Raw genomic sequence first — 72,089 nt, 5'->3', positions numbered from 1 at the left:
CGGTAGTTGCACAGTAAGTGAAGAACACAAGTGTTCGCTTTAGAATACGGCCCGGTTCCCTGTCGTTGAGCAGTAGTTACAGGTAAGTACTCGGTAGTTGCACAGTAAGTGAAGCCCACAAGTGTTCGCTTTAGAATACGGCCCGGTTCCCTGTCGTTGAGCAGTAGTTACAGGTAAGTACTCGGTAGTTGCACAGTAAGTGAAGCCCACAAGTGTTCGCTTTAGAATACGGCCCGGTTCCCTGTCGTTGAGCAGTAGTTACAGGTAAGTACTCGGTAGTTGCACAGTAAGTGAAGAACACAAGTGTTCGCTTTAGAATACGGCCCGGTTCCCTGTTGTTGAGCAGTAGTTACAGGTAAGTACTCGGTAGTTGCACAGTAAGTGAAGAACACAAGTGTTCGCTTTAGAATACGGCCCGGTTCCCTGTTGTTGAGGAGTAGTTACAGGTAAGTACTCGGTAGTTGCAGTGGAAGTACCGGATAAGTACTCGGTAGTTGCAGTGGAAGTACCGGATAGTTAGACAGTAAGGAAAGACAGGGGTGATCTTAAGGGCTGGGTAACTTTAAAAGGTGAATTGGTGTATCTGAAAAATGAAGACATTAAATAAAGATGTTTTGCACGTCTGCATGTCTTGTCATTATTATGTGAAACACATTTTAATCAGTACGTTACAGTATTTCAGTTTGTCATTGGTCACACAATCTGTAGGGGTCCATGGTGATTCTTAAGAGGAAGTGGCTCATCAAGGTTGTACAGTAAAAGCATATGTGAGAGATATGAACAGTTTTTGCTATTTCAAGAGTGGGTGAACCATTGTTAATGTTTTTTGCTGTTCGTAGGCACCCCATATTTGTTTAATTCATATCCTGTGTTTTTATTTTATTTTATTTTATTGTTTCTGGAGGCACTGAATGTCATTGAATGCCTCACAGAAAAACGAGCGTCTTTGAACTACACATTGAGAGTGTCGGAGAGCAGTTGAAGCTGAGGAGACGTCATGAACCTTGTTCGGAATCGAAAATAAAATCTATCTATTAAAAATACATCCTGTGGATCTTCATTGCCGGGGACTACGGGAGCAACACATATGTTCAGGAAAATTACACTGTCTTGACAAGTAGCTATATGGTAAAACACAGGAAACTACCGTGTAAGACTTCAGAACTTACACTGTAAACACGAACGTAAGTACCCCATAAGAGTCTGTAAAATGTCATGCTACATTTATGAAAGTTACCCCCACACTTTAGGAAATTACCTATTAAGACACATCAAACTACACTGTAAGACAACCGCACTTACGCTGTCAGACACAAGTGTAAGTACTCCTCGGGTTCCGCGAAATAACTTGTACATGTCCGACAGTTACCTTCACAGTTGAGGAAACTACACTGTAAGAGAAGGGAAGTTACTCTGTAAGACGCGGGCCGTATTATAAAGTGCTACCGAAAATTTTTATGCCATAACTTAAAGTGAGGAATCTTTCATGGTTCTTTGAGCAGGATAATTGTTTTTTTTGTTTTTTTTTTTTTAAATCAATGGCTTAGTAAAAATAAACAGCCTCACAGAAACTTTACTAATCGTAAGAGCTTTTTAGAATCAGTTACTGCCGGAAACAGAGGCAGCCTGTGGACAAACCGAGAAGTTTGCCTCTTTGCTTGTTCACTTCCTTGAACCAGATTTTTCTCCCCGCTGAAAGACAGCTTTTCAAAAGAGGGGAATGAGTAACAGATCGTATTTCGGCAACAGTGTAATGACTCAAGTTTCCCAGTCACCTAATGGCCTTGTGTCATGTTCATGACAAGTCTCAAGAAAACGCCAACCTCTCCGCTCTGCTAATTAACAGTAAGAAGAGACCCCATCACGCTCCCCGGAGTCTTCCCACCAATGAGAATAACAATGAACCCGGCAGAATGAATTATAGATCGCCCTGCACTCTGAAGAATAATCGCAGCTCTTTAGTACACAATAAATTTTTGGTGACCATTTAAGGCACTTTTAAGCTGTTTTTTTTTTCTTTCCCCAGCACCCACAGAAGCTGACTAATGAGTGTACTCACACAGTGTCGTAATGAGTCAGCCAATGGTTCAGTCGCTAGCCTAGCCTTTAAAACTGCACAAACACAATATCTGCCTTTAGATTCGGCTCTAAAAATTGCTAATAAACTACGCCGCCTATATAATAAGTACAAATTCTTCAAGAATGCTTCATAAAATCCTTCATATTTTCATGGGCGGCATTAAAGATTTTCACGTTTCTCGCGTAATGGATGTGCAAATTGTCCATTATCAGAGACGAGTGGGTCGGTTCGTCTCATTCTGCAGGAGTCCCGACCCCAGAACGACGGCTTTCACGTTTGCTCCGAAGCGGGAAACGTCCCAAAGAGTTCATTTAGTTGTTGGTGGAAGATATGAGAAGTGCTGGAGAACATTTACTGCTCTCAGCCTCTCATGATGTAAGAAATGTCAGCTTTGACTTTGAGGCGCGCTTCTTAAGTCTACCTCCGTGATGTGAGGAAACACATTAATGAATAAAATATCAAACTGTGCCTCGAGTATGTAAACTTAAAAAACCCCATGGCGAGTCATGAGCATCTGAAAAATCTTACTTTCATGCATTTTTAATTGGTGGAAAGAAGAAGAGGAAGAAAAAAATGGAGAGAGGCTAAGAAAACAGACCGAAATGAACTCCACCAAAAAAAAAAAAGTCTTTACATGTAATGCCGAAGCAATTTACAGCAATTTAGTGTGGCTGGGATTCAGCAGCCTCCTCGGGCGCCTCTTTTATTTTCATAGACGATTCAGTGACAGTAATGAATCTTAGTTAAGACCATACTGCAGTGTAAGCTTGCAGTTTATTAAACAGTCAGCAGCTCATTGCTTTTGATCCTTGGGAACGTCATTGTAATAGATTACAGTCCGCCGCGTTGATAGCTGCGCAGCCGATCCTGCTTCCCCTCCACGATTCACACTTCATATTTCTTCAGAACGGACTCAAAGGAGGAAAGAAAAAACAAAAAAACACCATCAACAACCAAACAGAGCCAAGGAGCCGCGCCTGGGAATGTGAAAGTAGTGACCTTGGCTAATGTTATCCTCTCCAGCGTCGGGTTTCTTGGTGGCTGAAGGCAGGAATTTAATCACCGTTGCTTTTGTCTCTGAACCAGTTTGACGATGACGATGCGGTGAAGGACGAGGCGCGTTAGGACGGAGTTATCTGGTCCTGCACATGAGCAGGAGACGCTCAGTTTCCTTCGAGTGCATCGTTTGTCCTCAGATGATTGATGGATGCTCACCGTACGGGTCCGAATATAAGACGACCTCCAGCGTTTGGGGGAAAAAATAAAAGATACAGATGACTGAAACATGTTGAACATGTTTGAATATTTCAGAATGTCTATAAATCTGGGTGTTCTTACTTCAGACTGATGTGGGTTTGTTTGGCGACTGTTTACAGAAGCTTCTCCAAATTTTATCTGTAATGTGGCGTGGACAGCACCACAAAACTTAAGAAGAAGTAAAAATCCACTTGCCGTTTGGAGAACAAAAAAGAAACTAAGTTGGGTTCTTCGATTTAGCAGTGCGGCGTCTGCATGGCGGCGATTTGCAGGTGGGAGGAGGAAAACCAGACGTCTTTTTAGGAAAGGCATGCCGCTGCATTAATGCCTTTAGATTAACCTTTGATTAATGGGGACACAGGAACAAATTACCCTTACATCCATATGGATGCATGAAAAATGGAGGTGAACTGTGTGCTCAAGTCGTGACCCGAAAGTCTTTTGCTGTTAGTGACATGTGCGAAATACGCAAATTAAATTTGTTCATTCTATGAAAGTTCTCTCAACCAGACTGCATTAACTTTTTTTTAATATTCATATTTGATATTGGATTGTTTTTTTGTTTTGTTTTTCAATAATTATCTGTTAAAATTCTCCAGAAAGTACATTTATTTGCAAATTAATTCAAACTTATGTCAGACTGCGGCGTGTGTCGAACCGCGTTCGGCCATGTTGGAGCCGCCAGCCGCCCGTCTCTGCTTCTTCCTCCCTGGACGAGAGGATCGATCGCACATCCTCCGGGGACGTAATGTGTCACGACTGAAAAGCACAACACGCCCGCCGAACAATGAGGCGCCTGCGTTACGTAACATTCCAGGTGCTGCCGCCTCCAGCAGCTCTCCCAGCAGGACTCCTCCTCTGGTAATGTTCACAGTGGGCGCCGCGCCGTCTGAGCCGGTCCGACTCGGACAAAGCCTTCCCGCCGATACATGGAGAGCCTTTGATGCAGATACAGTAACGTCTACAAAGCTGTTTGTGATATATTTAGTGTATGTGCCGCCATGAGGGCACGGAAAATACTGAAATATTCCACTTGTATTTGCCAGGTTTCAGAGGCGCCACACATCAAATTTTTAGCAAAAAATCTGTAATAATAATGAGCCGGAGTTTCTTTCTTTCTTTCTTTCTTTCTTTCTTTTTGTTTTAACCAAAAGCTGCTTTGTAGAAAGGCAGTGAGTCCCCGCTTGTGTCCGCCTGAATAAAACATCAGCTAAACGCCTTAAAACTGAAACTATAGAGACTTTGAAAAACATGCGGCAAATCTTGTGCAATGCGGTGCAAGGTTTGTGACATTTATCTTAAACAACCCACTAAAACAGCTGAAGCAAAAAAAAACAAAAAAATAGTGTACTTTCCAAGACCTTTTCCATTTCACCCTTCATTTATGAGGGGTTATAAAAACTTTTTATGTTCGATATCTTTCAACCAATAGGATTATTTGAGTACGATTGGACATATGTAAGCATCCACTTAAAGCTGGCCCGTTTGCAGACGACACATCGCTATTCATCCGCCGGCAAACCCCCTCGAAGCTCCACCTCTGCTTCCGTCGCTCGTGTGTTCCCAATTTGTTAGTCGGCCCCTGAAGTTTTGCCGAAGTCCCCACATGGCCGTCCAGATGTGTGCCTGCGACGCTGTGTCGCTGAGACTAATGACTGATGGAAAAGATAAGATCACGTCAGTCGCCCACTGACACGCAATGAGAGTGGCTTTAATCAGTGTCATCATATCCCAAGCCCCCCTCTGCCTGGGAATTATCAGGCCCACGTAACGCGGCAAGACAGTCAATCCCGTGCCTGCCTCGCTCAGCATAAGAATATGTGAGCGCAATTTAAAAGCTGCTCCACTAACTGAGACAGAGCATCTATAGAGCCCTGTTCCTGGGGGCATATAATTTCCCATTTCAGCATATTGGCCTCTTCTGTAATTAATCTTAATTTCGGGGCAGGAAGTGGCAGGGGAGAATGGTATATGGGAGCTTCGGAGATTGGTCTCCTGTCAGGCTGGACCTTATTCTGTACTTTTAATGAAGGAATTTGAAAAAAAAAAAAAAAAAAAAAAATTGGAATACAACACAACTGGTTGTAGAACTCGGGAGGATGCGGGAATGATTTACAGTCTCTGAATTTATGTAAAAGTGTTAGTTAGAAAACACGCTTGCTCACACCTCTGATAGCCCAACTCAATAGGCAGCTATTCTAAAGCCTTCCTCACTGTAGTTCAGCCATAAATCACTGCTGTTTTTATTAGTTCGCTTCCCTGAAGAGAATATATTTGAATGTGAGGCATACACATGCTTCTTTATGACGATCGTCTGAATAATGGCGGCAAAACCGATCATTATCATGCATAACCGTTGGAAACCCATCCTGAGACAGCAGGAATGCTGCCATCACGTTTTTTTTTTTTTTTTTGCTTCCACTGTTTAATGGAGTCGCGCAGGTTTGTGTCATTTTTAATTAACCTTTTTTTAGCCTCCCTTTTATCATGTTTAATGGCTATTCAAATATGCAACAATCTCCATATCTGAAATATAAGCCCTATTGAGATGAGACAAAGCATGCGCAGTTTAGTCTGTGCAGAAGAGTGTGGCTCCTCATATTAATGCCCTATCAATTCTCCTTTCACACATGAGCAAATGGGATGAATGTAACCAGAAATATTACATTCAGAGGCTGACGTCCATTACCTTTGTCGTCGTTCGCTAGCGGTTTATTTATTCAAATCTGTTAAAGGACACAATGTGCTGTAGGTGTTTTAATGACCCGCAGCGACAGCGCTGATCAGTTCAATAAACAACAACACTTTTTATTGAAGTGGGACTCAGTCACATCCCCGTTTATCCATTCTGAATAACCGAGGTGTTTTTGATATTGCAAAGATTATTAAATGATCCTCTGCTAAGATTGTCTTATGGTTGTCGTCAGATTCCCTCCGTATCTCGGGTTCAGGCTGAAAAATCCCCGCGACGTGTTTGAAATATCAAACAGGCCAAAAACTTGCGGTAATTGCGGGTATTTGCATTGATGGACCTGCTGTTGTTTCACTTGGATGACGCGCAGGATATGTGGTACGGGAGATGTTAACTTCTCACCTCGCTCTGTCTCTTCCAGTCCTCCCGCTCCCGACTCTCCCTCCTTTTCCTTTCATCTCTCATCCGCGGTTCTCGGCTGATCTGCCACCATCTTTAAAGTCGCTCCGGATCAGTGAGACTATTCCTCGCGCGGCAGCAGCGGTGTGTGAACTGATCCTCACACTCTGCCGCAATATAGGAGGCAGGTGAGCGTGTGTGTGAAATACCTGCACTTTAACTCACACACTCTCTGTGACAGTCTCAGAAAATATTATACCTGAAGACAAGGAAGGCTAATCATGTGGAAAGGTGCACATTCACAGCTGAGACCGGAGCTTTAGAGCTGTTGTTTAAAACAGCGGCTTTATTTTACTTACTGCTAAGTGAAAGCGCCGTGTCTGCTTTCATTTGTCCAAACAGCGGTAACACGCAGGTCTGAATGCTTTAGGAGATCTGATGTAAGGCAACCCAAACAAGATGGGCTCTATCGCCTAATCACAGTCTTGATTGTTATTGATCTTCACTCCATTCTGCAAACAGAGGTTCAGGATTATTTTTATCATTTCAAAGCGGAGCAGCTTCTATCCTGTGACGGTTCTGGTTCAGCGGAAATAGTCTGATTGTTGTCTTTGCGGGCCGCGATTGGCCTGAAGCAGATATAAATATAAGTTTGCAGGGGATTTATTGAAATGATGTTCGCTAAAGCAAGAGGGGGAGCGTTGGGTTTACATGAAGCCCTGATGGGATCTGAAAGCTCCTGGAAAGCCTCTGATCTGAAGGGAGTGAGGGGAGTTTTACAGCCTGCTGATACTTAATGCCCCGGCTTATTGTTGGGAATGTGTCATTGAGCTCTTTTAGTCGACGACAACACGCGACACGGACTGCAGCAATCAGCTGAGATGTGTTGTTTTGATTCCCGTGACGATCTGTGCCCTTCGGGCTGAAGCGGTTCACTTTTCCGATGCACAGCCAGGCGATGCGTTGTCTTAACCTCACCGCTCGGCAGAAATGACAGTCATTAAATGTAATGATCATGAATCTGTCAATTACAATCGACAGTAATTAGCAGGCCGTATTCTGACCAGCAGACGCTCGGTGGGTAATGAGTCCGGCAGTGTTGTAGGGGAACATATATGGTCTTCCTGCAGGCGATTCTGCACATCAAACAAGTCAACTTACATTTCTAATGAATGATATAAGAAGCCGCTCCTCGGTTCAAAGGAACCTTCCCTACAATACCCTATATTCATCTTTTTATAATCAGACATGAGCTCCTGATGAAAGATCAGTGAAGACGTTCTTCTCATTTGCCTCGGCTTCGCGCTTTCTTATTTATTTTTCGGTTTTTCCATTCGACGGAGCCGAGGTGAAGACGCGCTGGAGGGTTTCTGAAGGCAGTGACCTGTCCGCCTTCCGCGTCCTCAAACAGAACGGCGTGTCACACGGACATGTTATTTACCAGACTGCTGCCGCTCTTTAATGCAGCACTGGAGAGAAAAACACTAGAGCGAGGAGAAACAAAACAAAACAACGGAGCAAAGTAATCTGTGCTGCCGCTCAAGCGTTTGTCAAAAAAAAAAAAGAAAAAGAAAAAGAAAAGAAACTCAACTCTGATACCTTCTGGATTTTTTTCTGCAGCCTTTAATTTAAGATGATGAATTATCGTTATCAAACTTCTCACGTAGCCGAATCTTCAGCAGTTGATGTAACAGCACTTGGTGTTGCGAGTCAGAATTGTCATAACGGCTGCGCAGAGTGTGTGTGGTTTGTTTTGGCTCAGTCTCGATGGTGTGGTGTGTGTCGAGGGTCTGTCTTCATCGGCCTGAAGCAACGGCACTGTCAAGAATCTCACTGTCATTGGTTTCAATGAGGGTTGGTGCTTCATGTTGCTGCTGCATCAAAAAAAAACTTTGACAACGGTGGAGCTCGATTTGCTCGCCACAGGTGGACGTCTGCTTTTTGTTTGTTTTTGCGTCCTCCTGTGGATTGTTTGTCATTATGCTGTGGCGAACGCTACATTCATCAGATGGATTTTAATCAGTGTTATCCATCTAAGGCTCATCGATTCTGCGTCTTTGTTTCAGAAAGGTTCTCGTATTAGCACAGTAATGTTTTCAAAATGATACCTATTTATATGGAAACAGCAGAAACAGTGAAAACGATCGTTTTCATGTTGAGCCACTAGTGGGTGCTGTTGGTTGTTTATGTAATAAAACTAAACACACTGTGCAATCTTTACCACATTATCACTGACTTCATTACCACGGCCGACTGTCCAGATCTGCAGCCGACCGCATTCGCTCTTCTCCCGTCACAAAATTGAATTACCATACGATTAAACAGCATTACACAAATTGCTCACCCACAAGTTTCTCTCTCTGATATTTAACTTCGGCTCGTATCAGTAAAATGAAAAATATCCCCACCAATGGATAGAAGGGGTGTTATGGGTCATTTCACCGAATAAGTGGGAGGCTAATTGAGGAACATGAATAAGAAACAACAATGAAATCAAAAATGCTTCAGTGTGGCTTATTTTCTTTGGTCAATTAGGCTCAATCATGAACATTAGCCCCGAGAAACATAACCGGGAATGAATGCCATTACTAGCAACAGCACATCTCTTTCACTGAATAAAAACAAGCTTATGTCATTTTCATTTCATGACGACAATCTCCACAAAATCTTCAGAAATGCAGCTTTTTTTTTTTTTTTTTGGGGTGATTATTTATTCATGTGTCCTCAAATCAGTGAGAACAAAAAAAAAAAATAAGTATGATGCTTTATCAGGGCAGCGAGGAGAACAGGCTGTTTCGGTGGCTACAGAGCTCACAAGCTTGTTAAAATGTCTGCCCACCGTTGTCAGTATGGAAATTAGTATGGGGGCTGGAGGCTAACTATCAAGAATTGTCAGTCAGTATCAAGGCCACTTTTTGTGCTCTCGGACCCGAGTGGGACCACACGGTGCATAACAAAACAATCTGTGTTCTCCATTCACGTCCACGCTGCACTCTTTGTCCTCTCAGCCTCTGCATTGCTTTGCTGTGATGGTCGGCAGCGAGGCGGGAGACGCGCCGGTAAACCAGGTAGAATGGAGAAAAGAAAGAGAGAGGAAGACACACACACACACACACACACACACACACACACACACACACACACACACACACACACACACACATACACACAACACGCAACACATACATTAATAATGTGTGTTGTGAGTCGCACCACTTGTGCAATCAGAAGTGTGAAGGCAGTGCAAATGAGCAGCTCGTGTGTGGCTGGTGTGCGGAGAGCTGCCGTCTGATTCCTCCTCATTGTTCCTTCAGGCCGGTTTGTGTGACGTGCATCGTTTTTTCCGTCGTTATCTCCCAATTTTTTACAACAATCTAGCCTTAATGGATTATTACTTGTTTGTTTTGTGAGTATACAGTATGAAAATGTAAGAAAAAAATCCTCATTTCTTTGATGTTTTGTATCATACCGTTGACTGATTGAGATAATTATGAGTCAGAGTCTTCGGTCCCTGAATATTTGGCTGGAGATCTCATTGAAGTGGAGATTTCTTCACTCGCACCAACTGGAGTGGCAGTTTGGTGCACAGACTGCTGGTGTGAATTTACAACTCCTCCAGGCTGTCCCGTTTTTCTGAGCGTGTTCGGCTGTGGCGATAAAAGTCCCAGAGAGTTTTCCAGAGACTCCCTGTTTCTGGACGCGAGGCGACTCATTGCGCTTGCACGACCACGCTGGTCAGGTTTCCCGAGCCCCAAAAGCCCCGGGGAGGAATTCAACCCTCCACTGGGATGAGAACATGTGGCTGTGTGAAGTTTAGTTTGGACTGACCTGACATGGCTGGTTTCCGTGAAGGACTGAGTGAACTCGGACTTTCTCCAGAGGTCTTACAATTGAATAGATTTAATTTTCAAGATGTTCCTGTGTCAACACGAAACCTTTCTGAAATGAAAACACAAAAGCATTATTTTTTTACTTGAACTTGGCCAAAGGACAAAGGCAATCTAGGAGATAACAGCTCTCACAGTCACAATTTAAGGTAAAACAGGAAATATCTTAGAATGAAGTCTGTAAACAAAAGTCACGGTGAGCCAGTTGAATAAATGCCTCATCTCCTCACAATAAACTGACAATAACAGCTGATCTGATTTGCACCGTCTTTCAAATAATAAATGAGAGCAACGTTAAAGTCTGATGTAAGTCAAAGAAATCGGTTAGCATAGATTCCTCCCAGTGGATTATTTTTTTCGCCTAGTCATGAATGAAAACATGACAAATCGATGGTTTGCATTATTTTTCGTTTCTGTCAGACATGATTCTCAGTACAACCTGTTGGTAAATTAGCTTCCACAGCATGTGAGCGCTATATTACTTTCACATCCACTTTCATACGCACAAACGTTTAGATCAGGCACTGTATCAGCTAGCTCTTTCTTTGAACTCCTTTAGTGCAAACACTCACTTTACTGTGGTAAAGTATTTGTCTTTTTTAGTCTGTAATTTTAATCAAACGGTAAACAGATTTGAAGATGTACTCCACTACTTTCAAAGCTGTGAGTTGTCACTGTGTACTGAAAGGATATTTAAACCTTAATGGGTATTTCAACAGGAAAACTGCTTTTTATCTACATTTATTTACCATTCTGCAATTTGTCTGTGAAATCTGCTTTGAATGTTTGAATATTAAAGGATTATGTTTGCTTTTACTGTTCAGTCAATGAAAACAACATAACCTGAAATGTGAGTTACATATATTGATTGCAGTAAAGAGAAATGCTCTCATTTTCTGACTGAAGTGACCGTGAACACACAGCGACTCGGTCCCCTCGAGTTTTGTGTGAAAGGTGGGGGAAGCTGTTCTGCAGTCTCTGCCACGTTGTCGTGAAACACAAGCAGAAGTCATCTCAAGATAGAAAACTTTTTCCACCGTGAAGCACTAGAAAATGGTTTCACTGCCTCAGCTTGAATGGCAACAAATAGCCGTCACTGATGCCATGTGTGCAATGTTTACAGATGCTGTGACTGCTTTTTGTTGTTGTTGTTTTTTTTTAATAAATCCTTTGAGTTTTTGTTTTTGGTGCCAACTTGTCTTGAGGAATATAAAAGAAAAACTTATTTCAGCGCTGCATTATTACAAAAACGGATTGAATATAAAGTGCAAAATGTAAAGTCTTCACTAACATCATGACAATTTAAGTGAATTCCTTGATAAATATAACAAATTCAAACCAGATTGTGTTTCAAACTGCCTCCAAGATTAAAATGTTTCTGATATTGTCAGATAATTTTTTTAAAAAAATTGATCACCTCTTGAATTTTTGAAGCCTGATTTTGGTTTAGAACGAAATCTTATTGCAGACGTGAACGCTGAACGAAATCAGGCTGCATGCCGTTCACTAACTGATGCAAAAAGTAAGCGCGTGATCGAGTTTGCTCTCGCACAAACGCTAAGAAAAGCTCGTCACACACGATCATAAAATGACGTTCACACAGCGTGGTGTGACACTGATTCGCCATATTAACCCCTTTTCACTGTTTGTTGACGAGAGCTGTGGGAAACAGCACAGATGTACAGGAAGGCGGCGTTTTGTTCTTAAAACAGGAACAATGCTGTTCTCACATTTTCAGTATCGCAGCAAGTCTCACCTCCGTGTGAAGTTAAACTAATCAAAAGTCACTGATCGTGTGCAACGCTGGGTGGATGTTGCCGAACGGTTCAGGTACAGATGTTTCCATGTAAGGTTCACACATAAAGATGATCACACATTTTCTCCTTGATGCATCTCCACATCTGGAATAATACAGAATCGCATGAAGCTTCCACATCGTCCTGAACCACCACTGCGTCCATGAGGCTGATTTAACTCTTCAGACCCGTCTGAGCCTGACTGCTGCTCCAGAGTACAGTAGCGCCGTCAGGACGTTAATCTGGAATTTTCTCCTTGTCATTGATATTACAATCACACATTTTGTGGCAGGTCGTTTGAAAAGTTTCTTAGGGAAGCCTGAAGCATAAATATTCTTTGAACGCTAAAGATCAATTGTCTCCAGCGATCAAAAAGTACTGTGCCGCGCTGATTCCCTTTGAAGTGCAAGGCGGCGCCGCTGAAGGCTCCTGATCTCAAACAATGCTGATTCAGTGACACTGCGTCACCCCTGCAGAGAATTATCACGCTCTAATCTATCAGCAGGAACACAAGTGTACGCCATCTTCCCAATATTTCTTGTGCGGAGAAGCTGAAGGGATAAAATATCAATGGATATATTTCACTTAAATGCTGTGTGTGTTTGAGCGGCACCGGCTCTGGGGCCAGTCGATATGGGCTGCCACGAATCAAATTCAAGTTCTAAACGAAAATTATGAAATACAATCCTAACTTTGACGTAATTATATAGGAAATTATGGATTTTCACTACGTTATTGATGTTGTTAAATTGAAGTCTCATCAGCACGACTCCTTTTTTTGCATTCTTGTTTCAGAAAAGTTTTGCATTTTCAAGGAAACAGCAGAAACGCTGCAGTCTTCATGTTGCTCCGCAAGTAGTAGTGAGACTGAATGACTGGTTTACTTAATATTGTATTTTCTCATTAAGTTAGGCATTAACAGAGTTTCCAGACTGGGAAACCCTGGAATGAAGCACCGAGTTGATGAAGTACTTCGTAGTAGGATTCTGAATATCTGGGGAAGTCAATCCAGGTAACGGAGAGCGGTGCAGGCTTCGGGATTTATTCTGCTTTTTGCTTCTTGAAGTTTCATAAAAACCGATGATTAAAGATGAATGAATGAATGTCTGATGTTAGAGTGATGTGCGGATAAAACGAAGTCTTGAGTGCTGTCATTAGCAACGCTTTAATGAGGGAAAAAGACACTTTTTTGGATGTGCTTTGGCGGGAATAAATTCTCGCTGAAATTCATTATCAGCTGTGTGGATAATCAGATGTAACCTTGACATTTAAATAACCAAACAACAAAAACATTTTTCCAGGGAAGAAAAACAGCTTTCATTGCTTTGAATACCACAAACCAGCTGCTGTTTGTTGTGCTGGAATTGACAGCAGGCACAAACTTCAGCACATCACACTCAAACTATCAGCATGATTAGACGCCGCAGCACTCCCGGCGCCTGTCTATAATGTGCTTTTTATGTGTTTTTCTGTTCAAACCCACTCATCTCTCGGGACGCCGCTGATGTACCTTTTTAGTCGCGTTCTGTGTGAGTGAATGGCTTCAGCGTTTTCGGCGCGTTACACCTCATTATACTCAGATTAACCTTGTCCCGCTTTGCGTGACTGAGCTGGCGAGCCGGCTGCGGGCCTCCACACGGGAGCAACGAGGCCGGCGCCCGTGTCGGACCTATACTGCGACGTAAAATATGAGTTAGCAGGAATTTCGAACCGATTGGCGTTTCGTCATAATCTGCTGCAAAGTGGAGCTTTGTGTTGAAATGCAGCGAGCACCGAGTCTCTCTCTCTTTTTTTTTGGATGCTCATCAGACTCTCCATGCAGCAATATGTGTGACCTTTACATGATGAACCGAGCGGGGCCACGGTTCTGACACATCGTTTTGTCTTGGGAGTCTTTGGCAAAGAGGCTCGACTCTCCTCAGAGCGAGAATGCATGACAGAGGTCCGGGGTGTCTGAAAGGCCACTATCCATTTTCAAAACATTTAACAAGCAACCAGGACACCCGGCGTTTGCCTGGACCCATGAATCATATCTGCTCAACCACATCATCCCCCTTTATTTGCTCTAATGTGTTCGTCGCTGGAGGAAAGAGACGAAACATTGAGCTGTCTGACTGAAACAGAGCTGTTGCTGCGCTCGACTTTAATTCCCTTTTTTTTTTTTTTTTTTTTTTTGTTTTTTGTTTCGTCTGGGCTAAAACTTCTGTCAGGGCACAGACGTCACGTTGCTTAAACTTTACTGTGATGTTTGTTGATCCATAACACCTTCTCCAGCAGTCAAAGTTTACCGAACCCCCCCCCGAGTTCGACATCTGTTTTACAGTGTTGCAGGAAGTAATCTACAGCCTATAAACGCCTGTATCCACAGGCTATGGCTGCAGTTTGGTTCTTGAGCAGTTTCTGGAAATGTTTCAGCTTTGGAAGAAAAAAAAAAGCTAAAAAAACACTGTTGTATTAATTTACATGTAAAATGAGCACAAACCTTTCAACTTCATGTATATATGTTCAGTCCTTGGAAGCGAAGACAAAAATTTAAATAAAGCACATCATTAGATGAAAACTGTGGATAATTAAACAAAGGAGTTATGTGCTTTTCATGTTAACCCATCAAGGGAATCCTATTGAAATCCATTTGATATTGAAAATGGATCTAGCGCTTTATAAACCTGTTCAGGGTCGGAACCAAACTACGGACGAGTGCAGGAGACCTCCTCCATCACGCCACCGATAACAGACACACAAACTCACATTCATCTGTCCACGTCCAAGGAGAGTGTCTTGTTTCTGTATTTAAATCAGTCCGTATTCAAAGCAAATAGAACAGCTTCTCTGTGATTAAAGCATAATTTGTCATAATTAAAAAAAATTAAAAAATATTCAAACTGTTCCTGAGCAAAGCATTAAACAAGTTCACGGACCGTTACAGTTTTTAAATATTGATTGGATTACACGATGTTGGGTTTAGTCTTTTAGTCTTGATAGGAATTAACTTTAAAGGGTTAATTATTGTGTAAATATAATGTGCGGGGACCCTGATTAGATCAAGTTCTTCGTTCTTATCTGCCCATGTTTGCATTTCTCTCCATGCATGCATTGATTTTTTTTTTTTCTCTGTAAATGTCAACCTTTCCTCACAGGACAAATGCATGTTGGGTAAAATAATCCAACTTAACAACCTAAAAACCATGCATTTTGGATCAAATCATTGTTGAAACTGTCCGTTTGCTCTATGATAAGCTAGCGACTCGTCCACAGATCGGATAAGATACAGAAGACGTAAAGATAACTGAGATTAAAACTGAATACTTAGACGTTAGGTGAAAACTTTCGCCATAAAATTGACAGAACAGGTGTTTTTGCTGGAAATGCACCAGAAATCTGATGTTTTTAATGAAGAGGAAGAGGTTTCATTGTAAACACAGGCTGCAGACTGAGATATTCTCACCATATAAAACAATCACATTTGTTGTCATGTGAGCTGCTTTCAGAATTCATTATCACTGCTTTATATATATATATATATAAATAAAAAAGTGGCTTTTTGTGCAATAGTTATCTGTGCAGAGTGAAATGATTAAAGGAGCAGGTCAACACTTTTTCACTTTCCTGCTGAGTTCAGCGACAGGAAAAGCACAACTCCAAATCCTTTGTTCTAAAACCACAAGACAATTAAATTAGATGTGCTCAAAGGCTGGAAGCAGAGAGGAGTCAGGTAGCCCGGGGTAGCAGTGCCATTAATGCTCACTCATTAACAGGTTAGATTTGGCTTATTATCTCCTGTTTTTAATCTCTTATTTTTCCATCTCTTTTTCCCCGGCAGAACATTACTTGCAAATGCAAATTGGTTTCAACAAGTGAAGGTTAGACAAATAAAACACAGATATTAATCATTACACCTTCCAACTCCAATTATTCGTGTTTTCATTCCAAGCTGAGGCGGAGTGAGAAACGCAGACTGTGGGGAAAGGCATCAAAAAAACAAACTATAGATATCTGAAAATATTCAACAATGTGAAATGTGTGATTTTTTTTTCTTTAATGACCTAAAAAAAAAAAAAAAAAGAAAAGGAAAAGCCACACAGAGTCCTTGAGTTTTTGAGTTGCCATCAGAGCGCTCTTTTGTTCTGCTTCTTGCTGCCAGATGCAGCGCGCAAGTCATTTATCTTGAGTGAGAGAAACACATTCAGAAAGCCTCAGTTTCAGCTACTTGAAGAAGTGTGGAAGCGTTGGCGTGTGGAAAGAGAAAAAGACATTCACTTCAAAGTCAAGCAATGATTTTTTTTTTTTTTTTTTTTTTTTTTTTTTGGCTGTGTCAAAGCGCCAGCACGACTTCCAGAATGAGAGAGAGGAAAAAAAAAAAAAAAAAAATCACAAAATCATCAACAAACAGAATTGCACATACTTGTTCTTGACACTTTTGCGGTAAGTCATCACTCCACACTTACAGATACCACAGGCTGTGCTTATTTAAAATCCACACAATCGCAGTGGAAACGTTATGAAAATCTCCACTTTGGTCTCCAGAAAATCCAGTGCAAAGCCGCGGCTCTGCGGGAGATCTATTCCTGGCTTTTTTTTTCCCCTACAATATTTACCGAGGAGTTCAGAAAGGTTCACTGATACTCAGCCCGCCCTCAAATGAGCGATACACACTGAACCCTGATCGCAGCCGTTTCATTACATCCTGTTACGACGGGAGTGTATCGCCGTTCGGACTGCGAGGGAGATAACTCGCTCTGCGTGTGTGTGTTTATAGCTTTTTTCTGGAGCGGCGATGTGTTTTTAGCCGAATTGCTTCAGAGTATTGTTGATGGACCCGTTTTAATAATTCAGTAGTCAAACAACTTTGATGCTGTAAGACACAAAGGCTGACAACTCCAGTGGAGCTCACTGTAAGTCCCAGTTATGTCAGCAAACATTACTAATCCTCTTACATTCTGAAGTCGTGTACCGCAACTTGTCATGCATTTTAGATTGATCCTTTGTTGCCGGGGTATGAGTATAAAACACAGCGTATTGAGCAGGCAGAGAGAGGAGATGAGCCCCGCTTAGGTCTTTTTTTACCTCCTCTCTCAAATTCGGAGGGTTTGTGTGAGGCCGTCCGGATTTAGACTCCTCCTCGACGCGTTAGAATGAGCGATTTTATCCTAATTCATCACGGAGATGCCAGGTTCACAGACTGCAGCTTAAAGGCACATTTTTTATCTAGTTTTTAACATATTTCTGATATAAACAATGCAAGAGAATGAATACATGCTAGAGTTTAAGTTATGCCAAAGGTTTTCAAGCATGTAGAATGCTGCATTCTCTAGAGTTGCTTGCTGTTTTCTTGACTTCCTGTTTATCTTGATCTGCCACAATCGACCGTTTCTTGAGCCGAGTTTGTCTCATTTTAAACAGTGCTGAGTTACGTTGAGCTCTGTGTTAACTTCAAGGAAAGATGAGAGAAAAGTTCTCAACTTTTCATCACGGTTTCATAACTTTACTTGTCTGACAGATGTTTTTTCTTGTATTAAACGTACAGATACAGAGATGCTGGCTGGCGAGAGCAGCAAATATCCCCAAATATTCAGCGTCGCAAGTCGAGGGCTGCTGAAAGGGAGAGACAGTAAAAGATAAGAAAGAGCCGGCCAGGACCGACTCAACGAGGCCATTTTCTCTGAAAGCATAAAAGTAACGGCACAATTGAAATGCTTTAATAAGTCACATAACACTAAAGCCGGGCCAGTGTGATTGCAAAAAGCTTCGCCACAATCTATGATAATTTCCCTCTGAGAATCCATCCCGGCCAGGCTGAGGCAATCTCCACGGCTTTGCATTTGCTCTGATTATTGTCTACTGTTCTCCAAAGTAAGGCCATTAGATCCACAATTACAGTGAGTTATGCCGGAGAATGATTCGCCATTTTTCCCCTAAAAAAATGCCTGCGCATTAAGGGTCAATGAGGCGTTATATCAACAGAGCACGTCCTCCATCCATGTTTACGACGCTCGTGGCATTTTACTCACGCCCTGAAAGCAACCCTGACAGCTTTATAGCGCCGTTTCATTAGAGCCGCCGTCATAAATCTCGGCCGTACATTAATAATTACATCCAAACAAGCAACACAAATGCGCGGTGATAATCAGCGAGTCGAACACCGGCGTTAAATCTTGTAATACAGAAGAAGTAATTCTTCAAAAACCCGTACCGCAGCATTCGCGCCGGCTCCAGAGGTGTTCGGGATTATACGAGCGGGATGCTTTTGTAAGGCTGACATTTAAAGCCCAGAGTTTGCGCAGCTTCACGCAGGTAGGAGACGGAAAACAAACACACGGCGATTACTGAGATATCCGATTCATGCTTTAAATATGTAGAAGGAGGAAACGCATTCAGCCTGTGAGCGGAACTTGTAAAAACATGCCAGACGGATCCTTTTTTTTTTTTTTTTTTAAATAACTGCCTGAATGTTGTTGATGCTGAAGTGGCGTTCGTTTCCGCCACCTGCCGGGTCATAAGTCTGAGGGGTTCGCGCGGTCGGACCGCTCGCAGCTGAGGCTGATGGGAAAGACGAGAGGAGCGGTGGAAGTTTGGGTAAGTGCCGGTCATTTGGCGGGACTCCTTATTGTGCTCGGCGCTGCCAGGAACGTTCACTCGGCTGAATAAGGACTTAATTATCTAAGTTACACACTCCGGCTGCATCTATCAGGCGTCCCGGGGAGTGTGTGTGTCTGTGTGTGTGTGTGTGTGTGTGTGTGTGTGTGTTTGTGTGTTATCAGTGCACCCCTTCCTCTCCTTTGGGGTTCCCCTGGGCGCAGTCCTGTGCACTGATTTGACTTTTGCAGCATTGAAATGGGAGGCGGTGGACAGTGGGCCTCTGCCAGCGCCCGGCAGTCGTTTGCCTTGCAGAGCTCCGGCCTGCAGGACAGTTAGCGCGCTCTCGTTTGTCTTCCAGGTTGATATTTTCCAACAGGGAATAAAATAAAACAAGCAAACGTTATATTCATGTTTCTGCAGATGAGTCGGAAGCTGTAAACGTCGCAGCTGTTAGAAACTGCTGTGGTCGTAAAAATCATCTATCCATATAAATAATAAATCAGTAAAAGAAAAATAATAAACTGGAGGCAACATTTTCCCCTGCTTCTCTCTGGGATTGTCTGAAACTGTGTTTTCCATCAGAGCTCGATGTGCCGCGATTCCAGCAGGAATCACACCACGAATATTTGATCGGTCACCTAAAATAATCACATCACATCTGGCTTTAAAGGACAAACCAATATCATAAACCAGTGTAGATGTGCTAAGAAATGACGCTGACCTTTGCTGCTCATCGGCGGGTCAGAAATGTCAGCATTTTGGAACAAGACGTGGTCGTTTTCTTGCCAAGATGTTACGACACTGGTATTTTTTTTTTCTTGTACTTTTTTCTGTTTCCATGATTTGTTTTCTCTCTTGACTTCACGTTAATGGTTCTCTCTTTACCTGTTGATCACCGTACGTTTCCGTGTTTGCTGCTGTGTTGCTTCCTGGATTATTGCGGCGTTGCCTCATGATCGCCTCCTTCCTTATGTGTTGATGTTAACGATTTCACTCTTCTCCTTGTATCTTGGACAGTTAAGGATTGCACCAAAGAGACAAGGTGAAATAAAACACAATCAGTATAAATCAAACTAAATAAATCTCACTGTAGCTCAAAGCTCAATGACCAACGCAGCATAAACACTGAAGACTCTGAACCTGAGCTTTCTCCCTTTTGGTGTTTGAGCAGGTTGCAGGCCCTCAACACTACCAGCAGTCCGTCGTATATCAGTAAATCCATTTCACAGTTCCCGTTGCTAGAAAACGAGAATTAGCCTGGAATTGTGAGTTTGTGAAAACATGATGCAAGAGGCTGCAAAAGGCGAGATTTTGGGACGTTTCACTGTATTTTGAAGCAGAAATTAAAATTGATTTTGCAGTTTGATGCGTAACTCAAAGATATGGACTCAACCAAAGCAGCCTGTGTAATTATGTTTCTGTCTTTATGAGTTCAAGTTCAATGTTATCACCAAGTCTTTATCTGTGGACATTGACACACTTTGTCACTTCTTAATGCAATTAAAAACACAACTTTATACAGCTTTACACAGTTTTATCACGAAAAGTTGTTTCTAGATGGGATAAATCTCCTACTAGATATTAGGTTAAACAATCCTGTCACTCATGAAAACTAGAAGAATTAATTCGGGAACACTGAAACTATCAGTAACCCTTCATAGGGAATTGATTCAAATGATTGGAAATTGAACATTTTTTAATTCCCTGGTGTACTTTCTTTTTTTAAAAAAGAGATATTTCAAGGCACAGAATGTCACGCTTTGTGAAACTCTCAGGAAACGCAGAAATAGCTGAAGCTCCCATCTCCACACATCTGCCTGACACACCTGTTTCCTCCTGTCATTAGCTCGTCAGTGTGACTTCCGAGGAAGCAAAAATAAAGGTGGGTGTTGCTTTGCCAATAAAGTCTCTTAACCGCATCCACCGTGCTGCAGTCGCCACCTGAGTTTACGCTGCAGGAAGACTCTCAGGTGCCTCCGAACATCAACTTTGTGGGCCCAAACTCTGCATCTCTCTGGACAAATGGCTAAAAATTCTTCCCTCTTTGGCTCTTTTTAGCAATAAATCATTCATTTATCTCTTTTCTAAAGAGGATCCCACTGATCCTGTGTTGATATGTTGTGTTGTGTTGTTTAGTTGACTGTCTTTGCTAACTCATTTGATATTTTCCTTCATGTATTTCATTGCAATTTTTAATTTCAGTAATGTAACGTTGATTGATGGGGAGGATTTCATTTCAGTCTGTTGGGTTTCTTTCCTTTCCTTCACTGTTTGGGTTCATCTTCTGGTAATTCTGCAGGATTTTCTTATTTGGTGCAATAAAAAAGTGACTCTTTGGCTGAAAATCCATCATTTCCAGTCAATATGAATGGATTTCACTATTTCACATCAACATTAACTAAAGTGCTTCACCATGTCCCTAATAGCATATAGTGATGCACCAGTAGATATATCAGCAGTAAATATTCAATTGACCAAACCCACTGTTCTCTATATAGATGTGATTTAAAAAGATCTCACCGAAGAACTTTCTGTGTAATGAAACGACAAAAACAAGAAATCTTCTGCCTTTATCTTCTGAATACAGTCCTGAAATAAATCCAGAGAATCTCTTTTGTATTTCCATGAATACATGTGTTTTAAACGGCCACAAATATGGAAGACAAACTGTACATCGGAAGCTTTTCTCTCGTTGCTTGCACAGAACCACGCTCTTTTATATTTCACATGAGAACAATGTAATGCAAATCCCTACCTTGCTTGAATGTGAAACAATATACCGGTTACCCCTGAGGGTGGCTACCGACTTGCAGCGGGATCCCAGGAGCTGGAACGCATCCTCACCACCACCGCTTAATTAGTTGACTGCGTGCCTGGAGACCTGTTCTGCACTTGACCTTTCTGAAGGTAAGGCGAGCAGCACATGTTCAACACACCAGAGGAAATGAGGTGAGGGGAAAGGTTCTCATATTGGTTAGAAGTGTGTGTGTGTGTGTGTGTGTGTGTGTGTGTGTTTGTGTGTGAATATGTGGCAGATTGGCAGTGTTATCTTTTTTTTTTTTTTCCTTATGTCAAGGATGCATGGTTTCTTTAATGGGGAACTTTCCATTAGCACGGCGCTTGTCAGTTGTCTCAGATCAGGCGTGCGGAGGCTGCACGGACACCGACACACACTGGGAAAATACCAGCATGCATCTGCAGCAGATAGAAATTCAATTTCTTTCTTTTTTTTTTTTGCCACATCTTTTAATTTCGAGGATCAGCTTGAGACACTTGAAGACGTGCGCCGATAGAACATGTTCCATCCTGCAGAACGATGACATATCCGAAAGGCGCATCGATGCAGGTGGAGGTTACCCCGCGTGCCATTTTAGTATTTAATGAGATTTCCTCTGGAGGGGTTTCTGCCTGCCAAGTTTCAAAATCATCTCAAAGAAAGTCTGCTCTTCTCATTGTCCATTGGAGAATAGGAACATCCTCATTATCCTCCATGGCTCTGGCTCATTAAGGGTGGGAGGTGTCTCCATAGAGATCCTCCATCGCCGTCGCCCAAGCCGAACAAGACCTCTCGGAGATATTACACACTGCGGCGAGGAGCAAGGCGGACGTCTGGAAATGCAAAGTGACACCACAAATGTGACAGATTACACACAACAGGCTTCTCAACACTTTTCACTCTTTTCTGGGTTCTTGTTGCTTCTCTTTGAAGCGGCCTATAGCCGGAGCGCCGTACAGTCGCGGGCCGCTCCCCGTTAGATGTCGCCGCCGCCTCGCACGCGCTACACACACCGGCTTGTAAAGCGAGCGAAGCTTCAAGGTTTGAGCCTCTGTATGACTTCAATGGGTTTTCATAACAAGAGTCATGAAAGCCCTCCGCAGCGTTTGGAGTCTGCAGAAGGTGACTGCAAAATACTTATTCAAATGCTGCCTTGGTGCTCCGCCTTCATTAAAACAGAAGAAGAAGAAGAAGAAGAAGTGGGAATGGACTCCGTTGGTATGGATTTCAGTCGGCGCTGTTGCACATTTCTGATGAGTGGCAGAGGTGTATTCTACGTCTGAGTCTTTCAAAGTTCATGACATTTCCAACAGCTTCTCTGGTATTTAGTCTGAAGGTTAGAGTGGTCAGTCAGACAGCTTTTAGGTACACAGTAAACCTTTGTTTCTTCATAATGAGGAGTTAATACAATATACACATCTGTGATGGTGCGCTTTGATTCCCACAGCTGCATCTGTGACATTCAGGATGAGAAATGCTCCTGAACCCGCCGCAGTATGAAAGGTGAATTAGCTGAGCTCTGCCTTATGCAGGACTCTGTCTCTACGATCTCATTCAAACTGCGAGGAAGCCTACAAATTCAAAAGGCCTTCAACAGTATAGCACATGTTCAGTTTAGATCCATAAGGTTATTTTGAGAAATTCTGCATTTAATCAAGAATTACCATGAAAGGAAAGCATGCCTTTCCTCCACCTACACTTCAGACCTCTCATATTTTGTGTGCTCACTTCTATAGTTGGATGTGTGGCGACCTCACAAACAGTTTTCATGAATAAATTAATAACATATTTATCCGTTTATATGATTTGATTTATTGGATTACCAGAAGCAGACAGTATCTGGCTTAGCTGGAGGACCACAGAGCTTCAGGAGGGCAGGAGGGGAAATCTGAGGGTCTGGGGAAAGCCTTTTCCCAGCAGGATTTGCTTCCCTTTTAATTTTTTTAAGAGATTATGACAGAAAGAAGTAAGCTGCGAATGAGTAAATATAGGAGCTGAGCCGCTGTTGCTGTTAAAACCTCCTTTTGGGACTAAACTGGAGATGAATTCAGTGTAACAACAGCTGTAAAGTATCTCTGGAGACTCGCAAGATTCCGTGTTGAAAGCCTCCAACCAGCACAGCCCGTCCTCCTTCACTCTGAATCATTCTTTAACTTCAACTTCAGAGGGACAAGAAACCCTAAAACTACCAAGACTGAGCCGAAACCCGGTGAAAGTGTTCCTGCTGTCAGATGAGCCCTGAGCATTACTGGGGAGAATTTATAATTAACCGAGCTGATAAAGTTGGGCTTATTGCAAAAAAAAAAAAAAAAGTGGTGTGTCCACTGATGACTGGCTAAGTAGCAGGCAGCTGCAGCCGGCATTGGCAGGTTAATCAAAAATTAATGGAGTGTATCACAAATGACAATTTAAATACTGCTGTTGGCCAACGGACATGTACCGCAAGTGAATATCTAATTTCCTTAATATGGAAGGTCACATTGTCACGTTGTCACATTAGTCTAAGTGTGACTAGATAGGCCTGCTGAATTCACAGCCCTGCAGGGTGGAATCAAACAATTAAATTAAAACACCAATAAAAGGAGTCATCCAGAATCTGTCTGCTTTCCAAATATGAAATGTGGAGTTGCTACTATGAGCATAACAGGTTTATTCAGGGTGTGTCTATAAGATGACTCTTTCAACGAATCACATAATGTATATATTAAAAGAATAAATCACAAATTGAATATGTGGAAATTTAAACTGTATTTGCACAATAAAATCTCTACACTATATGTACTATATGCCAACTCATGAAACCTACATCATTTTCACCGTCTCTATTGTTTCCATGTAAACACACATAATTTTCAAAATGTCACTTTGTGAACGTGAAACCTTTCCGAAATGAAAATGTAAAACTGCTGTGTTTTCACAGAAACCTGGACATAACTTGAACAGAAGTGCAGAACTGGATTTTACTTTGAAGATATTTCTGTCTTTTGTTAAAAAGAGAAACTGAATAAGTAGCCGTTCAGCAATAATGAATTATGTACACTAACTGCGTTGATGGAGCGAATGTCGAATGAAAACAATCATAAAAATACACATTTTCTTTGCAAACATTAAATCTTAATGCCACTCGCTCAAATGTCAGCAGTTTTTGTGTGTTTTCCTGCAAGTCTCTCATTTGCATGCTGCATTTCACACAAAAATATTAGTGCGGCATACATTTGCATACAAATAGTTTTTAACATTGTTATTACTGCATCGATGAAAATGTGTGCAAAGACAGAATCCAGGTTGTTCGGGACTTTTCCTGCTCTTCTGTGAACATTGGAAGCATCACAGGAGATTATTAATGACAACTCTGATTGACTTCAGGGGGAAAAGAAATCAGGAGGTTAATGTAGCGACTTTGCACTGAGACCCATTCAGCGCTGAGACAAAATCAAATCAATCAGAGAGAGGAATCTTGGAAGCTAATGAGGTAAATGACATGCACGTCAGCATTTGGATATCTGATCTTTCAAAAAGCTCAATATCCGGTGTTTTCCGTGCGGTCATCGCATGAAGGTTTTCGTGGCGTTGAATGATCAGGAGAGTTTTACTGTTTGTCATTGAAGACAGGACATTTGTGAGTTTGCAAAATATACTCGTGTTCTGTAGAAATTCAGAAAGTACTGTGGAGAAAAGGCTGAGGATTATGAATCTGACTAAATTAACCAACCAAAGCACCTGTAATGAGGCGAGATGGTCAACATACATCTATGTAGTGTCTAGTATTTGTAAAATGTTTGCCACTGTCTCACAGATTGATGATGGAAGGGTAAAACTATTAATAAAACAGTTTTCTGAACTGAACATTGAGTAGAAAAAATATGATGTTAATAATAAATGAGGGCAAATTAAAAGTTATAAAAAGACAAAAATACAAAATTGCCAATATTCCACCGACGCCTTGAGACTTTCACATCCAGTTTGAAGCAATAATCGAAAAAAAGCTAATTTTCATTCACACATTAATGGATTCTGCAGTTCAGCGTCTTGCCTGAGGACACTTTGACACGTGGATGTGAGGAGACGGAGAATCAAACCTGCAACCTTCCCATTGAGAGCTGACTACTCTGCCAACCCAGCCACAGTATATGAATATTTGCTGTTAATATTCAAAAGAAAACCACTTCACTTCACATTTACTGAACCCATCAAGAAAATAAAACAATTCTCTCCAAGAAAAGCTGGGATCCAAAACTTTTCGTCTTTTATTTTCGATGGTCACAACAAAAATACAAACACAGAAAGAGCTGAAGTTCAACAGAGTAAACTTGAATCAGTGCATTAGCATCGAAGCTGTTTATTCATTTCTCTGACTGACGTTACATTTTTTTTTTTTTCTTTTAAATTGTCACGGAGCTCTTGTCATCGAGATAAATTGCACAGCAGATAAAGTGACAGGATAATTTGATATTTCGTCTTAACTGTGATAACAAGTGGTTCAGTTTCAGTGGAGTAAATAAAAGAAACGCACGGAATGAATACTGTATGTGATTTTCACTTCTTCTGGTATGTTTGCTGTGGCTAGATATGATGGGAGCGCTGTAATCTCTGTTTGCTCATGAACGAGTTACCTGTTGATAAATCCTCATATACGGCACGGAAACCATTTTTCTGAAGAGAGTCTTGAAATATTAAATAAATATTCCTCAATATGATGTGATACAATTTACATAATTTGACTTTTAAGTCTAATTTGTATATATTAATCTTTGTATATAGTTTAATTAAATATAATTTTAATCACAAACCACATTTTTATGTTTCCCGAGGCAGCCATCCTTATGTGGCACATTCAGTCCCACTTGAAGTCTTGTCCTACAGTCTCGTAGAATTTGACGTTAAATGGCCTATAAAACTCCTGCAGCTGCTCTATGACCTCCTGCTCGATCTGCACGTGAGTCCTGCCCTTGGATTTGCCGAGGCACCGCGGCTGGCTGCTGCTCTCCGGTTTCTTCAGACAGGGGAAGCCTTTGGTCCGGTTGAAGTAGAAGTGCTTGTCCGTGATTATCCGTTTCAGCCCCAGGAAGTCCTGAACGCGGCCCATCTCCCCCGCCGGATCCGTGATCAGCCGCTCGCCGCTCACGAAGTGCATCTGCGACGGGCGGAAGTACTGCAGCCAGTTCTCCAGGTGCAGGATGTACATCCCGATCCGGATGGCGTTCCACGACGTGTCGACCACGCCCAGGCTCCTGTTCTTGAAGGCCAGCTCCTCGAAGGTGGGGATGTCGGGCTTCTTGGAGAGCGTCTGCGTGTAGTCGGAGATGGCTCTGGTGACCGGGTTGCGCACCACCACGATCAGCTTGGTCTCGTGGGACATGCCGGCGATGCGCCTGGGAGCCTCTCTGGTGACGAAGTAGCTGGGCGTCTTCTCCAGCGTGATCTGGCTGTCCAGCGTTCGTGGCATGAGGGCCCTTGGGAGGGAACACAGAGGGTGAAATCACAGGAGTGAGTCGGCGGGAGTGGTTTTTTTCTGTCAAACAGCATTTACACTGGATTTCTGTTCCATGGATGATGAAACAGAAACACATCTAAACTCTAACAAGTGAGATACGAGGCTCATCTGGGGGACAAAAAGGAGTAGAAAATCTTCTAAAATCAAAATAAACAGTGTAACCATGGAGGGGTACTTAAAGTACTGAAATTAAAAAGCTTCAATAAGCAGGATAAATTCTCTCATTGAAGACATTTAATGAAAAATATGCTAAAAATCAAATCACGTTTCAACCAAAAACCCATATTCCCATTGCGCTTAACTTTATTTGTAGCAACTCAACAGTTTGCTGAGTGGTGGGTATCGCTCATGCACGGCATCGTAAATCATTCCGCACACACACGATTCAACGCAACAATGAAGGAATCCAGCTGACTCTTGTGCCGTTCTCATTTGAATTTTTCCCCAATAAGCTGTATATTCAACTCCACCATCATCCGGATCACATGGAGGCACGTTTCTTTCACCCAGCAGACGCTGAGTGGGCCAAGGCAAGGACGGGAGGGAGTTTAAAAGCGTTTGGATGTTTGCAGCGTACTGTTTTTATTACACAGACACAGCACCCACTTGTGAAAACACATGAAAAATGACTGAAGATGAAATCATTTGCAAAACACTGCCATCTCATCACAAAACCTCTGTTTCGCCAGTCCAGTCCTGGAGTCAACGGTTTGATCCTCAAAGCACGTCCACTGGAGCGGCTCAACTCGGACTCTCTTCAGTCCGCCACACTGAAGTAAAAAAACTAATTTTGCCCGCTTGTATCCACAATCTCATTCTCTTAGCCATGACCCCTGAAGACTGCCCGATAAACAGGGCTTTAATTTACAGTTCCTTTTTCACCACAGCAGTATAGTACGGCGCCCATATTACCGTCTGCTACGCGGCGAAGTCGGGTCCATTCACCATTTATCAATGTAATCACACCGGCGGTGACACCGGGCACGATGAGGAATCGGACCGCCGTGCTCCCGACTGGAAGACGACCGGCCTGACCGGCCGCGCCGTAAAAGAGCCCATAAAAGTCAAATAAAGTCCAGCCTTTCATTCCCGCACTGGTATGTTGAGATGAACACTCAGGATAAACACGCCGTGTGAGTATTTGGTGGATATTTAACGGCGACGGGACAGCTTGTACAACCGAAACATGCATCATAATTATCATCATCACGCTGCCAAGATAATGGCTCGGCAAACCACAGGCAAATGATTGTATTTGTCATATTTGTCATGCGAGTTTTCCTTCCCGGTGCAATATGTCATTCTGCTTTGACACTTTGGTTCAATAAAAGTTGATTAATAACCGTCTGGTGTTGGCTGTTGAGACAATGAATGCCTCATTCGGAATACAGAGATCAGCCGCACTTCACACACCCGCGGCTCGGCGTTTCCCCGGACAGAAAGAGACACCGCGCTGTACTGTCAGCACAATATCTTGGCAGTTTTGAGAAAACAATTCCCACATAGTTCTTTTAAATTGTTCTTTTACATTCAGGATAACAGATGATACAGTGCCCGGATTTCTACAGCTGCATTCGCAGCATATGAATCAGCTGCTGGATTCCAGGTTTGTTGCCGCACAGTTCTGATGATAAATACCACGCTTTCTTTATTATTTCTGGAGGAAGGCTTCGATTAAAACCTAACCTTTCTCAAAGCTTTCTTTCTCAAGGTGGGGGTAGCCATAGGTTACCTCCAAAGTCTCAGAAATATTGATCCATTTAGCTTTATTTATGAATCGTGAGTTGTCGGCTTGCGTGCCTCAGGGCCACCAGGGAACTATTAATCTTTTATGAGAACAGCACCTTTTCAAGCAAACAGCTTTGCTACACGCAAAAACAAAAACAATAACAACAACAGAAAAAAAAAAAAAAAAACACAAACAAACTTGCAGGCATTTTCCAGGCGGTGCAGAATCTAAAGGCGTCTTCAGCTGTCTGCTGAGGAGCCTGGGTGTTATCCGGGGTTTCTACCACAGACGGCTGCGTGGATGAGACGAGGATCTTATGCATGTCATGATACAAAACTCAACTGACAATGTTAAGACAGCGAAAGGTCACAGAGGGTTCTTGGTAAAAACAACACAAACGCAACCGGCAGCCGTCGACTGCGCCAGCGCACGTTTCTGTAGACAGCATGTCTGCACACGGAGCGCAGTGGGGGGGTTGTGGGATCCTTGAGAAAGGTAAAGCCGATGAATTATGAAGGTATCTGAGGATCAGGAGTGCTTCACCGCCGTCGGTTGTTTGGACACAAAGAGAATGAACCTGCAGCGTGTCTGTCTATCAGACTGAGTCGAGTCTGGCAAGTTAGCTTCAGTTCGGAATTCTTACAGTCGTCGTAGAGTTGTTCTATTCAGCACTATTTCACTACTTGTTTATCTACATCTACGCAGAGTGGTTTACTGGTTCGGATTCTCGCTTCACAAGTCTGAGCTTGAGGGATCGTTCTGTGCAGAGATGACGTTTTCTCTCTCTGTCTGGGTGACTTTTCTCCAGATCCTCCATAAACATGCCACTAAAGTTAACTCTGAAGCAGCCTGTGTTTGTGAATGGCTGTGTAGCTGTCTGTGTGTTTACTCTCGAGCGGGCTGATTGATGGGATTGTGCGGCGTAGAGCAGGGATATCAAACATGTGGCCCACAGACACAGAGAAGTCTGCTGGAACGTCCACTCTGACCCGCCGACTCTCGGATATTCACTGGAGGAACAGAAGTTTTAGCAAGACATAAAACAACACGAAGACTCGGGTCCTGTTCGCACAACAATTTCAGGCAAGAATGCAAAACTTTTGTCGTGTTTTTGGGGTCTGTTTTTATGAACACGGTGGTTGAATCCACTGAACGGACGCTGTTTTCAAGACGTTGTTGTGTAAATGCAAAACTTTTCTAAAACGAAGCTCAAAAACAATCCATTTTTCCTTGAAACGTGTAAACGGAACAGATATTTAACATCAACATTTGATTGAATGGTGCAGACTGCGACTGATCCACTATCAGCTGGGACAGCTTCCAGTTGTTCAAGCAACAAATCAAATGGATGAAATGATGAATGCTTTTTTTTCCATACACAAACATATACTCAATAGTTCGGTATCATCCTGCTGCCGTTAGCTGAAACAATTGTTTAGATCTGAAAATAAATACAGCTTTTAGAAAAGCTACATCAACACACTCAGTCATCCATAAAATCCCACTCACGTCGGGTAATATTAGCACTTTTCCCCCCCCTCAGGCGTTAATGCATGCACCGCACATTTGCTATAAAAATGTGTGCGACATGTGGGCCACCATTACTGAACTGCGTACCAGACTGCACGGGCCTGTGGAGCGGCTGCATCACACTGGCCTTTCAAATAAAAGCCAAAAAATAGTTCCCCAAATATAGACGGATGTTGCTGAAGAGTATATGACAGAGGTCTAACCCTCGACATAAGTTTCTTTTTATTGTAAGTACAATTTCAATTTGGCCAAAATCACTTAGAAAATTCCAGAAGTCATTCTGCATGTCTGCAATCATGAGCCCATAAACTCACAAATAGGAAAAAAAGGAACCCAACCCACATAAGTTTGGTTCAGTATGTACAGTTTATTTTCAGCAAGTGAAGCTTTGGAGGAGGGGTATTATGCAAAATCCACTTTTTGAGCTTTGCATAATGCTATAGTGTCATTTCCCCATTAAAAAGACGCATGGAATTGTTTCCTGAACCATTCACGAATATTTGAGTAATCCTTGAATCTCCTTCTGGCAGCCATGCTGAGCGCTGAAACTCTTGGTGCTGCACAGCTCCGCCCATAATGCACAGCTCCGCCCCATCTCTGACGTAGTCTGCACAGCTCCTCCTGCACAGCTCGTGCTCCCCCGCCCCATACACCGCAAATAGCCAAGATTGACACTCTGAGGGGTCCGCTAAGCTGAGGATATTCTTAAAGAGACAGGGAGTCATTCCCAGTCGTTTGAGGCAGCCTGATGCAGAGGCACATTTGATTTAAGTTGTTTTTGACACACGCAGCTTTCACCATCCAACTTTGGGCAAAGCTGTTGCTTGAGTGTGCTGTAGATTGATACTACAGGTCTAAAAAAACACATAATACCCCCCCCCCCCCCCCCCCCCCCCCTTTAAATGACATTTCAAGTGTAACATATCGTTTTATGCATCTTTGCTTCAGAAAACGTTTGCATTTACACAGTGATGTTTGAAAACAATGTGTTTTTACATGGAAACAGCAGGAACGCTGAAAATTTTGTAGCTTCAGAAAAGATGGAGTCGGAACATTTTAGAAAAGTTGAAATTACCCCCATTTTAATAGAGACGGGGTTCTTACTGTTTTCAAAAAGTTCCACCTGGGGAGACGTTTTCTAAAAACTCTTTTCAGTGGCTTCAATCACTAAAACAAAACGAAAGTTTTCCATTCTCACTTGAAAACACTGTCGTTTTAAACTCAGCCCTAGATATTACTGAATGGCGCTGACTCTACATCCCATACAACAGTTCCTCTGAAAACTGTTCAAAGAACTGTGGCGCTGAATGAGATGAGTGTTACGTGACTAAAAAGGCTCTCACTTGAACTCCAAAGATTTTCTACTGGAACTATTTACCCTGATTTCTACAGCGGGAGTAACAGAAGTCTGGCTGGTGACAAAAACCTGCGACCCTCTCCATCTGAAACAACACAACAAAGCAGTGAGGCCACTTCCAGATGTTCCCGTCCTTGTGAATCTCTTACAGAAGGATTATATCTAGTAACTAACAGATTCTGGTGTTTAAAGTCTGCAGAAACGACTCAGTCACTTGGGCGAAATATAACTTTAATTTACCACTTTAAAGCTATCAGGGCCGGAATGGAGATGAAGTGATCAAAACATGATTTGTCTGCAGGATTAATGAAATGACAAACATTGACAGATTAGAACAATAGCTCCAAAAAAGGAATAAGGAACTCATTTAATCCCACCATTATTTTAGCCAATCAGTGATGACTCACCCTTTAATGCTTCCCCTTATTACTCATTAACACGTTAAAATAAGATGTTCATTCAATCTGAGTGAAAAACCACATCACAAAAGATAAACTTCACAAGTTTAATGAAAAGACACACACACTGTGCAGCCTTTTAGATTGATTGTCTCAGTTGTATAATTAATCTACACATGCTTCATTGTCTCTTTCTTTAGTGGAACTCCCGAATTAAAGCCGAAACAAAGCAGCTCGCGGTCAGATGAAGGGACTGTTACATCAGCACCAGATGAGGCAAAAACACAAATACTTACCGCCGATTCCTCTTCCCTTGCATCATGACGCCTAATCTCCTGCTCTTTGAAGCCATACCTGTTGTCTAAGATCTGCTGTTTCACTCATTGATTTGGAGGAATTGTTTAACTAGCTGTAACTGCAGCTGAGGAGAAGAAAGCGCCGTGATCAAAGAAAGCTAGTTGCTGTTTTCTTTCTTTAAATTAATACCCCCGCCTCCTATAAAAGGACACTTTCATGTCAGTGGGAGCAGCCTGGACCAATAGGTTGTCTTGGAGTGATGTTAATGATGAACACTGGGGGGGCTGCGCTTTGCGATATCTACAATTTTTTTAATTTTTTTATTTTTTTGATCTGTTATTTTGTGTCGGGACTCATGTTGAGGTTCATTTCTCCGGTTATCATAAAAATTGGAGTCTTTGTGCGAGCTGGCTCTGCCACAGCTGATGGCAAATGGATACATACTAACTTTTAATGGTCCTGCGCATCTTTTTATGCCCGAACGACGTGCGAAAATAGATGTTTTGTTAAAAATAAATCATGCAGCCGACTGGAAGACGTGGCAGCTGCTGCCTCGTTTGTGTCTGTTTGTGGTTGAGATAGCAGGAATCAGGCCAGGGGGCAAACATGTGATACCTGAGGCAGGTGTCTGTACCAACAATCACAAATGTTCCCTTTTAGGGTTTTTCTTTTTTTCTCCCCTTATCATGCCTCCAAGACACAATCATCGCTGCACACAGCATCTGACATGAGAAGATAAAACCGAGGTTTTTTTTTTACAGCAGCAGATTTTGGCGCGTTTTCACCAAAAGCTGTTCAGTCCTCGGTGGACAATAATTATTTGCAATTACAAAATCTGCACCATTCCAACCGAGCGGCTTCCAGGGTAGTTACTGCTTTTGGGAGTGAGACACAAACTTTAAACGAAGCCTAAATGTGAACATCTTGCTTTTTTACGATCGCACACACGCGTCCCGACTAAGTGACATTTGAGTGAAGTGCCTTGATTGATTACCGCCTTCTCACTCTGAATCAACAGCGAATTCTTTGGGGGTAATTTACAATCTTCTCCACAATTCTTGGTCAAACTTTAAGTCAAGATGAATTACAGGCTTGACTGTGACATTTTAATCACGCCGGGGAAAAGGAAGTCAGGTGTGGAGGATCCTGCCCGACACTGTAAATGAGAGCGGCTTCAGTGGCGAGAAGCTCATTCATTACGGTCGCTTCTGCATTACGTCTCGTACTGTAATCGCACAGAAAACATTAGATCTGCCAGGATCGATCACGGATACTCCTAAACTGTATTCCGTGTGATGAAAAACGTCAAGCACGGAGAAAATTAGGTTGTCCATATCATTAAAGAGGCTCATATTATGAGTTATGAAAGGTGTTTGCATCTATTTTTTTTTTTTTTTTTAATAAAATGAAGTTTAGTTTAATGCAAAGTAGCAATCTTTGCTGGATTTTCTAAGTTCATGTTAAAACATAGGATCTATAGGGAATAAAAACATCACTCCTCTCATGCTAGTCAGATGTTATTAGAGTCTTCTTATGTAATTTGTAATTATGGTAAAATGTTACACGTGGTTTAAAACTACAGCAGATTTTATAAGATTATTCTGTCAGATAATACTGTATTTTTGAAGATGTTTTACGATAATATGATTTCAATTGTGATTTCTTAACTTCTCAGTATGAACTTTTATCATAACATTTCTGTGGTGTCCTCATGCAATGGTCGCATTTCAATTAAAAAAAACTGCATTTTCCCCTTGTTTTAAACCAGAGTACGAGTGTTTTCAAAACCATTTTCAAAAACTTGTGCGTTCACTGCCTTCAAACACCACCGTCATGTAAAAAGACTCCCACAATGCAACTGATGTTTTGTGTTTTCGCCTGCCATTGCCGTGTAAACAGGGCCTCAGTCACTCTGAACTGAAGACGCCTCGCAGAGAAAAGCAGGCTCAGGCCTCTGATTCATAATCACACACTGACATGCTGTCAGCGTGGCTCCTCTTGCTTTTAGCTTTTGGGCATTTTATACACCCATCTGCGCCACAGTCATTTTCAAAATTGTCAAACTGTTAAATTCGATGACGACACAGCTCTGGTGTGATTACAGGCCCGCGGAGGGAGAGTGCACTGAATGCTGTATTGAATCAACGTGTCAAAAACCAGACAGAGACATGCAGATTGCTTTTAGTGAGACGCTTTCTGATCTCTCCCCTGTCACCGCAGACAATTAGGCTGGAAAGGTAGTATTAAGAATGTAAGTATCTCAGTACAATCACTGTAAACCAGCGCATTCTGGTTCTGGACAAATATGAGGATGTTTTATCGAACCACTGAACAGCCTGGAGGGTCTGTGGTTGAAATTTGTTTTAAAAATGCACAGAATACCCTGAAAAATCTGATTAACTGGAAAAAATGTTCAGACAATTATGGCCAGTCAAAACCACGCTCTAGATCAGAAGCATCAAACATACGGCCCCTGGCCCAAAACCGGTACGCAATAAGCAAGAAGAAAATTGCAAGAAAGTCAAAGAAAACATAGATTTTTTTTTTTTTCTAGCAAATTTCCAAAGAACTAAAACAAAACAGCACTGAAACTTGGACTATACTGGAAATGTTTTAAACCCAGGCTGTCCGTTGTAATTGTTTAGTTTTGTGAAAATACAGATATTTTCATCATGTATACTCCGCATCACAACAAAGAAAAACTTTAAAGTTTACATTCAAAGGATTATTATGACACAATTGCACCGATAGATAGATAGATCTGAATGTTTTCCTCTTTCCCACATAAGTAAAACACCTGGCCACACACACACACACACACACACACACACACACACACACACACACACACACACACACACACACACACAGTCATCTTTCAGATCTGCAGGTTCATTAGGCTCAACCGAGGAAAATGTAAAAGTCATTACATTTCATTAATGAGCTGCAGCTCGCTCAGATCTGGTGTACATACTGTAGTGAACCTGGAAGAGCCTGGCGGCTTCTTCAACCGACAATTCATCTCCGTTCTCGCCGGAGGTCTGGAGTTCACACGCCGGATGCTTCTACATCATTATATAATGATTATTATTGCATTATTGGCATATCGTTATTTCAAAGCGCTGCAGATTCCCCCATTAAAGGACTGTGAGACATTATCCTGCCGTGCAGGTTTCCACATACTGTGAAATCCTGTGTTGACTGAACCACATGAAAACTATAACTTTTAAAATAAGTAGAAAAGACGAGAGAAAATAAACTCCAGTATATCTAAAATACTTCACATTTGTGTAGATTCCACTGTGTTACACTGCTGTCCAGCCTTCCTGTGATACATTGCATGATGTTATCCTTAAACAACGTGGAGAAAAGTGCTGCATCACTGAGAAAAATGCAGAGAAACGGCGGACGGCTCGGGGCTCGCTGCAGACAGGTGTGCCTTGTCGAACAACTTCAACTTCTAAAGAGCAACGCGGGTTCATCAGGAATGCAGACCATCAGAACGAGTAAAGGTCAGCTTTGAATCATCTCCTTGAGAACAATCAATGGACTCAGAATTTATTACTGTCATTTCACTTTGGTCTGAACTTAAAAACAGACGGTTGTATAGAGTCTGGTCTAGAAAGGCTCTCGCTCCAGTTTTCAGCCCAGAAATGAACCATAGGCAAAGAAATGAAAGAAGCTTGAGTATTTTTCACACGTTGTTAATTTTTTTTTGTATCAATAAGCAGGTTGAGGCACATTTAGAGAGACAGTTGTCCTCACTGAATTTCAGATCCATCCTTCCAAGAATTTTTTTTGACAAAATTGAACAAATCCACCGCTATTGTGTCTCATGTCAGTCTTGACTGTGGAGGCTTCTTAAAAATTGGCACACTTCCATACACTTTTCCTCGACACCCACCGGGCCTCCCATTTGAGAACGGTCTGAAAGCACTTTTTCTCTTGTAAGTACAAGCCAAACTGCATTACTGCGGTATTATTTTGGCTTCGATTGTTCCCACTTCACTTGGGGAGAAAGGTGCATGACAGCCACCAAGATTGCAGCCATCCGTTGGTCACACCGTTTTGCTCGGGGTTCTCTCTTTGCTCTCAGTTTCCTGGAAAACACTGCACTTAGAATTGTTTTGGTTTGTTGGGACTCTTGCAGATCCTAAAGTGGACCTCTGTGTAAATTGTTTATTTTTTTCGGAAAGGACATACATCAAGCTGCCGTCGGACACTTATCTCGCTTTGTGGACTGAAGTGTGAACTTTTTGTTTTGCTTTCTTGTAAATTAAAGCTAACCGGGTGGGGCGGCCGCTCGCTTTATCACAGGATTGCAGCGCCGTGTAGTTTTTGCTCTATTAAAGTGATGCATTTCTCCATGTTTGTGGGATATTAATGGACGCACCATTAATGCATTCGGCATCATGGCGGACGTTAGGCAATGTAAAACAGCGTTTCACTTCACCGGTTTTATGTGGGAACATTTCGCATCTGAAATGCGTATTTCGAAAAGCAACGCTGTGATATCGATATCAACTTTGCGTCATCAGTTTGAGAGTCCGACGGCGGCCCAGCACTACTTTTTTTTTATCAGTCATCAGTTTGGAGCGGGAGAGTTTGCGTTATAGCAGTTTGAGGAGTTGGAGGATTTCACACAAACTCTGATCTTTTAAGGATTTAACTGAAAACCCATAAATCACAGTGTGAAGTGTCTCCGCCCGGGTAAAAGAGGCGAGGAGGAGATTTAAGCGAGCGGCCTTTACCTCCCGAAGGACAACAAATGTTTGTCATTTGCTGAGACTAATAATGAACCCTGGCCATTAAACAACATGCAGGCTCGCAGGCTGACCACGGAGAGGCCCCAATCAAAGTATCCAACACACGCTGCGCTCGTCTCCGGAGTAATTTAACAACAACAAAACGGCCACACAATAAATTATAAAAGAAAAAGTCTCCCGGGCTCTCATTGCCAATGTGTTATCACAGTAAGCAGCAGGCAGTGTAATGATGGTGAAAGTCCTCGGTAATAGAAAGAAAAAAAAAGAAAAAAGAAAAAGAAACTCCAGCGTTCAACAAAAGAAACAATGCAGCTTCAAACTTGTGGTGCTGTGAAAATCCATGTAATAGCAGATTTTGCTGAATATCAGATTATATAATTACAATTACACTTAAGTAGTACGAAAGTTTATCGTTGAAGCTTCAGTCTATTGGAGGTTTTCAAAATTGAGTGGAACTGTTTCATGTCAAACTTTGGCTTAATGACAGATCTCATATTGCATTTGCCTTTTCTTTCTTCTTTTTTTATTTTTCATAAATCATATTTATTTGTTTTAAGTTTCAATATGTTGAATTACATCTTCAAAAACATGTTCAACTGGCTTCATCCAGTCAACCAGGAAGCAAAATCTGGATTCTGCCATGTTGTTGTTCGTCTGAAAGTTCCGCCTTCTGCCAAAGTCTTCACAGTTTTAAGTCATGTTACTCTGCTTTTTAGTGACGGAGTACAACACACTTGGGGGGAGTATTACCAATAAACAATATGCGGAGAGGGAACATGCAAACTGTACACAGAAAGTAAACAAAACCGCAATGAGAGGAAAAAACAATCTGATCTAAACATTACAAAGAATATCATCCAATTTCTGTTTCTAATTATTATAATTTCTTAATGTTTAGGTACATTTTAAAATCGACAGGTTTTGATATTTTTTGATATTCGCTCGACTTGAGCAAATGTTGCAAATCATTTGTCCTGAAATGTCCTAAAAAGCCAGCGGCGTGCGCAGACCCCCTCCGCCGCTGCTGGAAGCCATTAACAGTTTCTATTACCTGGGCAGGGAAAATGTTCCTATGCTGCGTGATTCACATAATGTCTGTGTCACGGCGTTTCCCCAAAAAAACGGCATCTTCCCCCTTTTGTGTGGTATGACAGCAAAGATACAATCTCCGCCAGGCAAACCCGCGCTATTATTAAACTATCACTCACTTATATTGCAGCCGTGATGACATCTGATCATTAATCACCGGCGTCAGAAGCACGCCACTTCAAAAGTCTATTAAGAGTTAACAAAGAGCAGTCTGGGTGATTACAGCAGTCCTGTGGCCAATTCAGCAAGGTGGAGGAACAGAGGTGAATAACAATTCCCAGCCCTGAGAATCGTGCATCTAGCGCTCTGATTTAATAGGAGGACAAATTGGTTTAATATATTGAGCCAGATGTGCAAAAGAAGACCTCTCTGACACCCGCATCTAAACATCTCCATCGCAGGACGTTTTAAGACCGCGGCAGTTTTAGGAAGAGGGGATAAAATATCCGACCTTGAACAAAATCCTATTTAACTGCTGTCATTTCAACTCAAGGCTCTTGTTTTCCTTGAAATAACAATTATTCATGGGCCGGCCTGCGGAGGGAAATGACTGACACTTGCTCTCCTTGAGCAATAACACGTTCAATTGAACTGAGCTATGAGCTGTCACATTAACATGTGGCGAGGCAAAGTATCCATGGACACCGAAAATGAAGACGCTGGGATGAGGGGGTTTGGAAGCTTCTGAAATCTCAGCGTGCGCCACGCCAGATGATGATTGCTGCTCATTTTCTTTCAGTTTTTCAATGAATTCACAGCTGAAATTCCAGCCAAACACGTGAAATCTCACCTGAAAATGTCTCGTTTTTATGTAAAATACTTAACACCGTGATCCTGTTTAATCAGCGATGAGCTGATTGCATTCCAGTAATCAGTTTCTAACCTGTTCATGTGGCTCCGCTGCAGCTTCTTCAACCACACGAGAAGAGATTTCTTGAATCGACATCAACACTGGAACCTGAAGCAATCCTTCCCGGCTGTAGAGTGTAGCCTCCAGCAATGTGACAGTCAAGGATATTTATAAATGGAGAGCAGATGGATTGCACATCTTCAGAAGTTTTCACTCTTTGCTCGGATTGCGGGGAAAGTACAAAAAAAGTCGACAGAAAGTGGAGAAAGGCGAGGGAGAAGCTCAGACAGGATTTGATCCCCGGTCAGTAGAGACACTATGAGTTTTGCCAAAGGGGGAAAGTTAACAAGCTGACAATCTCTAAATGTGAGCTAAGGATCGCTGGCTGTCGGATATTTCCACAATCACGCCGTCTATGAAATGCCACAGTTATTTTGATGGCGCCATTTGGCGGAGGGACTCCTGAAGTCCAAATTTAATGAGAGTGACAGTAAGACGTCTGATATCTGCCGCGTCTGACCAGCAGCAAAAAAAAAAAAAAAAAAAACTGCATTAATGTCTGCAAACAGAAACATGTCTGCTTGTGTTTTACGGAGCAAAAAAATAGATGGTGTTGAGGTCGCACGAAGCAGTTTGCCGCCATAGTACCCAGGGCGGCGAAGGATTGGTGGCGAAACCGCTTGAACCACTGTGTATTCGGAGTCACGTTGAACAAACGGGCACAAAACATGGCGGTGACGCTTCTCCAATAAAGTGCAGATTTATTATAAAACCATTTGGATCATGTTTAGTTGCAAAGTAGTAATTTTCAGTTTCATTTTTTTGAAGATTTTCACACAATTTTATTTCTGATGGCTGTTTGTCTGTTTCAGGTAGTAAGAAAAAAACAGTAATTTCTCCTGCTAATTAGAGACTTTTAATGTTGGAATGTTTCAATTTCAATCATCAAATAGTCTGTAACTCTCATAACTCTTTTGCAGTGATTCTTATTATGATATTTTAATTGTCTTTAATTGTTTAAAGCACACCTACAAATGTGACTTAGCGAACAACGTCATGCATGTACGGTATTACTGCTACTGCTATCTGCCAGGATGCTGACGGCTGTCATTGTGAAATCTCCTGTCACTTTGATCATTGTATCACCTTGGAAACAGTTCGTAAAATAAATGGCACATCATAGGATATTTTTTTCCAAAAAATAAAAACTCAACACATCATTTGGTTGTCCACCTGCCTAAATTGCCTTTTTTAAAACCAAAAATGTAAAACAAAGTTGCCACCATCAACAACTCAAGAAAAGATCATTTTTGTGCCCAATTTCATCGAAAAAGGTAATAATTGGGAAAATGCATTTTTCAACCACTGGTTGCTGAAAATTAATAATTTCCTAAAAACTGGAGGAAAATATTAAACATTACAAGCCATCAGAACATGTATTGATGGCGTTTATAATACCGGGAGTAAGCATTTCAGCTTTTATCTGTGAAGTGTGAAAAACATGAAATTCACAAGAAAAATAACAAAACCAAAAGGCAAGTCAAGCTTCCTTGTGGAGTTTTTGAATACTAGTGGCACTATGGGCGTTTTTTTTTGTTGTTGACGTGCATGAATCAAACACTCTGCTCAGCACACCTTTCCATTTTCACTGAGCCTGTCATTTAAAGTTGCACACTCACTCACGGCAGCTTTTATATTATACAAAACGTACCGAATAAGTTCCATGCGTTCAGAGAATTATTACGACATTGTCCATAATGTGTCTATACTGACCGTTTTTAGTGTGCATCACATTTCCCCCGCTGAACTGCATTCACTCTCCTCAACAGGGCGCCTCGGGCCAGAGATGCATGAAGCACTGACATAAAGAATGAAGCCAGCTTGACCCCCGAGGACCTGCAGCAACAGGTATGCGATTCTCCCTGCGGAGCCCGAGACGTGACCGTGGTTATAATATCGATTTCAGACCCCCGACCAGCGCGGTGCATCCAGACACAGCTCTGCAGTGTCTCACACAGCCACAGATGTAAATGCTTCCAGAAGTCTTAATAGCTCCACGACGTCCTTCTTTCCGAGCAGCGGTGCTGTTTCTCTTGGTCCTGATTCGCGCCGGCTGTGACTCGGCTGAATTTTTTTTCACATCACATGTGGATCTGCAGTCTCAGATTTGAGACTTCTGCGCGGTGAGCACCAGATATGAACTGAACAGCTCTGCCAATCAAAGACATTTTCCTGAATCAAACTCAATTTCACTTAAATAATTCAGTTAATTTTAACTTATTTAAATCGCAGGCCTTCTGGGTTTCACTTCATTGAAGTAACCTCACTGAACTGCTACTGTTGGCCGTATAATAAGTCTATATATGATAGCTTGATTAATTTCCAATATATGCGCTACTAAATTATATCTATTTCTATTTCCGTTGAATCAAAAGCACAATCTCTCCGTTTCAGGCTGGTCTCAGTCGGGAAACGTCTCAAAAAGAGTTGTTTTGTAACTAATGTTAACCACTACATGTCTCTTCTGCTGCACGGGGATGAAGACGGCTCATTAATAATGCAGAGCTCGGCCTGAGCGACCCCCGCGCTGTAATGCGTGGTTTTCTCTGTTAAATGAGAACCATCTAACTTTCTGTCCTCATCAACCTTTCTGATGATACTGTTCCAGAGCTCCCTGCCTCCCCGAGCCAATTAATGTGGACCTGGAGAATATTCCTAGCCTCTTGTACGACTTCAACCCTTTTCGGAGAAGCAACTGGAAGTGTCTCCGGCTCCCGTGAAATCAATAGAGCTAAGATGCCCTTTTAAGTTTTGATGGCGTGCAGCAATGTTTCTTTTTTTTTTTCTTTCTTTCTTTTTTTTTTTTTTTGTTTGATCTTTATCATTCTGTGGAGAAAATGCAGAGAAAAGTGTGTGGAAATTGGTGGCGGAGAAATGCCTGTTTCATCAGGTCCTTTATGGTTATGAGAACACCCTCACACAGAATAAATGAGGCCATGTGTGTGTTCTGTTCAGGAGGCACAGTAATGAACACTGCACCATTTTTCTTCTGAGCCTAAATGGCCTGTCACACGCTTAATGTAACAAGACAGACTGTGCAGAGCGACCGGCCGCCGCGGTGAAGCCCAGCACAGTTAATTTGGTGTTGCATGTATGTTTGGAATGTTTAACAGATATAAGTTATTGAGAATGTGTTGCAAGAAATAAGTAAGGGGGTTTCAAATGGATCGAAGGAAATTGGTTGCAGCCGCATCCAGGGGGGGGGAGAGAGATTTGTGGAGTTTGTTTTGCAGTGGTGTTTTCATCCTGTGATGGTGGTTTCACCCTGTCATTTTCTTTTTTTTTCTTTTTTCTCTAACCTGTGATAGTGTTTTTATCTGCGAGGCGGGGAAATGTAGCACGACGCCTGAGGGGACGATAAAGTTTACTCCATCTACCCGAATGTCTGGAGACAGAAGAATTACTTAAGTGTGTTGATGAGACGCTTTGTGTTTAGAGAACGTCACGTAACATCAGCAGTGGTTTAGTGGAGTCTCTGTGTGGAGTTTGCATGTTTTTTCTCCGTGTACTCCAATTTCTTCCTATTATCTGGGGGAAAAAAAAGCATTAGAAGGCTAATTGCCCCAAAGCCTTTGCAGGTCGTCACTTTATTTCAAGGGTGTCGAACTCATTTTAGTTCAGAGGCCACAAACAGCCCAATTTCATCTCAAGTGCCATAATAAAGTTTTTCTTTGTTGTGATGAAAATGTCTGTATTTTCACAGAACCAAGCAACATACCAGAAGATATTCTCTGCATAAAGTCAACTTTAATGGTACGTTCTGCTCTGAAACACAGTAAAACGTCTTTATGCGTGTTTTAATAAAGTCACTCAGACTCTGGCTCTGAGACTACGGTACAGTGAGTTTGTTGTCTTTCATGGCAGCAACACTGGTATCTTTTCTTTGAAATGTTCACCATTTACTTGGTGGGTCTATGGGACAGATCGGAGCCTCTTGAGGGCCGGTTTTGGCCCACGGACCTTGTGTTTGTGACTCCTGCCTTACGACCTTATAATTAGCGGCATCAGGAAGGACATCCAGCTTAAACTTGGGCCAAATCCAACACGCGGCTCGCTACAGTTCACCACGGCGAGCCCAGAGGGGAGCAGCTGAAACACACTCCCTCATTGCTTAAGTGAGAGTTAATAATCAACTTTCATGCTCAATTACATCGATCCATCAACAGAAGATTATCAGATGTTTTCGCCTTCTGGGAACCAAGACGTCCCCGTTCAATCTCTTTATACACTCGCCCTGCACGCCTGTTCTATCCACCTTAAAGTTATGGGGAGTTGGAGCCTTTCCCAGCTGAACGGGGGGGAAGGTGGAGAAAAAAAAGCAGGATATGTCCCCAGTCCAAACCACCAGTTCTCTCAAGAAAAAGCTGCAGTGAGAACATACAAGCTCCACACAGCCCAGGAATCAAACCTAGATGAGAGGACTAACCACTACTCCACTGTGCCGCTGATTGTCTGTTACTGGTTTGCTTTGAAAGAGTCACAGCTGCCATGTTTATCTACAGAATCTCACATTTCTGTGACTCAATATACAATATAAAAGAATGTTAGTGTCCCAAATACACAAATCAATAAATACATTTATTTCATACATTTAATGTCCATGAATAACAGTGCGTTGGATAGAAGTACTGAATGGAAACCCTGCATTTTTTCCTCTGTACAACTTTGACCTTTTAAAGAAGTGTACACTCTTCATTACTGCGGCTTCCCAAGACTTTTTTTTAATGGTTGTTGCAAAGCGTAGAAGACTTAAAATGCATGAAACACCCCAGGAATTAGCTTTTTAAGGCTTAATGTACTATTTATCAACAGATTGTCAAATGGATTGAATAAAATGAACAGTTTGAGCTTCTGGAAGACTGATCAGCTGGTTCAGTGTAATCTGCATGGTGGCGTAGCGGCAGCACTGATTCTCCACAATGAGAGGAAACTTTTGTTGCGTTTTAGGTGAAGTTTACACAACAACGCTTCCACTCACAGTCCTGCCGGATCAGTTCCAGCTCCCCCCCGGGACAATCAGGTGGATCCAGCAGTGCAGAACATGGATGGATTTCCAGCCAGAGGCGGTCGCATCAGTTAAATTAGATGGAAAGACACTCGTCGTGACGCGCCGCCACCAACCCGAACAACGTGACGGAAAATCACTACCAGAATCTTCCACTGATTGTCAGGTTAAGTGACTCTCCTTTCAGCCTCAATTAGTTTGTTTGCTGCGTACGGGGTATTATTTAAGCATATATTAAAAAAAGAAAAATAATGAACTGTCAGCTTCTGACAAGTGTGCAATATACCAACTTTGTAATTTCCCACAAGTAGAGTAATATCAGCTCGGGACTGTAATTTATTTTTGTTAAAAGTTGGAGTGACGATAAAGAGAGGCCATAAAGCCCAAGCCTCTGATCAAGGAGCGCGCTCGGCGACGGAGACAGTAATTGTTGCTGAGCTGGATTAAAATTATAGATTTTGATGATGGCGGTTGCAGAGGCAGTTGAATGGACTCATGGCGGGACGCCTGGCGCGCTCGATGTCTGATCTGGTGTGTGGAAGAGGCAGAAAAAAATGGCAGCGCAGCCGTTTCCTCCCTCGCTGAGGACTGGCTTTGCTGTCTTCAGACGTAATTCAGATGTTTGACTGATGCTCGGCTCTTGTGTAGATGCTCGTTAATAAAGAAAGACCGATGAATAATACATATGTACAACTAACTAAATTACGCTGTGTCTACATTTGGCCATGTGTGCGCGCGCGCTGCCATAAATTAAACAAGCCTTTGAGCAGTGGAAAGACTTATCCTCTAGGCTCGTATTAAAGATGCACTGAGGAATTTGCTGAAATATTTGGCGTTGCAGCTCAGTGCTGTTAATTGGTACTGAGACGGGCGCTGCTGTTACCTTTACATCAATATAATATGCTAAAAGCACACAGTAAAAACCATATGACCGTAAAGAAGCGCCTGGGGAAGTTTTATTTTCGATTAAAAAGAAGAATACTCCTTCCAGTGCATGCAAAAAAACAACTAAAATTGATATTTAAGATAGGCAATGTAGAAAACTGTTGTAAAATAGTTTCTATTATCATGCATAATCACAAACAAACTGCTTTGCATCCCCATCCGACTATTCCTTTATTAGAAAAACTTTAGTTTTGAGTGAAATAAGAATCTAATGAATTTTTTTCTTTGAATTCTTGATAATAAATAAAGTCTATACGACTGCAGTATGTCTTGAAGCTATGAAACACTTTAAACTTTTAAAAGTTTGTTAATTATAAGAAAGGGAAAGATGCTTTTTCATAATATGTCTTTAAAAGTCCATTTGAAAAAACATAAAAACCTTAAACTGAGGCAGAAAAAGCTTTAAAAGCTTCTCATTTTTTATTCACAACTGTTTTTGATGTAACAATATTGGATCACACAAAACAAATTGATATTAAGATGAGATTTACCTTTGAGACCGTCGATATAATCCTCAACCAATTGGAGTTGATTTGAAAAGTGGAATTTGCAAATACATTTTCCGTCTTGGGATATCATAAAACTATCAGGTCAAGTCAGATACAAATTGGAATTAGAATAGAATTTGCTCGCGCACATACACATATATCAATAAATAAAGATATATTTACTTCCTTGAAAATCAATTTACCAACAAGGGCTACTCCGGTTTGAGTAATCCCTCATCCTTATGAACTCAGTCACAGGTTCATTAGTTTGGAGGATAAAAAGGACACATTCTCGATATGAAGCTGTTTGTGTGGCGACACCAGCTCACTAATAATCTCTGTGGTGGATGCTTCAGCATCTACATGGCCGCACTGTGATATTCATTCTCAGGAAGACATTATTGTTTCATTTGCTGACATTTTTAGTGTAAATCGAGCTCCTCAACACAAACTCACTAACTTCAGTATAGAAAATGCTGACTCAGGCATCTGAAGGTCAGGACAACAAACCAAAGTCACCACAAGCTGCGTGTAAAAGAAGAAATGAGCGAAGCGTCGCCCGAGCCTTGATGGACAGCTGCTGGGATACAAGATCATTCGCTGAAACATTGCTCTTCGTTCCTGCATTGCAGCACCAGGAACAGACTTTCTCACTCGGTCCTCGGTGCTGGAAGCGGCGGCACAGCCCACAGTGGTGGCATTGTGCACGTAGGTGGACAGCTCCAACAATCAAACACAACACCATCACACCTCTTAAGAGGAACATTTGTAGAGCGGAGGGAGAGATTTCTGTGCCGACTGGAAACTGTCGGCAATCATTTCTCCTTTCTGCATGATATCTGAATCTCATGCCTTCTCTGAAGCTTGTTCATGAGCTAGAAGATGAACTGAAAGGTCATTTTCCTCCAGGTTCAACAGGAGGCGCCGACGCAGGAACCTTGTGAAGCAGCAGTGCACTTACGAGGAGGGGTGAAAGCCTGGTTGCGCCGTGTGAGCCCTTTTACCTTTACCAACCTGCACGAGAACATTTTGTGCCTGCGTGGCGCCTGTTTGAAGGCAGCCGGTAACCTGGGGGATGCCTGTGTCACCGCTGGTGTCGGCTGTGATATTTCTTTTGTGTGTGGTGTGTGTGTGTGTGTGTGTGTGTGTGTGTGTGTGTGTGTGTGTGTGTGAATCACATCGCCGTACATCAGCCTTATGGCTCAGTCTGCTCAGTGTCACGCAGCTCAGCTGACAGCTAACATGAGCAGCACAGAGGGGAAGAGGGAGGGAGGGGGGGGGGGGATGACTTTTTGAAAGAGGAGATCAAAACTGTGGTGTCACCGGCGGCTCGGCAGGAATGTGCACGGAGGACATGTGTGAGTTTGTTCTCGCTTTGCCAACAGAACGCTTCTGTTTAGCCCGAGCCTATAGTGGAGCCATGCACACTTAAAATGAATGGCAGGCCTCAAACAGTGTTTGAGATGTATATTTCTGATCCATATGTTTTTACTGCTTTATAAATCCATCTTTTAGTATGTTATGTCATTTGCACAGACGATTTTTAGTATTCTAGCTGTTCAGTTTAAAATTATATTGGGACAATGCTCAGGAAACAAGTTTAATAAGAGAATAAATAAATAAATTAGCGTCCAGTTTGGGGTTCGTCCTGCCTCTGTCCACTGTTAGCTGTGATGTTGAACCCTGAACTGGATAAAGTAGTGTAGAATGGAAGGATGGACAAACAAAGCTTAAGATATCTAATGTCACACAAGTCAGAAATAAAAAAGTAGTGAAACGGATCATTTCTCAAGAAGAATTTTCAAACATGGAGAGGAATTAATTCATTGTGAATGTTTTCATTGGAGGGGTCAGAGCATCCTCTCCCTCACCGTCATGGAGATGAAGGTGACTGTAAAGACGGTGTTTAGCAGAGAAACAACAAAGCAGAACTTTTAGAAGTAATAAAGTAAAATCTCAACGCTTGTTTCGTATCTCCTCACCTGTACCAGTCCAGCCCTCTGTCATAGTTTCTGTCAAAAAAGTGCGGCTCAGTTCCGAGCGCGCGCACATCTGGATGTATCCGGATGAACTCCAGCACCGCCCGCGTGCCCCCTTTCTTCACGCCGACGATCAGCGCGTTGGGAAGCTTCTTGTTCCCGTACTTCTGTGCAAAACTCATATTTCTCATCCTCGCGTCGGCGGAGTGTCCGGCAGACGGGAGGGGGGCTCTGGTTTGCTCCCGGAGCTCACTTGCCCCCCTCTGGGCGGCTGCAGACTCCTGCGCAGCGGCGCGGACTCCCAGAGACGCGCAGTGATCCAGCCTCCCCAGAAGTTTCTTCCCCCCGGCGTTCTTGCTCGGGGGGCATCGTTTCCCCTCGTAAGCCTGGTTCGTCATGACTGTGCCCCGGCAGAAGAGGATACTGTAGCATAAGTAGGTGCAGGAGAGCGACACGGTGAAGAAGAAGGCGAACCTGGCGCTGAATCTGTTCGCCGAGGAGAGGAGCCTATGTGCCATGTCGCCATGGGTTCAAACTGCCGCATGGCTTTCCATCGGAGTCCCCCTCCCTCTGTCGGTCTGCGGACGGAGTCGAGCGGCGATACCGGTCCCAGAGTCGGACAGACTGGCATGTGAGGATAGGGGAGGGGGCTTCTTCTTCTTCTTCTTCTTCTTCTTCTTGGAGCTTTCAGCCGCGCGCAAGTCTCCTCATGTCTTCCCAGACGCCGCTGCGTAACTGCGAGAACAAACTTGGAGCTGGGTGTGAATGCAGCTGGGGGAATTGGGTCAGTCCTCATCAAAACTACTTCCTCTGCCAGGACTTTGGAGAGACCGGCCGCTCGTGTCGCCGTCCGGAGACGCGCGGCTCCACAAACGCGTCCTCAGGTTCCCTCCAAAGTCTGCGTAACGCGTCCGTCCTGCTCGGCTCCGGGGGGCTCCGCACGCGCAGCCCACCCCCTCCGCTCATAATGAACTTGTGAAGACATGTGCACTTAGGACGCCAGGCAGGTATAAATATTTAATCAAACTCTCTGACGTCAAGCCCGCGATCATAATTCCACGAGCGTTTATCATTTAAAGGGACATCCTGGGTATTTTGGGTAACCTGACACTTCAGCACAGGGGCGGATCCACAGAGTCTTTAGCTCCATCGCCTCATATAGCAAGAAGGTTGGGGGTTTGAATCCGACCCAGAAGTTTCTGTGAGTAGTTTGCATGTTTTTCCTGTGTGCACAGCCCAACAGTCATATGATGATAAGAGAGTGTGTGTTTGTTCATTTCTGAGTCTCCAGTGGTTGACTGGTGACCTGTATGCATGATGAAAATGCCTTATATTGGGCACCCCTGGTATAAACCAACCTTTACAGAAGCTTAGGCAGAGGTTTGATCAGTTTATTGAATATTTCATGGTGAAATGTGGAGGATTTTGTTCAGCATATTATTTTCAATTTAATTCTTTTTAATACGGCACACAAGGAAGTTCATGTTCAGTTGAAATAAACAAGTTTCAAACTTAATCACAGCGCTATTTGTTCATGGTTATATAATCATAATATATATAAAAAATCCTTTTTTCCTTTTTATTTTTTTACAATGAACACAAATTAGTTAAAGTGAAATCAAGGACATGCAAAAGTTAAGTACATTTCCTGTTGATTTTAATTTCTAAAATGAAATTGTTGCCTTCACTGAAAGTTATCTGGGTGGATAATCATATAATTTGATCACCCTCAGTAAAGCTCTGCACCCACAGGTGGAAACAAGCAATGTAAATATCAAGAGATGAGGCATCAGAAGCACTGATATTTTGGTATTGATCTGCACTTTTATCCTTGGAAAAACAAATAATTAATCTATAATCTAAGAAAATTATATATCTATACACTGATACTGTAAAAATGCATGGAGTTTCATGTAGGTTTTATCATATTAGTAAAACAATTCTTAAAGGGGCTGTATCATGCAAAATTCACTTTTTGTATGTTTTAACCTTGTTATATCGTTATGTACTCACCAAAAACACCCCCAAAGTGTTTTTCTCCCTCGTGCCTGTGTGTTAGAGCTTTCCTCATGTTTGTGCTGCTCAGAGAGGCAGCCCCTCCCGCACCCGTGAAAACGCTCCGTTTCCCAAGTTGACGTCACACGGTGAAGACGGCTCCCCTGAGCCCCCCTCCCGCAGGCCCTCGGCAGTCAGCGTTGCCGCTTTTTGTAACTCTGATTACGGAGATAAACTTTGACCATCGTCTGAAAGCAACAGTCAAGCAAGAGCAAGAGTCTGAAGGGTCTGAAGGGTCTGCGCTCGGTGAGTTTATAACAGGAAAAGACTTTTTCGCGTGTCTTTGTGTGTAGAGAAGCTAGAGCTAAAGAGCTAAAGCTAGCCAGCGTATTTGTTTTGAAGCGCTGATTGGTTGAAGTACGCTGTCAGTCAAAGTCCACAGGGGCAGAGGCGGGATTTTCAGTGAAACGGAGCGTTTTCTCTTCCGGGTTTCAGAGTTAGCCCCAGAAAATCTTTTATTTCACACAAAATGACTTTTCCTTAGCGCCAAAAATAAACTATTACCATGTTAATGCCATTTCTAGGGTGTGGACTAGCTAAAAAAGCATGATACAGCCCCTTTAAAGTTTTTTTTTCCAGTTTATTGTCCCTCTTGAAAATATAATTTTATGACAAACTGTTATCAACTTGTGCAACACTAAAAAACTGCTATAAAGTGAGAAAATAAATGAGAAACTGCACAATTCACATATGAAGTACAGAGAAAAGTTCTGAAACGCCATGATGCATATGTTCCTGGCTTTCTGACTTCCAGATCTACATTATCCAGCTGCTAAGCAGTTGCTTAAAATGGCTGACAGTGACAGTGATCATTCTATGAATCGTGATATGTTGGAGTTATGTTTCCGGCACATGTTTTTCCCTTGGGCTCTCTCAGGCTGCGGAGCATTGAACTCTTAGGGTCATCTTAATTAGATATCAACCGCTACTATTTTTCAATCAGAGGGCCGTGAAGGAACCGGAGCACCTTGGGTTTGAAAGCTGCTACAAACTGCTTTCGTAATCAATTTTCTGCAGTGTACGACATGTTTGCCTTTCACTTGAAACAGAATGATTCATCAAGGCTGAGTGCTATTCTCCACATGTTGAGTAGTTTCTGCGTGCGCGCGCACGTGCACGCACGCTGCCGGCTGCAGACTGGAATGTAAACGTTCCTGTGTCATGCTTGTTTAATTGCTTGAAAAGTGAAAAGTCTTTCGCCCCCGGCAGCCGCAGCATTCTGATTTCTCAATTTCTATATGCGGAAATACAGTATTACTATTCTGTTTTGGTCCCTCACTGTGTGCAGATACATCCAGGAGTTTTCCTCTAAACTCTTTACCTCGTATCGCCTTTTTTTTTTCATAAAGTTTGGGATCCATTTGCAGAGCTCGTGCGCTTGTACGAATCTCCTTTGAGGCAACGTGGAAACAACAGCAACGCTGTGAAGCCGCCAGAAGTGACAGAACTCAGAGCAGAGTTGTGTGGCACGGTGCAGTTATTGCTTCCAGGCACACGGCTCCTACAAGAGTAAAGCACAAAAGAAATAGAAGTTGGATTTTGGAAAGGATTACAATGATAAAGGTGTTACTTATGCAGCTATATTAGCTGGAAATTAATAACAGAAGCAGTGCGTGGAGTTGAAGGTGAAAACACACTCAATAAGCGACCTCTGCCTTCTTATAACACTGGATTATATTAGACCCTCCAGTCACACTGTATGAAACTGTTCTTCCAAGAAGAAATAATTGGTAATAAATAAATGATTATATGGATTATTCCCACTAAGCAAAATGAAAAGAAATTCAAAGAAAACTTTTACTATTATTAAAAAAAAAAGTCAGATTTCTGAAGATTAACACACACAGCACAACACTGAGACCTGAGCTGAGAGATCGGCGATGTTGCCATGAAAGAAAACTCCATCATTGTGAAAATACAAACTATTATTAGCCTGACAGCCATGCTGGCAGGGTGAGTATTGAAAAACTTGGATAATTCAAAAAGTATATTAGAAATATTTTGGACATTGAACTGTATTTTTCAGTAGAACGTACAAAATAGGCTCCATGTTGAGGATGGAGTCATTTTCAATGGTAAAGTTTTGTTTTTGTGATAATATAGACAATTTTATCATCTATAAGTTTTTATTGCCTACAGGTCCTAACAGTTCATCAGTATTCTCCTAGTAGTCATTAACTACTGCTTCAGGATGTCACTGCTGTGTTAATAAAGTCCTTGGTTGTAAAGCAGTGCAACATAATATAGACGAACTGCATTATATTAATGCATACAAGGAAAAAAAACATCCCCAAGTCAATGGGAATAATGCCGCACGATATAAAAACTAAGTGATTCAGTGCTTCTTAAACAGACAATGGTGTCGGGTCCTTGGGGTTTACCACTATGCTGCTGCACTATATCTCAGGAAATAAACAAGTGGCATTTTTTTTTTTTTTAGTGCCACAGAAGCTGTGGAGCTGTTGATGAAATCATCTGCCGTGCACCTTGAGCTGCCGACCGGGCTACATTAGTTCACTCTCCAGAAATGACTCGCTGCGGAGTGTGTGCGGTTTTCTTTCTGTCTTCCCCCTTCTTTTGAATTGAGGCATTGAAAATCAACACAGGTGCGCTCGACTCAGACGAAGCACCGGCAACTCTCAATCAGTTTCGAAAACAAGCGCTGAAATGAGAACGTTGCCAATCTTAATTAGCACACCACTTCTATATCATCAGCTGCATCTGTCCAAGGATCTGTGTATAATCACTAAATGTGTGCACGAACAACACAAGTTTGATGAAGGCGAAATTTAATTTGAAACAAAAATCAAAATAAAAAAAAAAAAAATGGCAGCGATGCATAAAGAAGAGAAAACAGTTCAAACGCTCGCTGTCACTCAAAATGCTGCGTGAGAGATTGGCCCTGGGCTGCAAGGACACTCATATTTGTAGCTGGTATGAAAGGATATAAGCTCAGAGCTGCAATCCAAGGACAGAAAGAGAGAGAACATTTTTTAAACCTATATGTTCTTTCACTCCTGAATTCTGAAAAGCCTTCTGGCTTCGTCTGCATGCACGCTGGAGGGGGGTCACGCTTTTGTTTTTTCATTCTGGGTAATTTTTTTCCCCTTTGTGAGTAAAATGATTAATTTGTGCATATTAGTGAAACTCCGATGGTACAGTTGGGTTGTTGTTTGTTCAGAGCCCATCAACAAGACTGAGTTCAGCAATTGCAGATTCAGTTTGTCACTCCAAACTGTATCAGTATTGACTTCAGCATTGATGTGTCTGGTCAAACCTCAAGCCGTCATGAACGCTGCCTTTTGAGCAGGGCACTAACAAGCCGGGTGCATCTTCTATCATCTTCTTTTGGGGAAACTTTGCCAAAGTCGTACCCTGTAAAGTTTTTTTTTCTCTTGTATTTTGTACAAATATATGCAATTCCAATGAGTAGTGAAGCATAATATTGTGAAACCTGCGCCTGATGTGTGCAGGTACCCCACAAATTGCTCCTAAATTACCAGTTCCTGCAGTAAGTGATAGTTTGTCATGCAGCGAGTTTCAGACGCTTTCCAAAACGTGACAGCTGTAGGGCAGCTTTTTCACTTTGGCGCTCAGCATTTTGTATTTTCTTTGTTCCAGAATCAAAGCGAAAGCAAACATCACCCAATCACGCACACCGGTTCCTGCAGACACCCATCTAATCATCCCAAACTAAGTTCATATCGGCCGACCAGCAGTCTCCTGCGCTGACCGCTCTCCTCTTTGTCCCAATTAACCTCAAATATTATCTACTGGCTGCAACGTTACTGCGGCTAAACATCCAGCTGTGCCCTGGCTGGAGCTCCTGCTTCCAGCAGAGAATATTGTCTCCAGGGATGCAAATAATCTTTCTCTTTTAAGTTGATATTAACCGCTGAGAACAAGCAGGTTGCCAGGCTCCGGCGCGGCGGCGCGGCAGAGCTCCCCGCGGTAATGAAACACCTTCCTTTTCTTCTCCCCATCAGCCTATAATGCCAAGGATATCAGGAAATCTCAATTTTTTTTTCATTTAGTTTCTTGCCACACAGAGATTATAGGATCATTCCATCAGTGTGATATCAATACTTGACAATATTAAGTTATTCCACCCACTCCATGTGCAAAATCTGACATTACATGGGAAAATTATATGTGGGCTGCAAGTTTTGAAAAAAAACGATTCCAGCATGAGGACAATAACTACTGGCTCTTTCAGGGGAGAGAAAAAAAAAAAAAAAAAACAGAAAACAAAAGTGTGACAGTGATGTTGAGTTTCAGGATTCTGGTGTTATGGTGAAATCTTGTCATTTGTATTTGTGGTTGACTCCCACTCACTGCTCCTTCTTCCATTTCCCTGATCTGTCTGTTGGTAAATCGGATCAAGACACATCTCGACGGTGCGCCCTCGCGCGCACGTGGGCTTTAAGAAATGCTTACTGAACATGCAGCCATTAAATCTCCAGGAGATCGCTCCATTAGCCGTCTTCTGTTGCGTTTACTGTTCACCCACAACATCGAGGAGAAAGAAACAAATCAGTCAAGGGGAACAAATCTGCAGAAAAGTGCTGCTTAATTGGACCAATTATGAAGTTGTGCAGGAAGAAGAGCAGGAGGCACGAGGCTCCGGGAGGAAGAACAAACATATGCAGACATCCTCTGAATCCATAACAGTGTTACACAACCAGCGAACAGCCTAATGTTCTCGCAGTGATCAAAGTGTGAGCTGCTGTAAATCATCCCGGTTAGATCATCTTCTTCCTCTAATAAAATCACACTGTTCTGTTTCTTTCTCCTTTTTTTTTTTTTTCACAGCATGAAACATTTTTTTTTCCAGAGGTGTGAGACTGCGTGTAGAGTTTTCCAGTAAAACTGTTTCGTGTTGGTTTCTACCGCCTTCCTGACTTATGTATTTTCTGTATGTGTTGTAAATTACCCATGTAAAAGCTGTATAATAGATTTTATAGCCACTTTTATCGATCCACACTCATGTCCTCATGTTTGATTGTTTATCTTCTCACATTGATTCTTTTTGACGCTGTTGTTGAACTGCCCTGATTGTGATAAACACGGTTTCTTTTCAGTGCGTTACATCATCCACAGCAGGCGTCTGATTCAGTTTGCCTGAATAAAATATCTTTGTTCAAAGCATTTCTTAAAAAATAAGGTCTTTAATATGTGCGCTATGACAGCTGTGACTGTAGAACTGAAGTTGGGTTTTTCTTAAAAAAAGAATAAGCTTATTTGTAATGCATATCAAGAAGTTCCATTAATAGAAATTGTGTGCTTACTGAGCGGTGGCTTTTGAATTGATTAAATTGTGTTTAAAATAAATGTAATGACAAGAGCATAAGTGCCCAAACAGCTTATTTATAATCGTGTGAGTATTTGTAATCTGGCATTTTGTGCTCCTGCATATTAGAACCAAACCGACAGAATAAACAGAGAGAGAATCGTGAAACATCAAAGAACATGTTTCGCCATTTTATTACCTCCAAAAATTAATTTTCAGGGAGACTCATAAAACGAGACAGCATGTAGAAATCCCCCCCCACCGCCACCACTTTTTCATTTCGTGATCTACGGCCTTTTAAGGTCAAGAAATGATTTAATTTATTGGCTTTTATCAAACAGTTATAGTTTCATTCATTTCATTAGTCATCTCTTTATATTAGCAGGTTTCTCGGTGCTGGGGAGGGAGAAGTGCTTCTATATTATAGAAAGAAACTTGCTGACTTGCTTGAACCGATTTTTAAAAAAATATATAATTAAACTGTGTCGCTGCAGCCTTAGAATGAGGTCAGACTGAGTTTTCTAAAGCAGGAATCAACAAGCAGTCATCAAATGCAGAAACTCAGTCTTCTGTGTTTTTTTTTTTTCCCCAACTACGGTGCGTTTTTACAATAAAATTGTTTTGAAAACTTGTTCTATGAGCAGAACAAAATGATTGCACTTCAGAACAGTTTTGCAGAGTTTTCACACAGTTTAGTTTGTATTCTCCTTACTTGCGTCTGCGGATCACGTCTCTCTTTGTGATTTTCTCCCCCCTCATCTTCCCGTGTATTTTGTTGCTGATCCACAGAAAAAGACACGAAGAACAAAAGTCAAACAGCGACTAAAGGCCGTTGAACAGCAGGTTACCTCTCTCCTCGTCAGCCGTGGTGCCGACTAATTGCTCCTGACATTTTGCCTGTGTGTTTTTTTTTCTCTTTTTTTCAACAAATGTAAACTATTCTGATGCATTGCTTCCTTTTGTTTCCACACTAAAAAGGGGACACTGTTAAGAAAATGCCATCTTCTTCTGGCGTCTCTGCTGAGCATCTCGGTGTTCAACAAGGTTTTCTAATTATCATACAGTTTGCTTTGGCAGTGCTCAGCAAGTTTCCTGAACGCAGTAAATATTTCTGAATAAATCAGCTGCTGGAAGGTGAAATAAAGCCTCTTAGCTGTTTGGACGGACCCTAAAATTAGAATTGAATATGTGGGAAAAATAGATAAAAGGTTATGCTGCAGCCGGTATTTGTGATGGCTCGCTTCCTAATTCATTCTGTCAAAATAAAAAAATAAAAAAAGCAATGTATAAATAAATCTGCGGTGTATTTGCAGCCAGGATCTTTGGATGAAATACCATCAGATTACATTATAGTCCACTCCTCTGTGTGCAGTTTAACAGTGTCACAGGTTTGTGGGTGGATTTCACTCACATTCGCTTCACCACTTGTGTGAATAACTTGTGTCATGTTCTTGTTCTCATCATGTTATAAACTGATTATTTACTATCAAAAGTACAGCTGAACTGTCAGTGGCCCATTTCGTGTTTCTTTTGTTGTTACTTAACAGTTGCAGAGTTGCAGAGCTGCTGTCTCTCTCTGTCTTGATCGGCGGTCACTAACCGTAAATAGCCAGTAACACTAACCTGTATCACAGAAAGCACATGATCAAGGCTCCATTTACACAACGTTTCCAGTGAAAAGGCATCGCTTTTACATTGTCGTTGCAGAAAAGTTTCACGTTTACGCGACGATGTTTTGAAAAGGAAGTCCGTTGATATGGAAACGTCAGACATGCTGAAAGCCAGTAGTCGTCTAGTTTGCACTCACAACACCTCCGGAGGCTGAGCTTCTTTGGCATCATGGGACCAGTTCTCACTGCTCCCGTTGACAGGATATTAAAGATGGGCGTCACCCATAGCATTTTGAAATCCTGTTTTGAGGATCTGAGCAGGACGTCTCTATACTGAACACAGAGAGGAGTCTGGTTAACACAACGCCACAAACTCGATGCATGGAAGGATGGATTGTAGTAAAATGTCCAGCTGCTCAACGCTCTCTGTCAATACAGCTCACGTTCCTTCACCGTACCAGCGCTCTACTGTACTATGGAGCAATGAAAAGTATGTGTTTTCATTTCTTATTGTTAGTTCCATGATGATCCCGGTGCATTTTGCAGTTTGAGGTTCAAAGGTCACACGCAACAGAGCTTTCTTGCACACTGCTTCCTCTGGATTCACTGAATATCTTTCCACCAATACGATGATCTCAGCTCTGTTGAAGTGTTTCACTCTTCTCTCATGAACATGGACGCCGGGCAGGGAGTCAACGCCACTCTTTGTTTCCACAGACCGACCTTTGACCTCTGCTGTGTTCATGTCCAGTGGTGAGAGCGTCACCTGCTGATTATCACCGGATGAATCAAACCAGCATGGCTTCAACTTGCTTTGAACCTCTCACTATTATTTTTGTGCCGTCTATTTATACGCCAAAAGCACGATCAGCGGAACATTTGTTCCTGTTTTCATACGAAATTTAAAATGCAATTCAGTTTTTCTGGAAATTAGATTTCGGTTTGGGGGAAATGAGAGAGAACGATTGTAAACAACTTGTTATTTTTTTGTCGCTCAGTAAGTCATTTCCAGGATTGGAATTTAAAAAAAAAAATAAAAAAATCAATTATGTACTGTTGCCATCTGTGGTTTAAGTGATAAAGAGAAAAAGAGAAATATAAAACAGTGACTGATTTACATCGGCAACATTTTGATGAGGGATGATGGACAGCTGCCGACGGAGGGGCTGCTAAAAACGAAGCCATTTGTTTGCTCCCTGCTCTCCTGAGCACAGCTGCTTATTGACTCAGACAAACCGCACGGCAGATGGATTTTGTGCGTTTTATTTGGGTCTCAATGACACAGACAAAAGGGTCACTTCGGTGGATGATTGATCAGCGCGCATACAAGAATGCACCTCGGTTTCTGCTGCCCAAACGCGACAAGAGTCTATTGATGGCTTGGAAGTAGATTTCGATGTCCCCCTCAGTGGCTCCCGGATTTGTATGCTCTGATTGCGCCATGGCTTCTGTCAGTCTGGACGGCCAGCGCCCAGCCAAAGAGCACACAGGCAGGAAGAGTCCGATCCCCGCTGTTCCTCTGAGGCTCAGCAAACCTGAATCCGGATAAAATGAAGCCGTCCCCCCCCGGCGGGCGAGAGCGTCTCTGGAAGCGTATCGTGGTCAATCACAAATCATAACTCGCTTTGTTTGTCTGATTTAAAGCCGTAGAGTTTAATTTAAAAAGAGATGTTTGTTTTTCTTCAGTTGCTCAGCTACTACTTTTTAATAGGAAAGAAAATGACAAAACTTTTCTATTTTTTTTTTTATATGAAGGAAGTTTAAAACAAATGTTCTAAATTTAATTTTCATTTTTAAAATGTGGTTGTAATTTTTCTTAAAACTGACAAGACACATGTTGGTAAATTATTAAAACAAGAAGCCTGTTTTTCGCTGAATTAAAAGTAAAGAAAGATACAACACACACAATCAACCACACACACACATAATCACCCCGGGCAAATCGGGAGAAACCAATTAACCTGACATGTAGGTTTTCGGACAGGCGAACGAGGCCAGGTCACCCAGACAAAAGCCCACATCCTCCATTCAAAGTTAAGCACACGTCTGCATGAAAATATCAAATTTGGTTCATTCTCCAGTTGCTAATGCTCCAAATATCATTTTAGCTTGTCTCATTTGCCATCTGAGGAGAGAATTACCGGGGACAAATATTGAGAGAAATACCCTGCAGGGATTTCTGTCCAACAGAGGAGAGAATCTTTAATTTCAAGATATTTAGCTTCAAGCTAAATTGCAGATTGTTTAATTGCCACACTCGACGATGTGACCGCATGCGCTGAATATTATTTGAAGTGTCAGGAAGTTTGGGCTATTTTTAGTTGGAACGGGACTGAAAGGGGCTTCAAAATGTCCAACATATGTAAAATAAATGGATGGATGGATGATGAACCCATTGGCATTGTGTAGTACAGACATTTCCTACATCAACATTTTTAGGCATCTATCTTTCTAGAATACAGAGTAGATGCATTGTATGTTCCCTGTTTGACTCCTGTTGTGTAGTTTAACCACAGGTGGTTTGCTGAAAATTAAAAGACTCTATCCCATTAAGACATCTCGTGAAGGCTGGAGTTTGTTGTCGGCTGCATCGACCGTGAGGAATCCTCAGTGTGTGCTTATGAGAGAGTTTCACTCTCCCACACAAGTCCACCGAAAAACCCTCCATCCAAATGCCAAGTCTTTTATCTGTTATGACTGGGGTGACTTCGACGGGCAGAATACCTGCTCGCTGTATCCATGCATTAATTTTTAAAGATACCTGATACTGACTCCCCTACAGCACACTGCACCTTGAACAGCGCTGGCTGATTTTCCCGAGGATCTTTGCAGCTCATCAGACTCCTCGGCATACGAGAGCTGTCAGCGCAGGAGAGGAAGCTGCTTGTGGAGCTTCCCACTGTGAAAGACAGCAGAGAGGAGAGAGGGTGTTTGTAAAAAGTTGCTCTTTTTTTTTTTTATGTCGCTGTATGCTGAAAATGTGTACAACCGGCAGACAAACACAGGAAGCACGCAGTGATGTGAGGCAGCCGGTGTCGATATCTGCAACACCGGAATCAGAGAGGTGAAATGTAAACGAAAACAAGAATAACTTATTTACAGTCGCAGAAACGAATCATTTATTCACAATATAACACTGACATGACAGAGGGAGAACGTGAGACATCAGGGGGAATTAAACACTGGTACAATGTGTGATGTTGATTAAATAAAGAAGAAATGATAATCAATTAGGTTCAAAAGAAGCAGATCAGAGTCTGAGAAGTAAAAATGTCAATGAAAATCTGGGCTAAATAAATCCCAAAACAATTTCTGTTCAATGTCCCCAACTGAAACATTAAGGAAAATCTCACGTGTAAAGGAAAAGACACAAGGTCAGGATGTGATCCAGGTCAGCTTTGGTCCCTGAAGTTTACTGCTTTAGGAACTGATATACTGCAGTTATGTGCTGAAAACCACTGCAATGATGAGAAAACACATGTAAGCTAAGATATCGGTGGTGAATCATGAAGGATAACAAACTAGCATTAGCATTAGCCTCAAAGCCATGCTGTCAGTGTGAGTTTGTAAAAACTTGCATGCAAATGCTACAGGACACGTTTTTTGGACATTTCACTACATTTTGCCCCAGAGGAAATCAGTAAAACCGGCTTTATGTTGAGATTGTAGTAATTTTGGGCAGTAATTTCTCAGCTTTGTGAAATTATAAGGTTTGGAGTGAATCCGAGCTTGAAGACAGGACAAACACGCTCACATTCACATCTACAGGCAATTCAGGGTTTTCAGTGCACCTCATATGGATAATGTACAGATGAAATCAGGAAAATAAGTCATTGTTGCACAGAGAAAAGTTCACATAACAGCCCTCAAGCTGGATCAGGTAGTTTAGCATTGTAATCGGTGTTCTTTTAATGAAAGCTGCATTTTCAAGCAGTTTCTGCATTCGATCCCTTGTTGAGCTGTCTTGTGACTCTCACATCACAGTGATGCACTCGAAGATACTTTCCCAAACTTCCCCCCATGCTGACGCCAACACGGCTTAACTTTAAAATCAATGGCGTTATCACAGATTGATTTTACACGCCCCTTTGTTTGAATCACAACAATACCGAAAATCCCTCTCTTACATGACATCAGTCCCACAAACTCCAGTGTTCAAATCCAGATTCCATATGGATTGGCAGAGCACCAAAGCGTATCTATTATTGAAATGTGAGGGAGAATTTTTAGAGCACTCAGACTTGCTGCCGTATTCATAATTTATATTTAAATCCTTCTTGGTGCCCACTACATATTCAGAACTCATTTACTGTCGTCCGTGCAGACCCACAGCTTTTATCCTCAAGGAATCTAGTCTCAATTAATGTTCTTATTGGGATTTGAGGGAGGATTTAAAAGGAAATGGGCTTGGCAGTGACCATGGAAACACGTAGATGAAACAACCTGTGTGGCCCTACATGGACGTCTCGTCCATTTCATTGGATTTCTTTGCTTGTGCTGCATTTTCACTATCGTTGGGATCACACTATCTTTACTCCAAGAAAAGACCTGTGTGTTTATCGGAGTTGGGGGGGTAGATACGGGAGCGCTTTTAGGATCGCCGCATAAATATTTCAGCGGCTTTTAAATAAATTGGTTGTTGCAAATGGTGATGGAGGTGTTCAATTTTCTGCCTAGTTTGTCTTTTCACAGAGGGCTGATTCTGGAGCCATACCTTTCCCCGCGCCGCTCCGGGGAAACTCTGCACACAGCCGGTGTCTGTCAGAGGAGATAGCATAGACACCATATAGAAGAATGAAAATATGTGGGGAGAGATGGAGCGGGAGGGTGGAGGGGGGGGGGCTACTTCAATCATTCATCACCTTTCGCTGCACCAGAGTCACAGGGGTGGAGATCCAGAATACAAAGAATAAGGTTGAGGGATGCTCAAACTGTAGAAACAGAGGATAGTTTGGGTGATTTGTCATGCTTTGCATGGCCGTCAGGGCTGAGGCGCTACAAATGCGACTGTGGGAAACCTTTCGCTGAACCAAAGGATCACAAGTGTCAGATTTATTTCCAATTGTGTGTTTGATTTGTTTTCTTTTGCCGTGCTGAATTTATGGATCCGGCGCCAGAACAACACCGAGGGCCAAAAGCAATCTAAAACCGACAAAATAAACTGCAAAACTTGCTTCTCATCTACAACTGAAACCGCAACAAGCCGGCATATCAAATATTGGATTAAATTTATTCACTTTAGGTTCACGCAGGACTGGATCCATTCCCAGCCATCCATGAGTGGAGGGCACGGCACATTCTGGAGGGTCACCAGTCCATCGCACATTCACACCTACAGGCAATTTCGAGCCACCGTTTGAGCCGACAAACGCACCTTTCACATGAGAAGGAACACTGGATTTCCTTGAGAGAACACATACGGAGGGAGAACACGCAATATTTGTTTTGTATTCAACTTTTTGAATGAAATTTCATTCAGTAATTGACATATTTTCTGCAGTTGTGTTTTTCTGGGATGCAATGAATTATTGAATAATATGAATGCAAGCAAGCATCTCAGTGAATTTATTTTGTGTTAAAATGTTATTTAATATTCTTTTGTTTATTTTCACTTTTTGTAGATAAATCTGTAGAAATTAAGATTCAAATTATTAAAGGGATCATGCCAAATTACATAAGCCTTATGAATAGTACATTGTAATATGTAATAATAATTTGTTGCATAACCTAAGCAACTCAGGGGGCATCAGAAAACTTCAGGGAAGTTGCAAAGGGTATGGAGATCGAGAGCAGGATTGTCAAACTTGAGATCCGACACAATGCAACACAGATGAGACGAAATATGGATGATGTCGCCATGAAAGGTCGCAACCTCGATTCTATGAAATTAGCCTCAAAGTCATTCTGCCAGTGAATTTGTAAAAACATGCACAATGCAACAGTTTTTTTTTTTTTGAGACATTTCATGATGAGATTAAAGTGAATTTAATTGTTTGCTTTTGTGAAAACATACATGTTTTCATCATGTAAACACTGTGTCAAAATCACAAATAGTTAAAAAATTAACATTTATAAGTTATTATGGCTCTGTTTCACCAGTCTGGCCCACTCAATATGAAAGGGAAGTGACTTTTCCAAAAAATATCTAATAAAGAGATGTGTAAAGTAAAACTACTTTTATTAAAGACACTTTCATAGAACATAATTTATTTTAGATATAATAGAGTCCCCCCCCAAAAAAAAACCTCCACAGCACTTCAGCACAGAAAGATGAACAAAAGTAACTCAGAGACATCAGGAACTCAAACAGAAGTGAAATGACACAGACACAGGTCTCCGAGTTGTGTTTGTACAGTATATTACTATTTGCTCACAAACGGCTTGATGCCTGGAAAGATACAGAACAAAAAGTACAGTTATTAGACTTTCTTTTCTTTGCGTCCCAGCACAAACCAGAGCTTAATATGGTGACTATTTACTACGTAACAAACACTGTTCCTAACTCAGTCAATCCCTCCAGGGTCTCCCTTCCAGAGGGAAATGTCTGACAGCAGAGTATCCACTGGACTGCACTGTTGAGTTAAAAATCTAAAGTTTTTTTGCAATCTGTGGGTTATGGAATCAGTACTCTGTATTGTTGCAGTCAGTGTTTCCAAGCAAATGGAATAATGCTACTAAAATATTGCCCCAAAACTTAGCGGCTTGACACTTTTTCATCAGTGTTGTTAATGAAACCGCTGCAGCAAAGCCCTGCCCAAGTTCTTCCAGCGTGACGCTGATCCAAATCCATCAAGTGAGGATGAATGCATGAACTTCTCTGCGTGATCCTCCGACCGAGCACACTTGATGTCCTAATGCACAGACTGATGCATGGCTCTCCAGCCCCTGCCTCGCTCAAGCCGAACGCGACCCGTTTGAAAAAAGACGGCAGCTTTAGAGGATGAGACGACGGAGCTGACACATGCGGGGAGCGCCGGCTGCGGCGCGGTCACATCGCAGCCATCCGGTCGGCGCAGCGCTGCTTTTGAAGTCAGTTGAAAGAACTCAAATTTAGAGACGGAGGGGTGCACTCCTTCCTCTTTGAATGTGAATGTGGGTACACACAACAACTAATGAGGACGCTAATGCTTCACTTTTCCTCCAAAACAACCTTCATACGAATATTGATTATGTTTTCATCAAACTCCAATTTGAATATCATTACGTATTGAAAGGTCTGCGTAAACTGCAACCTCTCAAGGTACAAAAAGGAAAGGGAAATATTTATTCTGCTCCGGAAAGATACAAAATTAATTTCATTAATCACCTTAATGTCTCTTTCAGAACAGCTCTGTGTAATTTCAGGTCTAAAATTGTGTACTTTTCTTCTTGAATTCAAACTGACAGCCTGGTTTTAATTAAGAGAGACAGCAGAGAATTACATGCGAGGGGAAAGAAGCAATTTGAAGAATCGCTTTCAGAGGATCACAGTCTAACGGGCACATGTTCATGATCGCATATTGAAATAATTACAATGTTCAACCTGTGGGCTCATCTGATATGAAGAAAGATATCGGAGTAAACTAAAGAGCAATAACAATACTTTTACCTGAGGTGAAAGAAAAGCTCATCACACAGACTTATTAGTCTTCTAATAACAAAATAATTATTTCATTACAGCTAATTCTTGTGGTGTTTTGCAGCTGAGACTCTTCTGTGCCTCTCCAGTCAGACATTCGCACTTTTTGGATCGAAAGCAGAGATCAGATTCTTCGTTCTTCTGCACACTGGAAATGACTGCAATCTTAACATAAAACCAATTACAATGATACCTTCTGCTGGGAAATATAGTGAAATATTCCAAAAAACTTCTCCTATAGCTGTTGCATTATGCATGTTTTTACAAACTCACTCCGACAGCGTGGCTTTGAGTCTAGTTTGCATTTTTGAAACGAGGTAGCTATCTTTCATGGCAGCAGCACCAACATCTCAGCTCGAGTCTCAGCGTTGTGCTGTGTCTCCTACTCCTAAGAAATTTGTTCAAAAATCAATGTTTTCTCTGAAATTTGTACCCTTTGCTTTGGTGGTTTGGCGGGCCAGATTGCAGCCTCTTGCCGGCTACTTTTGACACATGGGCCTTAAGGTTTGACAATCTGATGTAGAAGTTGTACAACATGGTTCTACAGTAGAACCATGTTTCCCATTTCTGCACAGCTTTCATCATTTGCTGTCTTGTGTACATCAGTATCTTCCACACAAAAGACACTGTATAGATATACGTATAGACACAACCCTGTTTGCTAGACAGAGTCTTGGTTGGATCTTATATAAATAGGATGATGTGGTGTAATTTATTTAGAATAAAACAAATTGCAATTCGTCATAGGGGGTCTGAATATCCACCGGCACTCTGGACCATGTTGGGTAGAGAGCACTGGGGTGAAAGCTATGGCGCTATCCCATAGCGCATGTTGAACGGACACTGACCAGGGGACAGCACTGCGGGGTAAGAAATCCCCAGGCAGCCGCAGTGGCTGACCATACACTAACTCAGCCGGAGAGGTGTGGAGGTCCTCCTTCGCCGCGGTTCTGATGCCCATGACCCACGGAACTTCTTGCAGAGGCCGTGGGCCTGGAGGTGGCATGCAGAGGTACAATGGACCTTGACTCCCAAACTCGCTTCCAACCATTCCAGAGGTTGGAAGTAAACTGCGGTCACTAGAGTCACCTTGAGTGCCAAATCCTACACTCCAATAAAAGAGTCTTTGATGGAGGGTAGCTGCTCAAGTCGTTGATGCTCAGGGCCACTACTGAGCGCCAGCAAGCTGCAGGGACGACGCACTTTTTGGCTTTGTCGCTTAATGTGCATGATAGATGCACATCCGGTGCTGAGGTGTGGGGGGCAGCGCGGTACTCACATGCAGCGTCGGAGCATGGAGTGTCGGGTCGGAGTCGAGTCGGAGCCGGCAAGACATGGTAAAATGTGCATTGATGCGATGCACCGTTTTTTCAATAAAAGAGAAGAACTGAACGATCGTTTCCGCACATTTTCTTTACGTCGTATCAATTAAACTGTATCACAAGTAGTTTGTGGACTCAAAAGACCAAGATTCCTTGCAGATAGAACATGCGCAGAACAGTATTTCATGTCCTTTTCGACCGGGTTTTTAAATATGAATATGAGCATATTCAGGGGTTTGCACGTGTTCATATGGCTGTGCGCCATGTAATGTATCATTCCGTCAATATTCCAGTTAATAAAGAGTTTTTGCCTTGATATAAACGTACTTAATCTCGCGGCATTCGATCTCGCGAGATCTCGCGGCATTGCGATCTCACGAGATCTCGTGACACGAGATCCCATCCCTAGTGTTGACCATGGTGCGTTCAAGGGTTGTTGGTAAAAAATGCATGCAAATAAGAACTTGACTAAAACCACAAATAAACCACACAATAAAACTTGCAAACAAAAACCAACCCTATCACACTGATCTCACAAAAACATCGTAGTTAGCCATGTTTGCTTTGGCCTCAGAATCTATGTCCAAGGATGAATTATGAAAAACTAATCACCACAACAGTAAATTATGTTCTTCCAAAATATCAAGTAGGTGAAAACTAGTTCAGCAACGAGACATTTGGGCCAGCAGAATTAGCTGGATGTTTCTCATTAGCTTAACTGTTCAGTGGATCCAGGAGGATTGTACATGAGTTTATGGGATAACATAACAGTGACGCTACATGCAACACATAATTAAAGTCTGACGAAGTCTTCAGAGATCGCTTGCATATGGAGTATAAATTAAACTTAATGCCATTAAATCAGAACTAATATCGGTACTCAGTAGCTAAAGGTTCGTACCCGTGCTTATACTCATCAAAAAGTGGTATTGGTGCATTCAGGATTACTACTAAAAAGTTACCAACTAAGCAACAACCAAATCAGATTCCAAGAGGACTGGCGAGCTTCAGCATTCAGCAGAAGAAAAACACAAACCCACATAACGTCAAGCCGTCCTGATGATGGTCTTTTCTCTGAAACTGACCTTTTCACTTTAAAAATCGAAATGTTAAACGTTTCTCTTGTCCTCCTTGTTTGTTGTTGATAATGACCTCAAATTAAAACAATCGGTCTAGACACCCACCCCTCCTTTGTTTCAACACCTGAACCAATTACTGTAAAAAATAAATAAGTCAAAACTTTTTAACAGTCGACACGAAGCATTTCTCTGTTAGCGGATGTGCTGCTTTGTATTTCAGGGTGTGGAAGGTGGAGAAAGATGGAGGTCAAAGGAGCAAAGAAGGAGTCTGGAAGGCAGAGTGCAGGAGCAGGAGCATAGACAGCCGAGAGTCAGCGGCGCTAATGTGGGGTCTGAGTGTGTAACCTCGCTCTCAGTGTGCTCTGATTAAAGAATGATTTATAGGCCTGCTGGAGAGCCCTCTCAGCAATCCGTCTCCTCAATGAGATTTTTTTTCCTTTTCGAGGGGTTTGGTAAATCAAGCCATCTTCGAGAGGATCTCGGCTGGACAATGTCAACGTGCTACTGAGAGCGAGCGATTAGGCGCTATAATCACCAAACCGTGAGAGGAGGGTGTCGCAGGTGCATACAGACACTTATTTGTCACAAACAGTGTTGTTTCTGCTTCCTTTGATTCCTCCGGTGGAATTTATCAACCTGTGGAGACATGTAAGCGTTTATCTCCTCCGCAGATGGATCGTCAGGCTAATTTTAGCCTCCCAGCTTTGGGGTTCATTTGCATGTGGATGTGTGAGATGTGTTCAGTAATGGCTGTGAAGGAATATAATCTGATTTGTCCGTATTCAATGGGAAGTCCTGACATTTTACAGGATTCAGCCCTCTATTCTAAAATGATTTTACTGAGGACTTTACTGAGTGGAGTTTGCATGTTCTTCCTCTACATGCAATGCCTGTGTGCTGGAGCTTCGTCGTACAGTTGAAACGCATCCTTGCTTGGTAGACCGATGTCAATGTGTGGTGCTTCAATGGACCATCAACCAACACTGTAGTAGCTCTAAAATCATGTCTGATAAAGCAGGTTTAGAAGCATAGAGAATCGGTAGCCACAAGCAACGGCTCATATGTATTTTGCTCCTGAGGAGTCAAATATATAACATGAACAGAGACCCATACCTATTATGTCTGTAAACGTTTAATAGAAGCTGATTAAAACTGTGTTGTTGAGAACACAAAGTCATATGGTTAACTCATAACAGTCCCACGAAGCAAATGTTTGATATCAACAATTTATTCATTTTTAATTGACTTTTTTGACATCACCCACACCAGCCCGCCGCCTCTCACTGCGGGCAACGCCAGAGAAGTGGAGAGTCCAGCCCTTCTCGAGAGGTTGGGTTCCAGGAGGAACAATGCGGTTTTCGTCCTGGCCGTGGAACAGTGGACCAGCTCTATACCCTCCATAGGGTGCTCGAGGGTTCGTGGGAGTTTGCCCAACCAGTCCACATGTGTTTTGTGGATTTGGAGAAGGCATTTGACCGTGTCCCTCGTGGTGTCTTGTGGGGGGTGCTCCGGGAATACGGAGTCCGGGGCCCCTTGTTAAGGGCCGTCCGGTCTTTGTATGACCGGAGTAGGAGTCTGGTCCGCATTGCCGGCAGTAAGTCGGACCTGTTCCCGGTGCATGTTGGACTCCGGCAGGGCTGCCCTTTGTCACCGGTTCTGTTCATAATCTTCATGGACAGAATTTCTAGGTGCAGCCAGGGGCCGGAGGGGTTCCGGTTCGGGAACCACAGGATTTCATCTCTGCTTTTTGCAGATGATGTTGTCCTGTTGGCTTCATCGAACCCGGACCTACAGCATGCACTGGGGCGGTTCGCAGCCGAGTGTGAAGCGGCAGGGATGAGGATTAGCACCTCCAAATCCGAGGCCATGGTCCTCGACCGGAGGAAGGTGGCTTGCCCCCTCCAGGTTGGTGGAGAGACCCTAGCCCAAGTGGAGGAGTTCAAGTATCTTGGGGTCTTGTTCACGAGTGGGGGACGGATGGAGCGTGAGATTGACAGGCGGATCGGTGCAGCGGCTGCAGTGATGCGGTCGTTGTATCGGTCCGTCGTGGTGAAGAAGGAGCTGAGCCGAAAGGCGAAGCTCTCGATTTACCGGTCAATCTACGTTCCCACCCTCACCTATGGTCATGAGCTTTGGGTCATGACCGAAAGGACAAGATCCCGGATACAAGCGGCCGAAATGAGCTTCCTCCGGAGGGTGGCTGGGCGCTCCCTTAGAGATAGGGTGAGGAGCTCAGTCACCAGGGAGGAGCTCGGAGTAGAGCCGCTACTCCTCCACATCGAGAGGAACCAGCTGAGGTGGCTCGGACATCTGTTTAGGATGCCTCCTGGACGCCTCCCTAGGGAGGTGTTCCGGGCATGTCCCACTGGGAGGAGACCCCGGGGAAGACCCAGGACACGCTGGAGAGACTATGTCTCTCGGCTGGCCTGGGAACGCCTCGGGATCCTCCCAGAGGAGCTGGAGGAAGTGTCTGGGGACAGGGAAGTCTGGGCATCCCTGCTGAGACTGCTGCCCCCGCGACCCGGCCCCGGATAAGCGGTGGAAAATGGATGGATGGATGGATGGATGGACATCAAAATGAAAAGAAATTCAGCTTGTTCTTCTGACCTAATTAGAGACACAACTCCTTCTCTCTGAAATGAAAAAACTTCATGAATAATGGGGGTGATTTCTGTTGTAAATTTAATATGAACCAAATTTACTCTTAAAATTAAATACATACTGGAAGGATCTTGAGTGTCACTAGAAGAATCGAGAAATCCAGTTTTTTAGTGTTACTATATTTATTTTTTAACACATATGAAGAAAATGATGGTTAAACTGGACTTACAGACAACTACCAAACCCAATATCCTACTTTTTTAAAATTAACTTTAGTCTGATGTCCATAAAAATCTGCCCTTTCAAACATTTTGTATCAGAATGCGTGAGAAAAAAGTACAATTTAGCCTTTTTTTTCCCCTCACATAAAAAAAAAAAAAACAAGCATTCAAAAACTACTGGCTGAGATGGAAAAGTTCACCTCGGCTGGGAAGACTTCTGCACACCAGCCGGATAATGAGCCATGAGTGGAGTCACTGCAGAGTCTCTGACATGCCCATTAATCATTAACAAATCATCTGCAGACGGAGTCCTATCTATCACAGGGTGCCGGGACGCCGTTCCTCCGGAGCGTGCGGCACGAAACCGCTCTGAAATGCAACAGTTATTGCAACAATGAGCAGCTTTTCATTGTTAGGTTATCTCTAAAGAGTACAGCGTGTCACAGTATTGAATTTCAGGTGGCGGCGCATTAAATGATTCCCCTCAAAAGACACAGCTGCTCTGCGCTGATGTTTCCAAATGATCTCCTCCTGTTTGCACAGTCACATTAATTAGAATGCATAGTAGTTACACAACCAGAAACAAATAAGGCGTTGAACTAAACCTATTATAAGGGCCTGTGTGAAAATAATTACTCCACAAACTATTGCTGTTGTTACACTTTCCCTCAGTAACAAAGTGTCCCAAGTCGACTTCAGGAAAAGTGTTTCTGTTGCTCAACTCGTGAACTCATTGTGTGATAAAAGCACAATGGAAAATATCCTTTTAGTGAAAGTACAAATATGATAGCGTGGAAAGTATTGTGAGAGAAAAACAGTGTAGACAATATGCTGCTTGGTAAAGAAAGAGTTACGCCGCTTCTTTTACTGCTACACAGGGATGAAGTCGTTCGGCCTTCAGGTTTGGAGTTTGCATGTTGTTTTCTGTGCTTGTTTGGGTTTTCTGAATTTCTCACAATTTTTTAAGCCTGTAGTTAATGTGACTGGCTATTCAGTGCAGCACTGATCTGATATGGGAAATTGGTTTAAAAAAAAAAACAATCAAAATAATATTTAAAAAGAAAATCATCAGATATCTCTTCTTTCTCCTGTCAGTAACAAAGTAAACAAACCCAGTGTGGGGACAAACACGTCCGTCTGTGTTTGCAGATTTGGCCTTTAACAATGTAGCCCACGTACAAAGTTAACCCGCCTGAATAACAGTGATTAAACCGGCCGAACGGCTTGCTCATCATTATGGCACAAGGAGAGGGCAGTCATGGAGTGCTTAGAGGTGCTTAACAGCGGCAGAACACTGTATTTTTCTCTGCTGATTAGCTTATGCAGACCGGAGGAGCATGGTCGACGGTTCTTCTTAAAGAAGACAGAAGCAACATTTTGAGAGGCGACGGCGCTGCTGTCACTCCATAAATATCAAGGTAACCAGTGCATTTCGCTGCTTTCCGGCCCCATTTCCCAACACAGCGGCTAAAGAGGGTCCAGGTTTCAGCTGAAAACATGCCATTCTTGACTGTTATTTGGGCTGAAAAGTCGCCTCGGCGACGGCACAAGGGCATCTTGAAAAAATGCCAACTGACAAGAAATAAGAAGTTCCTCTCTCTCTCTGCGTTGCGGCGGCTCTCGGTGAAAGTCACAGAAGTGTTGCGTCTGCATGATTAAGCAGGTAGTCTGTCCTCAACAGATACGACGAGCCCGCAAACATTCTTTTCTTAATAGATAATAGATTTTTTTCCTTTATCTTCTGTGTAAAGTATGTGTAGCTCCTTGAAACGGAGCCGTCTCCCAGGAAAAGCTGCCAATTATAATATTAAAGCTGTCTCTACCAGTGACCTTTTTGCATTTGCTCTACATGCTATTACACTCAATCAAGAAAGGTCACCGGTGGACGTGGGCCCCATGCAAAGACTTCTTCTTAATATTATATATATATTCTTTTGGTTGTTTATAACTAATTAGAATTCATCTGTACAAAAACACGATAGATTTGAGCTGTTTAGCTTGATTCATAACATGTTTTCAATGCACTGCGATTGAGAAACAGACACTTGTTTACATATTAATTCAAGTAAAACACATTATTCCGAATTTAACTTCAGTTCAGAGTCATGTGAGACTATTTGACAGTCGTTCTTTATGTATTTCAATGCATTGTTGTGACTGTTTTTATAACATATTGCAACTTTAAATGTTAATCATCCTGAAACATTTTAGATTTTCATTTGAATCAGTAAAATAAGGAAGTTTCCTCAATGAAAACTATCACACAGAAAAAGAACATACAGGTCAGGGTGACTCAACAGGCTTGAAAATGTTGAAGCTACTTTGCATAGTCATGTGAGTGTTTGAGGAGGGAGCCCCTCAGTGGGCAAACTCTGAATTTCTCCATCGAGAGCGTGGAAAGCTGGTTCAATGAGCTCCTACCCTTTATTTCTAAATGTTACAAACAGCTGCTGAAAAAGTTGTCTGTACCCAATATCTGTGAATTCATGAGTCAAAAACAACTAAATAATGATATATTTGAAAATGAAAAGTCTGAAACTGAGCCACAATCTATTAAACAGGCCTGATTTACTCTATGACAAATGTAGAATACAAAAAAAAAAAAAAAAAATTAAAATTTAAATTTAAGGGTTTTGATGGCACTATTCAAGATGGAATGGTTCATTTGTGGCCCCTGAAGTGAAATGTGTTTGACACCCCAATTCAAGAATGTATGAGGTTACATTAAATTCACTCATGACTTTAATTTGTCTGCAATCACCATTAAACTGAAGGCAAATAACAAAATGTAAATGTGTCTTTATATCAGGCCTACGTGTAACCATTGTTCATTAACAAGCAAC

At 42.3% G+C, this 72,089-nt stretch overlaps 1 protein-coding gene across 1 annotated transcript; it reads right to left on the bottom strand.

Moving 5' to 3' along the window:
* Positions 1 to 26,270: 26,270 nt before the first annotated feature.
* Positions 26,271 to 48,407, bottom strand: hs3st2 (heparan sulfate (glucosamine) 3-O-sulfotransferase 2). Its single transcript, XM_030090097.1, has 2 exons — positions 47,454 to 48,407; positions 26,271 to 26,916 (listed from the first exon to the last, which is right to left on the bottom strand). Exons 1-2 carry the CDS (start codon positions 47,966 to 47,968, stop codon positions 26,298 to 26,300), a joined length of 1,134 nt encoding a protein of 377 aa, XP_029945957.1. The 5' UTR covers positions 47,969 to 48,407; the 3' UTR covers positions 26,271 to 26,297.
* Between the last annotated feature and the right edge of the window lie 23,682 nt (positions 48,408 to 72,089).

Source organism: Salarias fasciatus, chromosome 4, assembly GCF_902148845.1.
Source record: "Salarias fasciatus chromosome 4, fSalaFa1.1, whole genome shotgun sequence".
NCBI lineage: Eukaryota > Metazoa > Chordata > Actinopteri > Blenniiformes > Blenniidae > Salarias > Salarias fasciatus.
The sequence above is the reverse complement of the archived record's forward strand: the minus strand, read 5'-3'. Positions and strand labels throughout refer to the sequence as shown.

Excerpts from the sequence above, each read along its gene's own strand:
- hs3st2 (XM_030090097.1), bottom strand. The coding sequence starts at position 47,968 with ATGGCACATAGGCTCCTCTCCTCGGCGAACAGATTCAGCGCCAGGTTC. Across the intron at positions 26,917-47,453 it reads AGAGGGCTGGACTGGTACAG|GGCCCTCATGCCACGAACGC; the intron begins GTGAGGAGATAC and ends TTCCCTCCCAAG.